Genomic DNA, 72089 nt, shown 5'->3' on the forward strand with positions numbered 1-72089 from the left:
CTTGCCTTTGAAATTCATCAGCTAAGGGTGAAGAAGAGAAGTTTGAGTTTGATTATGTTACAGAAGGTAGAAAATAGTAATTGGGAAGCACAAGATTGAGACTTTTGGGTATAGTAAGATTTTAAAGCAATAATGAGTGCCCATTTGATGTTGATAAATCCCGATGATGATTACTCAGTATATCAGAGTTTCTCTCTTGGTATAAACTCTTAAAATTATTTAATTTTGGCTGTACTGGGTCTTTGTTGCTGCATGCAGACTCTGCCTAGTTGCAACGAGCAGGGGCTACTCTAGTTGTGGTGAGCGGGCTTCTTGTTGTGGTGGCTTCTTTTGTTGCAGAGCACAGGCTCTAGGGCGTGTGGGCTTCAGTAGTTGAGACTCCTGGAGTCTAGAGCGTAGGCTCAATAGTTGTGGCACACGGGCTTAGCTGCTCTGTGGCATGTGGTAACTTCCTAGATCAGGGATCAAATCTCTGTCTCTTGCATTGGCCTTCTGTACCACTGAGCCACCAAGGAAGCCCTCATACAAACTCTTAACTGAATAGTCATATTTATTACAATCCTCTTTAAGATTACCAGCTATTCACTTTCCCAGCTTATACCCAATTTTTCAAAATTATAGTTGATTTACAGTGCTGTGTCACTTACTGCTCTATAGCAAAGTGACTGTTATACACACACACACACACACACACACACACAGCCTTTTTCATATTCTTTCTTGTATGGTTTATCACAGGCTATTGAATATAGTCTCCTGTGCTGTATGGTATAGCCCCTTGTTGTTTATCCATTCTGTATGTACCAGTTTGCATCTTCTAATGTCAAACTCACAATGCAACCCTCTCCAGCCTTGCCACCCCCTTGGCAAACACGAGTCTATTCTCTGTGTCCCTGATTCTGTTTCTGTTTCATAGATAGGTTCATTTGTGTCATAGTTTAGATTGCACATATAAGTGATATCATGTGGCATTTGTCTTTCTGACTTAACTTTACTTAGTATGATATTCTCTAGTTGCATCCAGGTTGCTGCAAATGGCATTATTTCGTTCTTTTTATGGTTGAATAGTATCCCGTTGTATATATGTACCACATCACTATCCATTCATCTGTTGATGGGCATTTATGTTGTTTCCACGTCTTGGCCATTGGGAATAGTGCTGCTACTAATTGTATGATGCCTATACCATCAGTATCTGCACAAAAATATAGATTAAACTGACTGCTTTTATAAAGCTCTATTTCAGTTAATCCTGTATGGTTTTGTACAGATATGTATAAACAGAATGGAGTAGGGAAGAGAACCTACTAGGCACTAGGTACTGTACTGTGTGAGCTTGTGCTAGGCTTCTATTTCACCCGTACAGCAGACCCATGGACTTGAATAATTATCTCCATTTTACAGATTTGGAAATTGATGTTCAGTAAGATTTGGAAAGTGAAATTCAACTACTATGTTAACCATTGTCTGTTGAGGGCTATATGATTTTAGGAATCTAATAAAATTTCAAATGATAGTAATAGCACAATGGAATCTCATAGTAGGGGCTTCATTAATTTTTTAATAGGTACCATGTACTGAATGGAGAAGGCGATGGCATCCCATTCCAGTACCCTTGCCTGGAAAATCCCATGGACGGAGGAGCCTGGTCACTTTCACTTTTCACTTTCATGCATTGGAGAAGGAAATGGCAACCTACTCCAGTGTTCTTGCCTGGAGAATCCCAGGGACGGCGGAGCCTCGTGGGCTGTCATCTATGGGGTCGCACAGAGTCGGACACGACTGAAGCGACTTACCAGCTTACCAGCGTGTACTGAAACGTTAAACTTTGCTTTTGTGTTCTTTATTAACTATCCAATAACACTCAAATAGAAAGATTTCTTTCATGGTTGGGAAATATCAGCATCACTGGTTATCTGATCTGAAGACTCAAGGATTAACACACCTACAAAAGGAATGAAGTTTCTGGAATGTTAGATCCCCTCCAGATACTTAGGTGATTACTACAAAACCACTGGAAGCTTGAGTATGTTTCTGATTACTGCTCTTCAGGCATATTGATTAACTTAGCAAGATTTTTTATATTTGAAAAACTTACCGAAGGGTAAGATACATTCTAGGTGATAGAAAGATTAAAGAAAAAAAAGGAAGAAAACAAAATTTTAAAGAAAAAAGTTTTTGCCAGAAATTTTGAATCAAAGCTTATCTACAGTAGCATTCCCTAGAAGTTGCAGTATTTACCCTTCAAGGGACAGGCTGAAAACTTTCCATGTCAGCTTTTGAAAGACCTGAGTTAGAAGGGAGAGAGAAACAGGCAAGTAAATAAAGAAAAGCAATCAAAGTTAACATTAAAAGGATCAGGTTCCTAGTCTTACAGAGTTATCTAATTAACTAGTTAGCCAGAAGGGACAGTAGAAAATTCACATGGAAAAAAGTTGACTCTTCAGTGTGATAGCATAGGAACCATGTAAAGGTTAGTTTTTCATTGTTATTTTAAAGACATAAATACTTTCTGATATTAAAAAGTAGATTAAATCCCTGGCTAGAATGAGATACTTAAACTATTCTATGGCTCAAGAAATTAAATTATAAAATTATATTAAATATCTTTATTACAAATAATAATGGCGTCTTTAAAAAATGATATGTTAACCTTTAGAAATCACTTGTTGCAATCAATAAATTGACAAGTTTTTATTAAGCTACTACTAAACCAGACCTCTGTAAGACCCCCTCTGTGTAATGGACATTTCAGTGTCTTCAGTGCTCTGTTGGGCTTTCTGATGGAATGATTGGGAAGGATGCTGACATTCATTTGCTCAGCTGGTATTTATTAAGTTTCTACTTTACACCAGGCACTGGATAATAGCACTCTGCCTATGATAGCTCACCGAATCCCCAGAGGTTACATAATAAGCTCAGATTTTTGTTGCTTATAAGTGGTCTGGGCTGGATTGGATTGTGAATCCAGCTCTTGGTGGTTCCAAAGCTTCTGGCACTGTTTCCCTGGATACCATGCTGTATTAGAGTAAGAATTTTATGGGATGTTTCCAGTTCTCCTGGAAGTTATAAAAATGCCCAAGAGACACTAAAAATTAACTAAAAGGCATTCAAGTTCATTTATCCATTGTGAGAGAAATACTTAGGGCCAGGTATAAAATGAGAATTAGTATTCAAAAAATCACACACACACACACACACACACACTCACTCAGAATCTGAAAGATCGGATTCTTGAACCTGGCACCATCCTTAGAAACTTTATCCATAATATAGTTATTGCAGAGTAGATACTGGTATAATTAAATTAAAACATGGTTAAGTTGCACTCAGAACTTACCTTTATCTTTTCTGGAGACAAAAATGTGAGTCTGGGTGAGGGCAGAGTGAAGCCGTTGGAATGTAGGTAAAATAGAATGTAGAACTCAAGAGAGGAAGTTACTGTTGGGAAGGAAATCAAGATATGAGATGTGTCTGGGAGCTGAGACCAGAGATGAGAAGGTGCAGACCTTCACAGCACCACTGTGGGAAGTCTGTGAGCATTCCTGGGAAGAAAGAAAATTGTAACAGAGAATGTAGGGGTGATAAGAATGGGGTATTCTTCCATTAAGTCTGCAGTTGAAATTTGATGTACATTTTGGTTGTATGTGCTGTGTAGCTCAGTTGTGTCTGACTGCTTGCGATCCCATGGACTGTGGCCCCCCGCCAGGCCCCTCTGTCCATGGAATTTTCCAGGCAAGAATACTGGAATGGGTTGCATTTCCTCCTCCAGGGGATCTTCCTGACCCAGGGATCCTACCCATGTGTCCTGTATCTCCTGCATTGGCAGGCAGATTCTTTCCATTGTGTCACCTGGGAAGCCTCTTTGGTTGTACAATAGGTTTTAAAATGTAAAGCAGTATTACGTATATTTCATTTGATACTCACAGTAAATTCAGGCATCAGTTAATTCCCAGTTATAAGAGAGCTGAATAATTTGCCTGAAGTTCTACATATGGCTGCTCACACCGCCAGTATCTTGTGGTCGGCTGGGACAGGCAGGGACTGTCTCAATGGCTCTTCCTGCTGTCTCTGCCCTTGTGTAGCATTTTTCCGCTCCCATTCCACCTTAATAACTTAATAAAAAGAGAATCATGCCACATTTCAATTGATTTTGAGTTTTATTCTCATTGCTTCAAATATTACTTCTATGCTAGTGATGTTAAAATCAGAAATTCCTGTCCTAACTGCTACCCCACATTCCAGATCTGTATTTTCTGCTATATCTTTACTGATCTGGGCGTTGCTGTGGGTATTTCTCACCACTCCCTCAAACTCAGGTTATCATTTTCCCACCTAAACCAGCATCACATTATGAAAGGATTTCTTTGGTTTTCTTGACATTTTGACTTATTCCTCTCCTTCACTTTCCAGGCTAAGAATAGAACCATATGTAAGACCGCCTTCAAGATTCAGTATGATCAAACTAGTCTGCTACCAATTAGAATTAAAAACTAAAACTACTGGTTCCATGTTATGTATGTATGTATGTCTGAGTCCCTTTCCTGTTCACCTGAAATTATCACAATGTTGTAATTGGCTATACCACAATACAAAATAAAAAGTTAAAATAAAAAAAAGAAAAAACTAAAACAAACTAACCATCTAAAACAAAACCTGAAGCTTTTACGTGTTTAGTCAGCCCATAAACTTCTCTTTCCATCTCTACTATCTTTCTTTAACATTTTGAACACAGTTTTCTTATGTTGACTATTACTATTATTTACTATTAATAAATTACTATTCATTAGACTTTATAAAAATAATTCTATAACAAGGAAAGTACTGGGATTTTCATTGTATAATTTATTGAAACTCAGAATACTCCGTAGATCATCTTTCTCAAGTTATGTTGATTTTTTTTCCTTTCAAACATCTTTCATATTTTCTCAATACGTGGTAAAACTGATGTCAAGATATTTAAGGCATCTGCCTAAATTACCTCATTGCTAGTTTCTCCCCTTTGTAGGGCAGTCTATGCCACCAGAAGGGGTAAAATGTCCCCCTGAGAGGAGGAGAAGAGAAAACAGCAGCTAAAAAAAAATCATAGACATTGCCTTCTGATTATGTGGACAAGACCAGTTTTTCATTCTTCATGAAAAAATTTTGTATGTAACATTTCTTTTTCTCACACTGACACTTAATTTCCTTGGCTGGATCTCTTTTTTTTTTTTTTTTATCTGCATTGTTTTTTAAATGTCCTAAGTACTTTTAGTGAATTTAAACTATACAATGTCCATTAATTGACTAAAACAGGTAATAATTCTCCCTATATTTTTAATTGGAGGCTAATTACTTTACAGTATTGTGTGGTTTTGCCATACATTGACATGAATCCACCATGGGTGTACATGTGTTCCTCATCCTGAACCCCTCTCCCCTCTCCCTCCCCATCCCATCCCTCAGGGTCATCCCAGTGCACTGGCCCTGAGCACCTTGTCTCATGCATCGAACCTGGACTGGAGATCTGTTTCACATATGATAATACACATATTTCAATGGTGTTCTCTCAAATCATCCCACCCTTGCCTTCTCCCACAGAGTCTAAAAGACTGTTCTTTATATCTGTGTCTCTTTTGCTGTCTCGCATATAGGATCATCATTACCATCTTCCTAAATTCAATATATATGCATTAGTATACTGTACTGGTGTTTTTCTTTCTGACTTATGTCACTCTGTATAATAGGCTCCAGTTTCATCCACCTCATTAGAACTGATTCAAATGTATTCTTTTTAATGGCTGAGTAATATTCCATTGTGTATATGTACCACAGTTTTCTTATCCATTCATCTGCTGATGGACATCTAGGTTGCTTCCATGTCCTGGCTGTTGTAAACAGTGCTGCGATGAACATTAGGGTACACGTGTCTCTCTCAATTCTGGTTTCCTCAGTGTGTATGCCCAGGAGTGGGGTTGCTGGGTCGTATGGCAGTTCTATTTCCAGTTTTTTAAGAAATCTCCACATTGTTCTCCATAGTGGGTGTACTAGTTTGCATTCCCACCAACAGTGTAAGAGGGTTCCCTTTTCTCCATACCCTCTCCAGCATTTATGGCTTGTAGACTTTTGGATAGCAGCCATTCTGACTGGCGTGAGATGGTACCTCATTGTGGTTTTGATTTGCATTTCTCTGAAAATGAGTGATGTTGAGCATCTTTTCATGTTTGTTAGTCATCTGTATGTCTTCTTTGGAGAAATGTCTGTTTAGTTCTTTGGCCCATTTTTTGACTGAGTCATTTATTTTTCTGGAATTGAGCTGCAGGAGCTGCTTGAATATTTTTGACATTAATTCTTTGTCAGTTGCTTTGCTTGCTATCATTTTCTCCCATTCTGAAGGCTGGCTTTTCTCTCCCTATATTTGTATTCTTTTCATTAGAAGGGAAAAGATATCTGCAATTTTGAGTTGACAAAATTCATGTTGTTATAATGTGGTGTCTTGAGAGTATCTCATAATAAGCAAAAAACTATTATTATATTTTAGACATTGTTGTTTTTTTAATAATAATTTGATATTTATTTGATTCATTCAATTTAATGGGAGAAAACAGTGAAAAATTATTTGACACCAGATAGGTAAATATTATTATGTCTGTATCTTTCAACTTATTTTTTTAAGTTGTTAATGAGTCTTGAGAATGACTCTGAAACACATTAAGATGTAGTTTATGTCACTGTATAAATATATATGTTACATCATATATTATTTAAATTTGAATTATATATTATATATCACATATAACTATTATAGTGAGTGACTATGCATGGGGTAAAATAGGAAGTTGAGAACATTGATTTTCATTGCCACCATATCCACACTTATAGAAACAAGCAACTATACTTTGAAATGATCACTTTATCAGAACACCCATCAGACAAATGCCAATCTTCAGATCAATTTGGGGAACATTCCTCTTTGGTTGGGCCTCGTGAACCACACAAGAAACTGCTTCAGTACTTTATAATTGTGTTTTATGATGATAATTTTTATTATTATAAACTGTGTTACCCACTTTGATCACTCACTTTAATAATACTAACATCTTCTAGGTACCTGAAAATGTGTTCAGTTAACTTGTAAAGTATAATTTTATTCACTGTGCTTTTCAGTTCAGTTCACTTCAGTCACTCAGTCGTGTCTGACTCTTTGCAACCCCATGAATCACAGCACGCCAGGCTCCCTGTCCATCACCAACTCCCGGAGTTCCACCTATACCCATGTCCATTGAGTCGGTGATGCCATCCAACCATCTCATCCTCTGTTGTCCCCTTCTCCTGCCCTCAATCTTTCCCAGCATCAGGGTCTTTTTGAATGAGTCATCCCTTTGCATCAGGTGGCCAAAGTATTGGAGTTTCATCTTCAACATCAGTCCTTCCAATGAATATTCAGGACTGATTTCCTTTGGGATGGACAAGTTGGATATCCTTGCAGTCCAAGGGACTCTCAAGAGTCTTCTCCAACGCCATAGTTCAAAAACACCAATTCTTTGGTGCTCAGTTTTCTTTATAGTCCAACTCTGACATCCATACATGCTGCTGCTGCTAAGCGCTTCAGTCGTGTCCGACTCTGTGCGACTCCATAGAAGGCAGCCCACCAGGCTCCCTGGTCCTTTGGATTCTCCAGGCAAGAATACTGGAGTGGGTTGCTATTTCCTTCTCCAATGCATGAAAGTGAAAAGTGAAAATGAAGTAGCTCAGTCTGACTCCTAGTGATCCCATGGACTGAAGCCTACCAGGCTCCTCCATCCATGGGATTTTCCAGGCAAGAGTACTGGACTGGGTTGCCATTGCCTTCTCTGACATCCATACATGACCACTGGAGAAACCAGTGGTTTCTGGTTTTGGTTTCTGGACCTTTGTTGACAAAGTAATGTCTCTGCTTCTTAATATGCTGTCTAGGTTGGTAATAACTTTCCTTCCAAGGAGTAAGCGTCTTTTAATTCCATGGCTGCAATCACCATCTACCATGATTTTGGAGTCTAAAAAAATAGTCTGCCACTGTTTCCACTGTTTCCCCATCTAATTGCCATGAAGTGATGGGACCAGCTGCCATAATCTTAGTTTTCTGAATGTTGAGCTTTAAGCCAACTTTTTCACTCTTCTCTTTCACTTTCATCAAGAGGCTCTTTAGTTCTTCTTCACTTTCTGCTGTAAAGGTGGTGTCATCTGCATATCTGAGATTATTCATATTTCTCCCAGCAATCTTGATTCCAGCTTGTGCTTCCTCCAGCCCAGCGTTTCTCATGATGTACTCTGCATAGAAGTTAAATAAGCAAGGTAACAATAAACAGCCTTGACATACTCCTTTTCCTATTTGGAACCAGTCTGTTGTTCCATGTCCAGTTCTAATTGTTGCTTCCTGACCTGCATATAGGTTTCTCAAGAGGCAGGTCAGGTGGTCTGGTACTCCCATCTCTTTCAGAATTTTCCACAGTTTATTGTGATCCACACAGTCAAAGGCTTTGGCATAGTCAATAAAGCAGAAATGGATGTTTTTCTGGAACTCTCTTTTCCGATCATCCAGCGGATGTTGGCAATTTGATCTCTGGTTCCTCTGCCTTTTCTAAAACCAGCTTGAACATCTGGAAGTTCACGGTACATGTACTGCTGAATCCTGGCTTGGAGAATTTTGAGCATTACTTTACTAGCGTGTGAGATGAGTACAATTGTGCAGTAGTTTAAGCATTCTTTGGCATTGCCTTTCTTTGGGATTGGGATGAAAACTGACCTTTTTCAGTCCTGTGGCCACTGCTGAGTTTTCCAAATGTGCTGGCATATTGAGTGCAGCACTTTCACAGCATCATCTTTCAGGATTTGAAATAGCTCACCTGGAATTCCATTATCTCCACTAGCTTTGTTTGTAGTGAGGCTTCCTGAGGCCCACTTGACCTCACATTCCAGGATGTCTGGCTCTAGGTGAGTGTGAATGATCACACCATGATTATCTGAGTCATGAAGATCTTTTTTGTACAGTTCTTCTATGTACTCTTGCCACTTCTTAATATCTTTTGGTTGTCTGTAAAATTAATACTTGTCTTCAGAGAGTATGCCACTCTTGGGATGAATTCGCTGTGGTATAGTGGAACTCCAGTATTTCAGGACATGGGTTCAGTTTCAGGTGCAATCAATTAGTAGCTATGTAATGACCTTCAACAGTTGATAGGTTCTCTGAGCCCTTCGCAAGAAAGGGATAAAAATTTGTATCTTAAAGAGTTGTTGGAACAACAGACTGGTTCCAAATAGGAAAAGGAGTACGTCAAGGCTGTTTATTGTCACTGTGCTTATTTAACTTCTATGCAGAGTACATCATGAGAAACGCTGGGCTGGAGGAAGCACAAGCTGGAATCAAGATTGCTGGGAGAAATATAAATAACCTCAGATATGCAGAGGACACCACCCTCATGGCAGAAAGTGAAGAACTAAAGGGCCTCTTGATGAAAGTGAAAGAGGAGAGTGAAAAAGTTGGCTTAAAACTCAACATTCAGAAAACAAAGATCAAGGCATCTGGTCTCATCACTCATGGCAAATAGTGGAGAAACCGTGGAAACAGTGGCAGACTTTAATTATTTGGGCTCCAAAATCCCTGCAGATGGTGATTGCAGCCATGGAATTAAAAGACGCTTACTCCTTGGAAGAAAAGTTATGGCCAATCTAGACAGTGTATTAAAAAGCAGAAATATTACTTTGCCAACAAAGGTCCGTCTAGTCAAGGCTGTGGTTGTTTCAGTAGTCATGTATTGATGTGAGAACTGGACTATAAAGAAAGCTGAGTGCTGAAGAATTGATGCTTTTGAACTGTGGTGTTGGAGAAGACTCCTAAGAGTCCCTTGGACTTCAAGGAGATCCAACTAGTCTATCCTAAAGGAAATCAGTCCTGAATATTCACTGGAAGGACTGATGCTGAAGCTGAAACTCCAAGACTTTGGCCACCTGATGTGAAGAACTGACTGATTTGAAAAGACCCTGATGCTGGAAAAGATTAAGGGCAGGAAGAGAAGGGGACAACAGAGGATGCGATGGTTGGATGGCATCACAGACTCAATGGACATGAGTTTGAGTAAGCTCCAGGAGTTGGTAATGGACAGGGAGGCCTGGCGTGCTGCAGTCCATTGGGTCACAAAAGAGTCGGACATGACTGAGTGACTGAACTGAACTGAAAGAATTGTTAATGTATTACTGTTTTAAATTGTACTTTGTGAGAGGTTTTTTGTTGGCATCAGAATGAAAATAGGCAGGAGATAAGAGGAATGTATTGAGGTAGTACATTTAATAGTCTGGGACTTGGTAAGCACTAGATAAATGGTAAATGTGGGGATTCTGTTTCATCTTGGAATAAGGGGGAATCACAGAGCTGTTACTAAGAACTTGTTTAAATAAGGACTTGTAGTTAACCCATATCTTCACTTTTCCCTTGTGCAGAATTCCTTCAGGAATTCTGAGAGAAGCTGACTTTAGAGACTAGAGAAGGTGCTGGAAGGCAATAGAATTGGTAGTTGTCTTTTTCTTCCAGCAAGTCAGGTGCTCTCATGAGGGAGGTGAGATTGTATTTCTCAATTAATATTAATTTTAATTAGCATTTAGACTTTTACATGATTAAGCAAATACTGTATCTCCACATTTTATTTTTTTTATAACTATCTTTTCTTAATCTATGCTTTTCCTGAAATATCCTGCAAACCAGCGCTGTTTAATGTAAGTCATCATTTTGCCCTCTTCTCTGGGACGTCTCTTTATCTGAGACCTAGCTGGGAGAGACAGCAGAGAGATGCCAGAATAAACAGCAATTTGAAAAATTCGCATTAGACTTTTTTTTAATCCCACCCTTCTTATAGAAAGTACAGATAGAATAATGAGTTTTTCCGGGTTTTCTCTCTTTCTTTTTTCCCTGAGTGCTAATTAAAAATTTTGTTATCAGCAATCTCTTAATAATTTATTTATGTCCTGGGTTTTTCTTCTTATCCATATGCAAATTTAATTTCTGAAGTTTTGCTTTTTCCTCCAGTTTTGAGAAAATATTAAAAAGAGATAATTTATAACAAACTACGGTCCTTGCTGTAATTATCATCATCATCATGATTTCAAAATGTAAAATGTGTATACCAGGAGGTAGGAAGCATCATAAACTCTCTCTGGTGTAGCAGTTAATAATTTTACAATCACATAAAATTAGCTTTGGGTCCAGGCTCTGTGAGACAAGCACTGGTATCATTTCAGCAATAGAATAGATACCAAGGCATGGAAAGCTTGACCCGATTTTGCTTAGATCACTCTGAAAATAAGCAGCGAATGTGCTCCAGGGGCCTGGAAACTGAGTTTAAAAATGCCCTTTCCCTTTCAGAGCAAGAACTTTAGAACTTCATGGAAGATTGGACATCAGGTTCGAATTGTGTTCTTGCTATGCAGAGCCACCAGTATCATGTGATTCAGAGTTGATGTCTGCCCCAGAGCATCACTGCACCAGAGCATCATGTGGCAGTGGTAGCTCTCTGGAGTTATTGCATCCTCATGGAAAAATTATGGACTTTTATTAATAGATCATGTCTATCCAAGGTCAGCTTTAAAGGTTGGATTTGTGTATACAGTCCTCCCATAGTGTATGCCTGAGTTTGTATCCAGGACCAGCCTTGGATATCAAAATCCCTTGAGGCTGTAGTTCCACAGTCTGCCCTCCTGTATCTGAAGATTCCTCATCTGTGGACTCAGCCAACTGCAGATCTTAAACTTAGTGTGTGATCCCTGGTTGGTTAAATTCATGGATGGGGAACACACATGAATACCTGAGAGCCAACTGTCATTGTTGTTCAGTTGCTAAGTTGTGTTGTGACCCCGTGGACTGCAGCACGCCAGGCTTCCCTGTCCATCACTATCTCCTAGAGTTTGCTCAAACTCATGTCTGTTGAGTCGATGACATCATCCAACCATCTCATCCTCTGTCATCCCCTTCTCCTCTTGCCTTCAGTCTTTCACAGCATCAGGATCTTTTACAGTATGTTGGTTTTTCCCATCAGGTAGCCAAAGTATTGGAGCTTCAGCTTCTGGTTCAGCATCAGCCCTTCCAATGAATATTCAGTGTTGATTTCCTTTAGGATTGACTGGTTTGATCTCCTTACAGTCCAAGGGACTCTCCAGTCTTCTCCAGCCCCACAGTTCGAAAGCATCAGTTCTTCAGCACTCAACCTTTATGAAGTGCAGCTCTCACATTTGAACATGACTACTTTAAAAACCATAGCTCTGACTATATGGACATTTGTCAGCAAGGTGATATCTCTGCTTTTTAATATGCTGTCTAGGTTGGCCATAGCTTTTGAGCAAGCATCTTTTAATTTTGTGGCTACAGTCACCATCTACAGAGATTTTGGAGCCCAAGAAGATAAAATCTGCCACTGTTTCCAGTTTTCCCCCATCTATTTGGCCATGAATTGATGGGATTGGATGCCATCATCTTAGTTTTTTGAGTGTTGTGTTTTAAGCCATCTACTCTCTCTTTCATCTTCATCAAGAGACTCTTTGGTTTCTCTTTTCTTTCTGCCATTAAGAGTGGTATCATGTGCATATCTGAGGTTGTTGATATTTTTCTTGGCAGTCTTGATTCCAGCTTGTGATTCATCCAACCTGGCATTTCATATGATGTACTCTGCATATAAGTTAAATAAGCAGGGTGGCAATATACAGCCTTGATGTACTTCTTTCCCAACTTTGGAACCAGTCCATTGTTCATGTCCAGTTCTAATTGTTGTTTCTAGATCTGCAAACAGGTTTTTCAGAAGTCAGGCAAAGTGGTCTGGTAGTCCCATCTCTTTAAGAATTTTCCACAGTTTGTTGTGATCCACACAGTCAAAGGCTTTAGCATAGTCAATGAAGCAGAATACCTGAGAGCCAACTGTATTAATATATTCATTGTAAAGAACAGGGGTATTAGCAGACTCACACAGTTCAGCATTTTACTCTTATAAAATTTTCAGTGCTTTTGTATTAGCCTGATCTTTATAAAAACTAGAGCTATTTAGATAAATATGAAAAATAAGGAAAAGAAATGAGTGAGTAACAAAACATAGCTCTAGACTTAAGACTTTGTAACTCTGCCAGTTAGTTACCTGACCAAATAGTTTTGTATAAGGTGGGAGCTATGTTAATAAAAATACTGCACATTGCTAATTCTGTTTTTTTCCATAGAAATTTTTAATGAGAAAAGATATATGTTCGTATTGCAATTTTTAAAATGCGATAGGAGAATATAAAGTAACTGAAAAAAATTCCCTTTCACTTTTCCTTCTTTTAGGAATTCTTTACTCTCTGTTAGTTGCTTGTAATATTTCTTTTTGAGTTGTTTTCCTATTCCTTTTCATGCTCACAGACCAATATGTACATGAGTTTTACAAATGGAATGAATGAAATTATTTTCTATAATCTATTCTATTCTGTGACTTTCTAAAACTTCATATCTTCAAGAATGCCCTTAAGAGTCCATATAGAAAAACCTCATTCTTTTCAAGAGGCACATTGTGTTTCATAGTTCATATGGAAGTATTAAAATGTATTTAGTCATTCTTATTTGTGAATATTTAGGTTGTTTTAAATTTGTCTCTATAATATCATTGGCTTCCCTGGTGGCTCAGATGGTAAAGAATCTGCCTACAATGCAGAAGACCCAGGTTCGATTCCTGGGTCAGGAAGATCCCCTGGAGAAGGGAATGGCTACCCATTCCAGTATTCTTGCCTGGAAAATTCCATGGACAGAGGAGCCTGGCAGGCTACAGTCCATGGGGTTGCAAAGAGTTGGACATGACTGAGCAACATTAAAATATATATATAGATTTGTCCACATCTGTAAGTATTTCTGTAGGATGGATTGTTAGAATTAATATTGTTTATCAAAGGTTATGATTAGTTGTCATAATCCTTAACATATTGGTAGATGTTGCCAAATTGACCTATGAAAATGTTTTCCTTGTTTGTTTTCAGATGTATAGTGATAAAAATGCCTATTTCCCCATTCCATTGTCAAAACTGCATAGCACCAATTGTTTTTTTTTTTCTTATATGATGAGAAATTACTCATAATATTAGCCACTTTTCATGTTCTTTGATCACTTTTTCTTTTGCTCATTATTATTCTTTTACCTTATTATATTGGATTGTATGTTATTGATTTGAAGGAGCCTTTTGTTCTCTACGTATTATAGCAACTAGCTCTTTCTGTTATGTGTTGCAAATATTTTCTTCCAGTCTGTCTTCTCTTTTAACTTTTTATGTTGTTTTTTCCCTTATGTCTTCTGGGTTTTCTGTCTTGTTTAGAAAGGACTTTGTTGCCTTAAAAGTACATATGTATTCTCCTGTATTTCCTTCCAATTTGCTTAAATTCAACTAGTTAATATTTGCGTAAGTTCAACTACTTAGTAACAGAATATTTGCCTAAGTTCAACTAACAGAATAAAGATTAGAATCCAAGTCTTCTGACTGGTGTTACCCCACCATAAGGCAGCTTCTTCTTCGTGCCCATTCTTGGTGCTATCTCTCTTTTTAAACCTACCTTCATGTTGAATAATGAATCTGATTGAAGGAAATATAGCATAAGCTCATAAGTCTCTGAATCTTAAGAAATGAACAGTAGACTCTTATAAGGTTAAAATTTCTCAAATTCAAGTAATACTTAGGTTGACAGAATTTTGGAATTTATTTTTAACCTAATATTTCTTTAAAGGCCTCACATAAGTGAAACCTCAGCAAAACTTCTTAAATATTTGTCTCAAACTTCATGTACAAAATAAAACTATAAAATGTCATCACATTCATAAAATTGAGAGACATTATAATTAAGCTTAGCATTTGTCTTGCATTTAGTGTTGTTGCAAAACAGAATTGTTTGATCACCGTCAACACTTGACAAAAAGATGGAATTTTAGCAATTATCAGTACAGTGTGACTCTTATCATCAAGTGCTTTGACACTAGAATAAATCTGCAAATTTCAGTAAATAAATATGAAACTGCTGCTGCTGCTGCTGCTAAGTCGATTCCGTCATGTCCGACTCTGTGCGACCCCATAGACAGCAGCCCACCAGGCTCCGCCGTCCCTGGGATTCTCCAGGCAAGAACACTGGAGTGGGTTGCCATTTCCTTCTCCAATGCATGAAAGTGAAAAGTGAAAGTGAAGTCGCTCAGTCGTGTTTGACTCTTAGCCACCCCATGGACTGCAGCCCACCAGACTCCTCCATCCATGGGACTTTCCAGGCAAGAGTACTGGAGTGGGGTGCCATTGCCTTCTCCAGAAAATATGATACTAGGGATCTCTTATCAAAAACTTATATGGAAGTAGATTCTGACTTAATGATGCATCCTAACAGCTTCTACAGGTGGCTAGTCAAGAAGCAAGCCTGATGCATTGTGTCCCTTCATTATACAAAGATCTCCAGCACTTTCTCTAGAATAAGTAGGTGTGTATGCTAATTCCATATCATAAAAAGAAGAACACTGAAAGATTTAACTACCTTTGTATCATTTTCCCCTATTTTTAAGCACAGGACCTCAAGTAAAATGCAGTTATGCCTGTTAGATTAGAACAAATATAACAGTAAAAATTTGAAGTGTGTAGTGTAGTCAGCACATGTAAATGTTGATCCAGTCAAAAACAGATTTGGTGGTGGCTTAGTTGCTTAATTGTGTCTGATTCTTGCGAACTCATGGGCTGTAGCCCACCAGGCTCCTCTGTCCATGGAATTCTCCAGGCACGGATTGGAGTGGGTTGCCGTATCCTTCTCCAAAGAATCTTCCTGATCCAGGGATTGAACCTAGGTCTCCTGCATTGTAAGCAGATTTTTTACTGATTGAGCCACCAGGAAGCCCAAAAACAGATTTAGTAGATAATATAAATGTGACTTGTTCTAAATAAAGTTTAGGAAAGACCTTGTCTGAAGGAATCAAAGATGAGAGGAACCAGGTTGCCCAGAATGGAGGCCAGTTGAAGAAGTGAAGATCACAAAATAGAAAAAATACTGTCTTGACTCAGGAGGTACCTGAATTTCTAGTCCTTATGGAGACAGTCATCAAATACTGGAGAAGGTTGGGGTATCTTCTTGAAGCCATCTGTGAGAAGGAAGGTTCTGACATGCCTGTTTTTCAAGGGGGTTGATCTTACCTTAATAATGAGCCAGTTATGAACCTTCCATAATATCTGTTGTACAGAAGCCGAGGGAGTGTCCCACAAGTGAATGATGGGACTTAAATTAAGTATTGAATTTTAGTGAAATCCTTACATCACTCTACACAGAGGTCTCACAGGATATTCTGACTCCTGCTTTTGGTGTCTGTGGGTCTTCTCTGGTGAAATTGATAATGGGAAGTCATGGTGCAGAAGGTGATCCAGTACATTAAATACCATTTCTGCTTTGTTTTGGTGTCTTTATCTAGGTACTCTTGACAGGAAATTCATTATTTTTAAAAATGAAGTATTTCATTTTGAAATTGAAAATGTTTACAATAATTGTGTGTCAGCTTCAATATCTCTACTATGTGTTCCTTGTTCTCATTGCTGTTCATGTGAAACCCTCAAGCTCAATCAGGCAAACCTCCACTCTTTCATGAGGCAACCACACATGGAATGAGAACACTTATTACCTGATACCTGATAGACAGGAGTTACAGATAGCTCTCTCAGGATATCACTGTCCCAGCTTTTCACTGAAGAATTGATGCTTTGTTGGCTGACCCATATTTTCTCTCCTAAAGAACATTTGGAAGGGATCTTTGCCTGTGTAACTTGCCTGGTTGGCAGTTTTGTTTCTTTCCTAGCCAAGAAGCAAGGGGTTCATCAAACCAAATTTGAACCTTCAGCTCCACTTGAAAAATCATGGTGGTTGGTGTAAGAATCAGCAAAGTCTTTGAAGTTCTCTAGCATGCAAGACAAATTATAATTTGCTTCTTAGCTGAAATGTAAGTTTCCTTTTGAGTTGTTTCGTATCCTTAGCACAGAGTTCCCAGACGTCTATAACCACCATCATGGGTATTTTTATATTAAAATTATACATTTTGTTTCTTCTTTCTCTCACTAGGTATATTTCATCCTTTATTTGAATAATTAGGTCTAGAGAATACAAATTTAGTCTTGAGTTGAAGAAATTGAAGTTACACAAAAATTGAAATTATTGTGAACCATTTTATTATCATGCTGTATTTTTATATCCAGTAAAGTGCCAGCAATGGAGTTTAATCAAATATAATAGAAATTCACTAAAAATGTGAATCTTCTATAGACATTACCAATTAATGGAAATGGATATTCCATTTAAAGTTACTATAAAATATTGGCTATATTCTCTGTGGTGTATAATATATTCTTATAGCTTATTTGGTTTGTAATAGTAGTTTGTGCTTCTTAATCCTGTATCTTCCCCATCTCTCTTCTCTCTCCCCCTGGTGACCAGTTTGTTCTGTGTGAGACTGTTTCTGTTTTATTATACTCATTCATTTATTTCTTTGGATTCCACATATAGGTGATAGTGTATTATTCTTACTCTGATATATTTCATTAGGTGTGATACCCTCCAGGTCCATCTGTGTTGTTGCAGATGCAGAATTTCATTCTTCTTTATGGCTAAGTGATATTCCATTGTGCATGCGAGAGTGTGTGTATATGTGTGTGTATGTTTGTATACCGCATCTTCACTATCCATTCACCTGTTGATGCATGCTTGGGTTGCTTCCATGTCTTTGCTGTTGTGGATAATGCTGCTGTGGGCATTGGTGTGCATGTATCTTTCTGAATTAGAACTTTCTTTTTCTTCAGATATATGCCCAGGATTGGGATTGCTGGTCATATGAAAACTGCCTATTTTCAATTTTTTGAGGAGCCTTCATGCTCTTTTCCATGGGGCTGTACCAATTTGCCTTCTCACTAGCAGTATACGGGGATTCCCTTTTCTCCACATCTTTGCCAGCACTTGTTGTTTGTGGTCTTTTTATGATGTCCATTCTGACAAGCATGGGGTGACATCTTGCTGTGGTTTTTGATTTGCATTTCTCTAATGTTGGTGATATTCAGCATCTTTTCAGATGCCCATTGGTGTTTATATATCTTCTTTGGAAAAATATTTATTCAGGTTTTCTTTCAGGCACTGCTTTTTTACGGTTCTTCTTGCTCATAGCTTTTACTGTCCGGTGTGTCCCCAGGCTTTCTCTTCACTCTGCTGTTAAGTCTGTGCATCTCAAATGCCCCAAGTCAGGGAATCTTCTGGCAGGTCAGTCACTACCCATAGAGTATGTCTGTTGGACCAAGCCCTAGCACCAGATTAGCACCAGCATAGAGATTGATGGTTATCCTGGTTTAGTAGTTGTTCCAGACTCTGCCCCAAGCAAATGTGACCAAGGGATTGTTGTCATGTGATGTCTGCATTTGAGAAGCTTCTCAATGTGTTGTGTGGACACACTTGGCACCAGTGTAACTGGCAGAAGAAAATAATCATTCCAGGAGAATGACCTTTGAGGTCACTTCTATCTCTAAGAGTCTCTGACTAATTCTAATGAGATTTAATTCTGAATGAGATTCAGTTAGTATGTGTTGGATGATTGCTGCATGCCAGGTGTTCTTCCATACACTGTCGCATTTATGTCTTGTAACAAGCTAGGGAGTTGTTTTTACCTTCATTCATTGAATCTAAGATGCTACTCGTTATAAGCCAAACCATTATTTTATGTACCATTAAGATTGAAAGAATATTACCAGTTAAATTTTGACACAATATTCTCTTATTCCTTAGCATTTGATTGAACTGCACATATCAAAACAGCTTTCTTACTTATACAGACATAGTTTCTTATTACATATCATTTGTTATGCATTGAAAAGAAAATATAGTAAAATAAATGAGTTAAGGTATCCTGGAAAAAATAAAGATGGATATTCAATAAATCAGTCAACACATATTTATTTAGTGCTTCTGAGTTTAAAGATTTTAAAGTGCTGCTATCAGACTTTTCTGTGATGACAATAGAGCTTCCTAGAACCTGGAAGTGATGGCATTCTCACTGTACTGGATAGTGGATCATTTTTTAGTGAGAGTTAGCTAACCAACCCTCCCCTCTATCATCGATCACTAACCTCACACACTAAAACGTTGACTTCTTGTTGTACTCACAGAAAATAGAACCCATGAGGTGCTCATGAACTTTTAAGTTGAAGTGCCATTATTGAAATTCATGCAATGTGATATAACAGTGTGAGATCTACAACTGAAATAAATGATTACTTCTGTGAGATTAAGAAAAACTGTAAGTTAAATATGAGCATATGTGGTAAGAACTGCTTCTCTTCTAATTGCCCTGCTGTCTTTAAGTGCTTTTATGCTCTTTCTAAGCCTAGTATTGCCCTCACTGGTTGGCCTTTGGTAACTTACCCTGTGGAAGTTTTCTTCCAGAGCACAATCTTCTATACCAAGAGTTAGCAACATTTTTATGAAAAGGTTCTGATATATTAGTTTCCTAAGCTGCCACTAAACATACGACTAAACAACAGAAATTCATTTCTGTTCGTGTTTGAAAACAACAGAAATTAATTCTCTTATGGTTTCGGAAGCTCTGAGGAAGAAACTGCGTCTTTTCGAGTTTCTGGTGATTGCTGGCAAACCTTGGTGTTCCTGGGCTAGTAAATGCCTCACTCCAGTCTCAACTTCTGTCTCCACGAGATTCCTTCCTTCTGTGTATCTCTGTATCTTTTTTTCTAATAAGGACACAAGTCACTGATTTAGGGTCTCTGCCCGAGCAAGCTATTCTAATATGACTTCATCTTAATTTCATCTACTAAGACCCTATTTCCACATAAGATTGCATTGTGAGGGTTCAGGCTGACATGAATTTATGAGAGATTCTGTTTCTGTTGAACCCATTACAGAGGACCAACTTTGTTGTCACAGAAGAGCAACCATAGATAATACATAAACAAATGAGTGGGCTGTGTCCCAATAACATTTAATTTATAGACACTGAAATTTGAATTATATATAATTTACACATGTCCTGAAACATTGTTCTTTTGATTTTTAATGCAAAAATTCAAAAGACATTTTGTTGGCTATATCAAAACAGGCAGGGGGTGAGGACACCACATGCCATAGTTCACCAACATCTGATATATAGTAGTGGCTAGCAGACAGAGGTGACAATAGGGTAATTTTTCTCCCTTCTGCGCTTAAACAAAAGAACCAAATTCTGAGAAAATCTGTTTGTGATTTACATCAAGCACCTTTTGTTAGATAGCTTCATGTTTCAGCAGAGAGGAAACCAGACTGATCAACAGTGATGCCTGTTTGGCAGCATCATTCCCGGTGTGCTTGCCAAAATTTTGGTGAGGATTTTGCTGTCAAGATTAAGAGGTGATGCAGGCTTAAATGAAGAACATGACCTGGAGTCTTTACGTTGAAGGATTAGAGCATTTCCCTCATGGACTCATAGTACTGTTAATGCCAAATGTTTGAGAACTGTTTGAGTATGCTTTTGAGATGATTTTAAATTAAAGGCATTTTGTGATTTAATACTACATGGCATTCTGGTGAGATGTTGTCAGTCCCTAGATACTCTTTCAAGGCCAGATATTAGATAATACTCTGCACATCTGAACAGACTTTATCTTCTAATGCTAAGAGTTGTTAAGTCATTCGGGGGCAAAAATAATCTAAACATTCGGGTTTATCATGCATATTGTTTCTAGTAAGATTTATGTAGTAAAAATGTTTTGAGGCTGTTATTAAAGATTGTGATTATCTATCTGCTTTTTCTAATTAAAAAACCAATACATGATCTTTGTAGAAATTAAACTAGTGTCTGAAATTAACAATATATAAAGTGAAAGTTTCCCATAATCCCAATTCCCAGAGAGAATTTTTGAAGAGATGTTGGTAGTTATTTTTCCAAAACTTTCCACCCCATGTTATTATGGAAAGCAAATGAAAAAATACACTGAATAGATATTTTGTATGTTTTAAAGAGAATTGGGGACAAATTTTGTGAACATAAAGACAAAGTATTATTAGATATAAATACCTAATTACACATTAAACTTATAGTATGCTGATATAAGGTATGAAAAAGTCCTATTTCCTGATCTTAAGACATACATCTTTGGCTTTGTTTTATTTCCAAAAAGTAGAGAATGACCCAGTGTAACTAATAACTTTCATATACACATATATGATGAAATTCTGTTATTTGAACATTTATTCTGTCTTGAGTTCAGTGGATCTTTTCTCTCTACTACAGAGAGACTAAGCAGATACCCAACTTCTTTGATGACATCAACATTTTAATGAGGTTTTCCCATCCATAAAGTATATTAGCAAACATTTTATCTGGCTGGGAATTGAGAAAATCCTTTAAGCTCCAGTTTAGTGTAGGGAAGAGTTGATTTCCAGGATCTCAAGTGGATTTCAGTGTTGACTGGTGTGGTTTATGCACTAGCAGTCTGGAACAGAATGGCTGACTTACCATCATTCCTAGATGACATGGAAATCTTGTATACAAAAGTGGATAGATAATTCTCCACTTGTACACAAAAGTGGGTAGATAATCTTAACAGTATGCCTACAAGATGCCAACATACTCTTATTACTAGTGTCATATGGGCTTTGGGACCAGACAGACCTGGGCATGAATCCTAACGTTATTGTTTTTATCTATGGGGAGCAATAAGTTACTTAAACTGAGTTTTGGTTTTCTTATCTACAAAATGGGTATAAACAGTACCCACTTTGTAGGAGTGTTGTAAAGATTAGTGCTATTATGAGTAAGTGTCTTAGGAGGAGCACAAATAATTTCTTTTTTATTGCTACTATTTGAGACATCTTTAGATGATTGAGAACCCCATGAACAGTATGAAAAGGCAAAATGATAGGATACTGAAAGAGAAACTCCCCAGGTCAGTAGGTGCCCAATATGCTACTGGAGATCAGTGGAGAAATAACTCCAGAAAGAATGAAGGGATGGAGCCAAAGCAAAAAGAATACCCAGCTGTGGATGTGACTTGTGATAGAAACAAGGTCTGATGCTGTAAAGAGCAATATTGCATAGGAACCTGGAATGTCAGGTCCATGAATCAAGGCAAATTGGAAGTGGTCAAACAAGAGATGGCAAGAGTGAATGTCGACATTCTAGGAATCAGCAAACTGAAATGGACTGGAATGGGTGAATTTAACTCAGATGACCATTATATCTACTACTGTGGGCAGGAATCCCTCAGAAGAAATGGAGTAGCCATCATGGTCAACAAAAGAGTCCGAAATGCAGTACTTGGGTGCAATCTCAAAAATGACAGAATGATCTCTGTTCGTTTCCAAGGCAAACCATTCAATATCACAGTAATCCAAGTCTATGCCCCAACCAGTAATGCTGAAGAAGCTGAAGTTGAACGGTTCTATGAAGACCTACAAGACCTTTTAGAACTAACACCCCAAAAAGATGTCCTTTTCATTATAGGGGACTGGAATGCAAAAGTAGGAAGTCAAGAAACACCTGGAGTAACAGGCAAATTTGGCCTTGGAATACAGAATGAAGCAGGGCAAAGACTAATAGAGTTTTGCCAAGAAAATGCACTGGTCATAGCAAACACCTTGTTCCAACAACACAAGAGAAGACTCTATACATGGATATCACCAGATGGTCAACACCGAAATCACATTGATTATATTCTTTGCAGCCAAAGATGGAGAGGCTCTATACAGTCAGCAAAAACAAGACCAGGAGCTGACTGTGGCTCAGACAATGAACTCCTTATTGCCAAATTCAGACTTAAATTGAAGAAAGTAGGGAAAACCACTAGACCATTCAGGTATGACCTAAATCAAATCCCTTATGATTATACAGTGGAAGTGAGAAATAGATTTAAGGGCCTAGATCTGATAGATAGAGTGCCTGATGAGCTATGGACGGAGGTTCGTGACATTGTACAGAAGACAGGGATCAAGACCATCCCCATGGAAAAGAAATGCAAAAAAGCAAAATGGCTGTCTGGGGAGGCCTTACAAATAGCTGTGAAAAGAAGAGAAGCAAAAAGCAAAGGAGAAAAGGAAAGATATAAACATCTGAATGCAGAGTTCCAAAGAATAGCAAGAAGAGATAAGAAAGCCTTCTTCAGCGATCGATGCAAAGAAATAGAGGGAAACAACACAATGGGAAAGACTAGAGATCTCTTCAAGAAAATCAGAGATACCAACGGAACATTTCATGCAAAGATGGGCTCGATAAAGGACAGAAATGGTATGGACCTAACAGAAGCAGAAGATATTAAGAAGAGGTGGCAAGAATACACAGAAGAACTGTACAAAAAAGATCTTCATGACCCAGATAATCACGATGGTGTGATCACTGACTTAGAGCCAGACATCCTGGAATGTGAAGTCAAGTGGGCCTTAGAAAGCATCACTACGAACAAAGCTAGTGGAGATAAATTTGATTTTTGATGGTTGCTAATTGGGCAAGGGGTATAGTCTGTACTGTTGTAACTATGTATCCTTATTTCATTACATTATATCTCCATGTCCAGTTGAAATTATGTGTCATGTAGTTTCCCTGGTAGCTTAGACATAAAGAATCTGCCTGCATTGTGGGAGACCTGGGTTTGATCTCTGGGTTGGGAAGATCCCCTGGAGAAAGGAATGTCTACCCAATCCAGTAGAATGCCTGGAGAATTCCATGGACAGAGGAGCCTGGAGAGCTTTAGTCCATGGGATTGCAGAGTCGGACACAACTGAGTGACTAATGCTTTTTTCTTTCACTCACTCTTTTTACTACCTTTATCTATCCCCTGTTTTTTATTTTGTGGAGATGATTTACAGACTTTTTTTTTTTGGTATGTGTGTGATTAAAAAGTCCCACCATGTGTCTCTTTTCAGCGTAATCTAAATTACATCATCTTTAGAAAGCAGTTTGTTTTCAGTCTACTCCTCTAGACTTGATATCCTAACATAACCATATTTCCACATTCCTTTTTATTTTGTTGATTCCATGATTTATTATATTTCTTCTTGGTTTTTCATGGAGTTTTCACTGGGGCATGTTTATTGTGTTGCTGGGCTTGTTTATTTATTCAGAAAATCTTATAACTTTGTGGTATAATTCTGAATATGATCTGATTATAGATACTTTAGGCTTTGTTTTGTTGAAAAGGATTTCTTATTTACATTCATTAATGTGTATTAATCAGGATCATCCACAATTCAAGAATAAGAATATCTAGACAGGCTAGAGGGAACTGCTCAGAACTTTGCTATTCAAGGGGCAAGGGGAGGTGAGGAGTGGGCAAAGAGGGTGATGTAAAATGTCAGTGTCAGAGTATAGTAAAAGAAATGTCAGGGGGTCTCTGATAAAATTTTTGCAATTGGTTTTATTTTTTTTTAAGGATTTATGCTGTAAGTTTATTTGGAGAAGGCAATGGCAAGCCACTCCAGTACTCTTGCCTGGAGAATCCCATGGATGAAGGAGCCTGGTGGGCTGCAGTCCATTGGGTCGCTAAGAGTTGGACACAACTGAGCGACTTCACTTTCACTTTTCACTTTCATGCATTGGAGAAGGCAATGGCAACCCACTCCAGTGTTCTTGCCTGGAAAATCCCAGGGACGGAGAAGCCTGGTGGGCTGCCTCTATGGGGTCGCACAGAGTCGGACATGACTGATGTGACTTAGCAGCAGCAGGATGCTGAGTTCAAGAGTTTGATCCTTTTTTCAAACAGATTGCACCTCTTAAAATGCTCTTCATATCTGCCTCGTGGATTATTTTTTAAGCAGTTTGTGTCTTACTATTAACATAAAGGTGCAGCAAATCTAGACCCAAAGTATAAAGTCATCAAAGCTGGTAACCTCCACTTGTTTTCCACTGAAAATGGTGTATTCTTCCCTGGAGCCTCCTCATTGTGCCTCCTACAAACCACAGAGGTTGTGAACCTCTAGATGCTCTGTCCCAAAATAGCCTGTTGGAAGTTCTGTGAAAGGCACAGAAGCTGAAGGTGGAAGCACACCAAGCACTCCTTTCCTCACGAGTTTGTTCCCCTGTATTGTGCAGTTGGTTTTAAAAAACTTAACCAAACTATTGTTTACTTCCGGGTCATCTTTAGGGATTCTGAGTCTTAAAGGATTTGCTTCGTCCCAATGGCTCAGTCAGTAAAGAATCTGCCTGCTTTGCAGAAGACCTGGGTTGGATCCATGGATCAGGAAGATCCCCTAGAGAAGGGAATGGCAACCCACTCCAGTGTTGTTGCATGAACTCCATGGACAGAGGAGCCTGGTGATCTACAGTCTAAGGGTCGCAAAGAGTTGAACACAACTGAGCAACGAACCCTAACACACTTGGTTCCATTAGTTGAGTAACTTTCTTCAAGTAAAATGATAACTGCTCACAAATTCAGTGTTTTAAAGTCTAAGAGGTCTTTTGAGCATAGGAATAATCATTCCTTGAACAAGTCACTGAAGAGAAGTTTCTAGAAATTTCTGTAGCTGTGGCAATCATTTTAGGCAAAGGCATCAGTTATCTTTTGCTACATAACCAACCACTGTAAAGTCTACTTGTTTAAGAAAACAACATTTATTCCTTCTCCTGTTTTGTTGGGCTGGCCTGATTAAGGTTGGAAGGTTGAGGATGGCCTCACTCACTCACATGGTGGGGACTCGTCTGGATGATGTGGGATGATTGAAATGCCTGAGGCCTTTCTCCACATGGCATCATCCAGCAGGCTATCAGGTCTGGACTTGTTCATAAGATCCTAGAAGGAAAAGAACGCAAACACCAGTGAGCCTTTTTCAAATGTCTGTTGTGTCATGTTTTCTAATATCCCATTGGCCAAAGCAAATCATACAGCAAAGCCCAGATTCTCCCTTCCTGATGGCAGAGACAGCAAAAGGGGCTTGCATAGAGGGCTTAGAGAAGTTTGTGATCATTTTGAAATTGATCTCAGCCAGTTACCATAGAAATTATTCTACATGTTTGTTAAGAGGTTGTAACAGTGAGCAAAACTGTCTATAGCTTCAAAAATTACTACATTCATGCAGTATTTGCCGCAAGCTAAGTCTATAAAACTTAAAAAAGAAACAAAACAGCTATCAATTTATAAGGCATATAAAATTTATCCCAGTTTTAAATTCTTCTGAATTTAAGAAAGAAAATAAGAAAATCCACTAACATTTCTATATTGCTTTTCATTTTCATTCACATCTTTTAAAAAAATATTTCAAGCCTCTTGGAGAAGTATTAGATCATTATCCTCATTTCATAGGTGTAGACTGATGCCTATACATGTTAAGAATCTTACTCGGAATCACTTAACTAGTAAGAAAGGTGGGTTTTGCACTTACTTCTTTTGGTAGCCTTGCCTCCAAGCTGTACCCAGGAGTCCCTGGGGGTGCCCCATTGATCATTTAATGCAGCAAAGGACAAATAAAAGTAGTTAGTAGTCATCTCTGTAAGTTTAAGCCATACCATGTGTATGTGTATATATATATATATATATATATATATATATATCTCATGCTTTCATTCCATGAAAAGTCTGAAAATCTATTTTTTAAGGAAAAAATATATATAAATGATACTCTCATCAACAACTTAGTGAATTCATTTTCTGTCTGTTTCATTTCTGCAGACTGTTAATATATATTCAGTTATTTCCACATTAAACTTATATGTTTACTGAATTTCACAAATTTTTCTGGATCATAAATATTAACAGTTCCTATATCCATTTTACCGTAAGAAACTGGTTTATCTTATATATACACATATACTGAAATTATGCATATATATGTATGTATGTATGCATATATGTCCATATGTGTAAATAAATATCACCTTATGTCTATTATTTCACTCTGCACAGACATGGTTTTCCAATAGAACTTGTAGATATTCCATGCATTCAATGTATAGCCCCAGAGACAAGCAGGTTCCCAAAGATTTTTAAGTGAGAGATCAACATTCCTTAAGCCTGTACTTTCACACAGTATAATACCTTACATACTTGATGGGAGGTTCAGATGAGGTAATATAGGTAAAAATCATTTGTAAATGCTTAAAAGCTATAGAAACATGAGCTATTAATACGAACTTGCCTTAAGGAAATACCATTAAGAGGAGCCAACATAATTATTTTAAATTCTTAATTACTGGATTTGCACAAATTCAAGGATTTTTGGAACCACTCTCTGTACTTTTCCTATTTCTTTAGGCTCACTGACAAGAAATATCCCAGGTCTGGGAATAATCATAACTGCTTGTGACTGTACAGAACTAGGGACTTAGTCTAGCAGTGAAATTTTATGGATAACTTCTCTTCCCCATCACTGGGCCTCATCCCCCAAAAGAAATGGAGAGGGCCTGCAGAATTTCCTCAGGGGTCTGTTTGAGAGGCAATTAACATTCCTACCTGACCACTCTTCCCTTCACATTGAGCAGTACTCAGACCTGTCCTCACCCTTGATCTGGATTCTTGTAGTGAGTCCTAATTATATTCATGGCCTGCCTTTCAGGCTGAAGTAAACTTTATAGCCAATTTATGGGCTATTTTCAAAGAAATTTCATAGTGTTTTACAGGGACTTTATTTACTTTCAGAAGACTTCAACATATTCATTATAAAGAACCATATAGGTTAGCTTTTCTACTCTTTTCCTTCACACTACAGCCTCTACAGGAAATTACCTTGCAGGCAGAGGCTTCACGCAATGAAAAGATGTCTCCCTATTCAGTGGAAGTAATTTCTGTCTTATGTGTTACTTTGACTGTCATAACATTCTCAAGCATGAACTTCACTCTCTTGATTAATATTTATAACCTTCTCTTTAGGCACCTGTAATGTCATTGCCTGTGGGGATGGGAAGCTTAGTACATGGCAGGTGGAAGAGTTGATACACTTAACAGTTAAAGAGACTGGGGTCGTCAAAAGGTCCCACTGTCAAAGGAGGCCCTGGGACTAGTTCTGGCTGCTCTTAAGTATTCCTAATTGGAGGTGGCATGACCCACTGGACTCGGGGCAGGAGATCCCAGCCCTTTGCTGCTATGTTTGCTTGCTGCTGGTTTTCTCTATGACTTTGGGCAATTCCCTTATATTTGAAACCTTTATTTCTGCAACTGTAACATGAAAAGTACCTAGATGGGGCTTTTATCAATAGGACAAATGGTGTGTCTGCGTAGCCACTCTCAAGGCCTCCTGCTCTCAGAAAGGTTAAGGCTAGAGTGTTTTCCTCCCCCTGGAGTGAAGAGATTTCCTGGAGCAGTGTAGAATTACAGGCTCTGGAAAGACATGTCTGTTTCTATCACTCCATGGGTTCTTAGATACTGCTCACTTTGGGAGTGACACACCTATGTCACATACCTCTAGTAGATCATGATGCAAGATCTGGGCAAACTTAAAGATTAAGGAAACACAAGGGGATGGAGTGCCTATTGGATAGATAACTGCTCATGAGTCATTTGTGTAAACTTTTCTAATCTTTGTCATTGACATAGTGGGTGATATTCCCAGGTGACTCAGTGGTAAAGAAAGTAAGTGAAAGTGAAGTCGCTCAGTTGTGTCTGACTCTTTGTGACCCTATGGACTGTAACCTGCACCAGGTTTCTTCATCCATGGGATTTTCCAGGCAAGAGTACCAGAGTGGGTTGACGTTTCCTTCTCCAGGGGATTGTCCCGACCGAGGGATCGAACCCAGGTATTCTGCCCTGCAGGCAGAAACTTTACCCTCTAAGCCACCCGCCTGCTAATGTAGGAGACGTGGGTTCAATCCCTAGGTTGGGAAGATCTTCCTGGAGAAGGAAATGGCAACCCACTCTAGTATTCTTGGCTGGGAAATCCCATGGACAGAGGAGCTTGGTGGGCTACAAGTCCATGGAGTCGCAAAGAGTTGGACATGACTTAGTGACTAAGCAACAACAACAGTTTGATAAATCACCTTGTTTTTGTGTTCATTTTCATTATTCATTAGTTAGTTAATCCATAGTTACTCAGTCAGCACATATTCTTGGAGAACCCAGTATGTCTGAGACACCATAGAATGTAATCCTAATTTGGGGCTTCAGGTCTAATGCTCCATGAATTTTTTTTCTGCTACTCTCAGTTGCAGATAATCTTTTTTTGCTCTGATTTTCTGCTTTCTAACTTTAGTACTTACTATATAATGATACATATTAATGTTATTTGTGTACATATTTCTTTCCAATACATAATTCTTATATATAATTAAACACCTGAACTGCCTAGTACATCCCCTTGTTCTTCACAGATAAATATGTAATGGGAAACATAGGAAAACAGAAATAGTATAAAACAATATATAATGTTATATGGGGATATGGTGCTACATGTAATATTAATAAGTGCTCAGGGAATTAAGGTGAATTGATGAGCAGAGAAATAGTTGGAAGAAGTTAAGGTGGTAACAGTCAGAGATGGGGCAAAGGCAATCCAAGTTGAGGAAAGGCATTAACAACTGACCCGTGTATAGAAACCATACATCTTTGGGGAGTCAGGGGACATGATAGACAGTAGCCCCTACAGGATAGGACGTTGCAGTTGCCAAGCTAAGGCAATTAGATTCTTCTGAGAGCAAAGGCTATACTACTCAAATATTTAAGATCAGAGAGGTGTTTTAGAAAGATTCCTCAGGTATGGTATCCAAGGTAGTGAGACCATCTAGAACCAGGGGGAATTAGACAAATTAGTTATGAGTGCAGGAGTGTGTGAGAGTATGTGAGCACCTGGGCACAGATGTAAAGGCATGAGGCAGTGAGACTAGAGCAGAGAAGTGGACTCCACAGAGCATGAAGCAGGGATCATCAATAGGACAATTGTGATTGAGGATAAAGAAAAGGATGCAATAAAAGCTAACTACAAAGTCTTGAGTTTGAAAACAGTCATACCATTTATAAAAATTTATAAAAATCAGAAAATAATTTTAGAGGGAAAATAATGCATTCAGCTTTATACATTTCAGCTTGAGAAACGCATTAGACTGTGTGGATGCAGAGATCATGGGAGTTAAGCAGCTTGTTCAAAGCTCAGGACTGGAGCTTAGGAGGGAGGTCAAGGGTTAGGAAATAAATGTAGATGCAATAGAGTTGTCTACTCAGGAAACAGTCTCAGTCTTTTCTGTCTCCTGGGAAATATTTTATTAGTGCAAGTTACCAAATTAGTTTATATTTGATTAAATATAGAATAACTTGAAAGGCTTTAAGCCACTTACAGTTTGGATCCCTCAGTTAATTAGTATTTTGTACTTGCTGACTTCTCAGGTTCCTTAAAATTATCAGAAATCTATGTTTCTCTAAGTAAGATGGAAAAAAAAAAAAACCCTGCTTAGATAAATACACTAATCCTTGGAATGTTGAAAGTCCATTACAGCAAACATCTGCCCGCCACCCCCCCGCCCTGCTGCCATGTTTCCTCATTAATTCATCCAGCACTGAGAAGTGATTGCTGAGCCTTGAGAAAGGGCACTTTTGGTTTCAGCTTCTGTAGCTTCTTAATCTGCTTCTCCCCTCCCAGCCTAGGAGAGCTCAAGCCATGCATCTTTCCAAGCGTGGAGGGAAGAAGTCAGCTCTCCCAGCTCCATCAGTTCTCAGAGGTGCTGGACTGATGCCTGGTCGCCCCTGGAGAATTGTGCGGCTGCCAGTGCAGCTGCGTTCCTAGTTACATGGTGACCAAGAAAAGTCCCTTTCTATGCACTGATTTCTTAGCCCGTAGACACTGAGGCACCAGGATGTTATGGGGATTGGGAGGCCCTCTTCCCTATAAATATATCCTCCTCAGAGTTGCACCTCCTTGTGCTAGTCCAGCCTCCAGTTTACACCATAACACAGCAAAGAGACAGCAGCTGTCCTTTCTCTTTTCAAGAGAGAGACACTCACCCTGGCTGAAGTGCAGAGAAAGGAAGGAGGATAGGATAGTAGAGAAGGGCCTTCTTTTGGTGACAGAGCCTTCAGTGGCAGAGCCCTGGATTAGGACACAACAGGATGTCTACTCCTTCTGGCTGTGAGATACTTGACAAATCACTCTACCACTCTATCTCCATTTCCTCTTCACAAAATGAGCAACTCTAACTAGATGATCTCTAAAGCCTATTTCCTCTCCTAATACTCTAGTTTTTAAAAATTTTATGGGATGAAAGAAAATAAGCATTCCAAGTTAGTCTTGTCATAATCCCACTGGAGCACTGGGCAATGCCTATTCCACAGATAAACACTTCTTTATGCTTTTTAAAGTACTTTGGGCAGAAGCGAGTAAAGAAAAAATAAAGTTCAGAGGATGAAGTTGATCCTGATGATTCTATTTAATTCAGGGAACTACAGCCTTGGAGTAGTGTTCATAAACTGGCCAGAACTTGAATTCTGGGGAGGTAACCACTTCCAGGCTGAATTTCTGATTTATACTGGCGTTGAACAAGCAAGGGCTCACAGCATGAAGGACTGTGATACAGCAAGGAGGTAAACTGGCTTTGGATTAAACTGCTCCATCTAGCTTTGCTTCTGGTTGTTAGGGGGTGTGCTGTCAGTTACCACTGTGAGGGAGCAGTGGGGTCTGTGTAGATACTTGGCAAAGGATGGCATCTATAGGGTCATGTGTGTTGTTTGTGCTAAAATTCCATAATATCCCCAGGCAATTTAATTCTGTGGTAGAACCAACTTGAATAATTAAACAAAGTGAAGATTTGACAACACTGTACTTGTGGTACAACACAGCTGTGATTCTGTGAGCTCAGCGGAGAGAAGGAGTTGGGGGCATCTGTCACAGCAAAAGGATGCTTTGTAACAGACAACAATTTAGCAGACATCCAAAGTTCTACAGAACAGAGGCTACAAAGAATATGGTCTCTCGGGAGTGAAAGGGTTGTGGTGTCTGTTTGGGGAATGTTAAAGGGATAGTTGATGGTGTTTGCTGGGTCACCAGCATCTTTTGAAATGAAACTGTGCCAGAGGAGAGTCAATACACCTTCTTTTCCTTTTATAAACACTTTTACAGACTTGTTTATAGATGATCAGTAAGTAAACTGCTGCAGGGAGGAAAGATCACTCTTTGGAACAACTAAAAGTTTGATACCTTTTTTGTGTACCTGTGATAATCCTAAAGATAGGGAAGACTACAGACTGAAGTTTGTACCTATGAAACGAGTTCTTCCCTGCTGCCTTTTCTTGTTGAGTAAGGCTTTTTAAAAAATAAAAATTTCTTAAGTAACTAATTTTTCTGATGCTCGACCATGAGATGGTTATCCCCAAAGGATTCTCTTTTATCTTATCCTGAATGTGATGGCTCTTTGTGTTCCCAAAGAGTACAGGGGATGCTTCCCAATAGGTGTTTGCTCCCCAGTCACATTCATTCCTACAGACCCATTTGTACAAGTGAGAACTGGAGCATGTTAAGCATCAGAATAAGTCTACTGCTTGGTATTTCCACAGAGCAGAAGTGATCTTGGAGCTTAATGTTAATACCTTTGAACTGTGGGGTTCAGTTTCATAAATAGATCTGCATATGAGTCTAAAAAGCAGTCATGTTATTTGTGTATTTTGACATCAAAAATCTCCAAGAATAATTTACTGTCATACTTTTGTGATTAACATAACTGCAATGACAGTTTTTTCAAAAAATCAATTTACTTCAGAATTCAACTTTTTCTCACTTTTAGCATGGGCAATGCATATAGTTTGAGATCACAATAAAATGAAATGACATATTTCAGATTTTATGGAAGATATGTGAAAACAAATGTTAAGTATTGATTTTTAAAAAGCTCTCTAAAGTCTTTGTATCTGAGCTGTCATGGCATTGATTTTTTTCTCCTTCTGTTTCTCTTTGTTTTTCCCTTCTTGACTCCCTGACTCCTCTTTTGGAGACATTCTCCCGTTTATGGAATGAGGTTCCAGTGTGAGTCCACGTTCTGTTCCTTGCACAGTTTCTTTACTGTGCAGTGTCATCCTCCTGGTTTGGTGACTGCAGCACCATCCAAACATCTGTCCATCTCTCTAATTCCTCCTCCATCAGACTTCTTGCCTCTGCTGCATAACAGCTGCCTGACAGTTCAGTCTACACAGTCCAAATTGTTTTCCACAGAAAGTTCTTCACTTTACTCAGTTCCTGTAGTTGGCTGCCCTTCTTAGAATGCTTAGCTGTTCTCACTTGGTGGATCCAGAACTCTAGCCTTTTTGTGCCTCTGACAGCACCCTCCCATTCTTAGTTCTCTCACACCTAGATATTTTTACTTGGTTTCCTGGTCTGAGCTTTCTCAACTCTTATCACTGCAAAATGTTTCATAACAAAAATTTCTTTTCTCTCTGTTATATTTGCGCCCACCTGCTTCAGAATCTTTCATCAGTTGTTTCTCATCTTTACCTTGATCTTTGATTTATCCATACATAATTTTCAGGGCAAAGCTCCCAGATTCCCACTACTTAAATATCTTGATTGTGCTGCTTGTATCTTTTCTATAAAGCCTTACCTACTGTTGGACACATTCCTTCCACAGGTTTACTTCCAAATGTGTTAAACATCTTTTTCTCTGTTCCGGAATGTACTCCTTCTTTTTCTTTGCCAAACCAGCACCTAGGCTGGGTAGTGGTTTAGAGCCTGGGTGCTGGGGCCAGATTGCCTGGGTTCCAGTTCAATCTCTGCCATATACTAGCTAATCCATGTTGTAGAGGACACTTAATCTCTTTCAGCTCCTGTTTCTTCATATATAACATGGGAATAATAACAACAGGCCTTACTTAATAAGGCTGCCGTGAGGAGTTTATGCACATGAAGTGCTTAGTGTTAAGCAGTGCTTAACAGGGTGAGCACTGCTTATGTATTCACTCTTATCATTCACCCCCATTCAGTGTTTCACTGCACATTATAGTCTAAGGTTGCATATGTCTCCCTAATCAATTTTGTTTTCATCCTCTGAGGATCTCAGAGTGGCTCAACAAATATTTGTTGAAATAATCTAGACAGTGTTGGGAGACAGCTGAATTCCTTGGATTTGGAACTTGACTTTTAGTTGTCTGAGAACAGAACAGTCATATGTCACTATCATATGTAATATGACATATAGTGTACATTTAATCTTCAATTTTCAAAAGTATATAAATATATACATAAATTATATACATATGGTGGTGGTGGTTTAGATGCTAAGTTGCCCCTGTGAGAGGGTCTGATGTATGGTAAATGCTCAAAATATATTGTTTTAAATGTTCGAATAAATGAATTGTCAGATTTCTCCAGATTTAACTTAGGAACCTCTTAGGTCACAATGAAATAATACATTTTTAAGCTAAAAATAATTTTTATTATTAGTAATAATAGTATATATAATATAGACAGACATTATATATATAATTATATATATATTATATGCATATGTACAAAAATGTATATGTGATTATGTATATATATTATAAAACTATATATGTATAGTGGCTCAGTCTGTAAAGAATCAGCCTGCAACGCAGGAGTCCCAAGTTTGATCCCTGAGTCAGGAAGATCCGCAGGAGAAGGAAATGACTACCTGCTCCAGTATTTTTGCCTGGGAAAACCCATGGAGAGAGGAGCCTGGTGGGCTACAGTCCATGGGGTTGCAAAGAGTCGGACACAACTTAGCAACTAAACCACCACCACATGTATATAATTTATGTATATATTTACATATATATATTTATATACTTTTGAAAATTGAAAAAAAGATTACATGTACATAATCCCATAACCAAAAATATCTAGGGTATAATTTTTTCAGATATTTTCCTGTGCATGGAAATGTAGATTTTTAAAACTAAAATTGAATCATACTGTATTTAATATTTTATAAACTCTATGACTTTATTTAAAACTGTAGTGTGAACTAGATGTCTACTATATAATGAGCACCAAAAGTGGATTAATCAGGCCATCCAGCTTTTTTCTCTTTTGCCTTTACATTTACCCTTTTAGTCCCACTTTCTTACCCTTATGGTGCCTACTTCGAAATAGTGTAATTTAAAATGCAATTTCCAAGGCATAGGGAGGTGAGGGTAGGTCTAACTTATACTAGAACATAATTAGCATTTCAGAAAATACACTTAATAGCTTTGTTTTACTCTACAACTTTGATTTTCCTTTTACAATTATTTTTTAATTATTTTATTTTACATGAATCTATAGCTGAAATTCCCCATTGATTTTAGAACAAACACTGAAATTAAAGATTTAATAATAAAGCATAAATGTGATACACACCTAGATAGATATTTTCAAGGAGATCAAAAGCATTTTTTCTTTTTTCTATTCAACATCTATACAGTTCAGCTATATTGGGGGCCTCACCACTAGCTCTCTCTCCCTCTCAGTAAGTATCAAGAAACACCGAGGACACTGTCCTTCCAAATTCCGTTTTTGTTTACAGAGAACTCTCCATTTTAAAGTATAATGTCAAAATGGCTAAGCAGAAGGGCACCAAAATTGACAGAAAAATGACTATGATTTAACCAAGAAGCCACATTTACACTGTAAATGAGATAAAGTAATAGAAAATGTGCTGGATCAAGATGATAGTTTGGGCCACGCTAATGAAATCCTCGGATGATAACTCCTTCAGTGAGCGTGCTCCTTTGCCTGGCCTTGTGAGTCGGATCTGGGGGAGCCACAGCTCTGTGCTGGGAACCAGGAAGTGTCAAGTTGTCCGTAAGCTATCTTTGCCTTCACAAATATTTACCAGCCACCACCCTCTTCTCTTCATTGCTACAGAAGTGAAAAAAACAAGGGGAAAAACAATTGAGAAAGGAACATGATTTCAGGTTTATGAGGTATGAGAGAGAAGGAATTATCCTATTAAGGGACTAGTTAATGGGACTTTTTAAAAAAGCAGTAAGATTTTTGACTCTCCTGATTCTCTCAAACAACATAGCAAGTAAATGTTTAACAGAAACTCAAGGTGTAAGGAATAAATCTTAGGTAAAATCTATAAGTGAAATGTACATAAATATCTGATTTACAAGTTTAGCTGAGTTTCTAGTCTGGAGGCTAAAAGAATAGAAGGAGGGGGAAAAGTAATAATATACATTATATTAAGACTTATCAATGTAATGAGTTATGATAGATATAAGTAATATTCAATGAAATATCAAAGGTAAACAATCTTGCAGAAACAGACAATTTTTATAAGATCCCTATACTAAACTATGCCTTTAAACAAAAATTAAGTGTATATACCAATCAGAGTGCCCTTGTAAGACTTTGAATTATTGTTTGTGGCATGTTTTCTTAGTCCATTGGTTAATATTATGCTCAAGTCAGAGGTATTTATAATTCCAAAGGTTTTGTAAAATGAGTTTTTGGTAATGTCTCTATAGCTGCTGGTGGAAAAGTACATTTTTGTGACATTAAATTTTATTTTCTTAGAGTTTGTCTTCTAAATATGTAATGTCTGAAGAAAATGACAATCTGAAAGGACAGTGCTGCTTCAGCTGCTTCAGTTTCATTTCTCCCTCCCTTTAAATCTGTCTTTCACTTAGGAAACACCAGCAGAATGGACTGACTTCAAAAGTGTTTATTTACTTTATAAAGAAACTGATTTTCCAGCAGACTTCCGATGCATCAAAAGGTCCTCGGGAATCAAACCTTATCTCTCTTTTTTCTTTCTCCCTGCCCTACTCTGTTTGGTAAAACTTGTAAATTGTTTCATTGACCTTGAACATTTTGTTCACATCCTTTGAAGAAAGGCAGAGATACAAAATAATGTTTTTGAAAGTACTGTGTTACAAAAGAAAGAGTGCCCGTTAGCCCATGTCCTGGATAATAATACTTCTTAGGCTTCTAATTTGGGAACGCACAAATAACCAGAATATTAAATCTAGGTACAGTTTTAATGAAAACTTCAAAATCCTTTGATTTACTAGAAATAAAAGAGATTTTAGAGACCACTAAGTTCTGCTCTGAACCAAAACAAAATATCAGACATTTTTTCTTATTATAAACATAATATAGATGTTTAGTGCAAAGATTTGTGAAAAATAACAAATTTATGTGTACTCTGTCTAGCTTAAAATATAAGACATTATCCTGATCCGTATGTGGTTTAGTATTGTGTGTTTTTTCAACTTGATGTAAACGGGGATCATAATTAAGTGCCATTGGAGAAGGAAATGGCAACCCACTCCAGTGTTCTTGCCTGGAGAATCCCAGGGACAGGGGAGCCTGGTGGGCTGCCATCTCTGGGGTTGCACAGAGTCGGACACGACTGAAGCGACTTAGCAGCAGCAGCAGCAGTGTTCAGCGTTCTTGCCTGGAGAATCCCAGGGACGGGGGAGCCTGGTGGGCTGCCGTCTCTGGGGTCGCACAGAGTCGGACACGACTGAAGTGACTTAGCAGCAGCAGCAGCAGCAGTGTTTTAAGTTCTGATTGTTCCATACCTTGCCAACACTTGATATTGATGAACTTTAAAATTTTGCTTTTCTGGTATATGGAAATGGTATTTGTGATATTATTTTGCATTTCCATGATAATTAACAAGATTGAATATCTTTTTGTACTTTTTGGATACATTCCTATTTTCTTTTCAATGATGCCTATTTTTCTGTTGGGTTATTTATATTCTTAAAATATATAGAAAATTTTCATGAATTTTGCATAAAAATTCTTTGTCAATTATGTTTTACAAGTATATTTTCTCAGACTTATATTTTCGTATCCTTTGTCATACATATTATGGGGGTCTTATCTAAAATCTTCAAAGTAAATTAACTTAGTATGCAAAATTATTATATATTTACATAAACACATAGCCATCACCTAGATCAACATATAAAACATCTCCAGAACTGCAGTAGAATCCCTTTATACCTTGTCTCTAGTTAATGTTACTGCATTTCTCATGCTCAGGCTTCCCTGGTGGCTCATACGTAAAGAATTTGCCTGCAGTGAGGGAGACCTGGGTTCGATTCCTGGGTTGGGAAGCTCCTCTGGAGAAGGGAATGGCAACTCACTCTACTATTCTGGAAAATCCCATGGACAGAGGAGCCTGGCAGGCTACAGTCCATGGGGTTGCAAAGAGACAGACATGACTGAGTGACTATCCCTTTCACTTTTGGCCAATGTTCACAGTATTCTCTTCTCTACCACTCTGGATCGATTTTTCCTGTTTTGAAATCTTAATGAATGAAATTATATAGTATGTTTTATACAATTCAACAGTCATATACTTGTATCATACAATAATCATATAAAACATATTATTTTATAACTGGCTTCCTTCACCCTGTATTCTATGAGCAAGACATTGTATGTAAAAATATTGTTCTTTTTCATTGCTATGTACCATTCCACTATGTGACCATTTTACAATTTTCCATTCTACAGTTGATGCACATATGGGTTCTTGTGTTAGTCTATTAAACATTTCTGCTATAAGCATTCCTGTACTTACCCTTTGATAGACAGTAGCCCTTACTATCCTTGGATTTATAGCCATGAGTGGAACTTTGGGACATAGTTGTATGTATGCTTGGCTTTAGTAGATATAGCCAGAATGTTTGTCAAAGTGGTTACATTGATATTTACTTGGAATAACAGTATGTGAGTTTCAGCTGCTTTATGTCCTCATCAATATTTGGTATGGTCATTCCTTGAATTTTAGTCATATTTTATCAGATTGGTCTGTATGCAATCATCTTCTCATAGGTTTAATCTAGTAGATTCTCATTTTTCTCTTTAATTTTCATTATCTTGGTGACCAATGATGTTGAAAAACTTTTTGTAGGCTTCATGACTATTCATAAATTTCTTTTTATGAAGTGCTTCTGTCGTTTTTTTTTTTTGGATTGTCAGTCTTTCTGATTTTGATTCATATTTCTTTATATATTATGGATTCAAGTCCACAATTATTAGACATGTAGTTTCTTCTTCTGGTTTATTACTTACCCTTTTATCTCTACATGTTATCTTTTGATAAACAGAAATTCTTAGTTTTAATAAAGTCTAATTTATAAATTTTTTTATGGTTGATGCTTTTTAATGAAATCCAATTTGTAAATTTTTAAAAGTTATAATATTTAACATTTGGTGTCAATATTGACATGATTGTAAAATTTTGTTCAGAGCTAAGCTAAACAGTATACTTTAAATACATTTCCTTTTTGTACAATCTTTTTTTTTTTTTTTTGCTGATTTTTTTTTTGTGTGTGTGTACCTATTACTAATTAAGCCTCAGACTTCTCAACAAAGCTGTAAAATTTATTTCAGTATGTTCAATTTAAGTAATATGTATATTTCACTTTTTCTTTTAAAAATCTTCCCTTTTAGCCTAATTTCTAAATCTCCATCCTAAGCAGAGATTGTCTGCTAACCAAGTTAATCTACAATGGGCATGTAGAAAGAGAAGTTAACCTCTGATGTTTTAATTCACTGAGATTTTGGGACGGGTTGTGTATTACTGCAGCATAACTTACCCTGTACTGACTGTCAACAGTATTCCTTTGCTGAAAATAACTGCTTTGTTGCAAGCTGAACTTCAGCCATGCCATGCTTTGCCTCTGCTATCAATCTAGGAAGTCCTTTGATCTCTTCATTTTCTTGCATCCTTATTTTTTGGAATCTCAAGTCTTTTTCTTATTTTACTCCATTGTTTTGGTGGCACATATTCTTCAGTAGCTTCCTTATAAAAACTCATGGAAAATAAAGTTTTTGAGACCCTAATGTTGAAATATGTCACACTAGATATGATTTATAACTTGGCTGAATTCAGGTATTTATGTTAACAATGTTTCCCCTTCAAAATTTAGGAGACAGTTCTTTAATTACTTGCTGACAATGATATTATTTGAAGTCCATTGACATTTTAACATACCTGTTTTCCTTTCTAGAAGTTTTCAGAATCTTCTCTTTGTCTTGAGTGCTCTGAAATTTCAGAGTGATATGCCTTGGTATACCTTTGTGCTTTGTCATTGAATCTGGAAACCCATGTACATTAGTTCTGGAAGTTTTCTTATATTGTTTCTTTAGTAATGTTTTCCCTACCATTTTCTCTGCACTCTCTTTAGAATTCCTGTTATTCAGATCCTATCTTCTAATTAATTTTATCTTTTCTCTACCATTTTCAAACCCTTTATCTTTCTCTTCTTTATTTTTTGAATATTTTCTCAATTTTATCCTCCAACCTTTCTATTGGTTTTGCTTTTCATATATATTTTAAAATTTCCAAATCTCTTTTATGTTCTCTGAAGGTTGTTGTTCTCCCTTCCTTCCTTCCCTATTTTTTCCTTCCTTCCTTCTTTCTTTCCTCCTCCTTCTCTCTCTCTCTATATTTTTAATCCTTTTATTGTTCTTCTGCTCCCTGCATTTTTTCCCTGTGTGCTTTTATTTTGCTGTTGTTAGAGATTTTAGTCAAATGTCTAAGAATCCTTGACTCTTCATTCATATTATGAATGAGTCACTAAAAAGCTAACTGGAATGACTGGAACATGGGGTTCACCATGATAATTTTTGTTGTTGAATTCTGGTAGGTTCTATACAGCACATTTAAGAAAATTTATTTCAATTACTAGTTGGCTAAGATGAAATAAAAAGTAAGAATGGATTTTGTATTTAAACAATGCTTTCTTAGCATCTATTGAAATCATCAGGTACTCTTTAACCTTTAATTTGTTAATGTAGTTTCCGAATGGTAGGGTTTCTAACAGTAGTGTTTCAGAATGGCCTTGTTGTCTTTCTTCAAGGAGAAGCTAAAAGTTTCTCCTTTTTAAGGAAGGGGAAACTGGAGTGGGAAGGCTGACTGTGCTGTCCACGCTGCCAGTGTTAGGTCTGGGTTTGCCCTCTCTTTGCTCTATGCAATGCAGAAGTTAAGATTTTACTTTTCAAAACAAGGATTTGACGTAGGAAGACTGTAGCATATATTAAGGAGTCAACTAAGTTTGTTGTTATTCTTAGACTTTCTGTGTTTAATATAGTTTTTGCTTTATCAAAGCCCAAGTGGAATTAAATCTCCTTACTAGCAATGACATCTAAGGTATTTGGTTTGACATCATTTTAGGGGTAAGAAAATGTATTTATAAAATGTTTTTTCAATGAGCTCTTCATCTGTGGTTTAGCTACTTTCCTTACCACAGCATAGCTTTCCACCTACTCTTTATCGTCACATGGCAATCAAAAGACCAACACTCTTTTTCCTTCTGCAATATTTTACTCTTGCACATACTTCCCCAAAGAAGAAGGAAGAGTGAGGCCTGTTCTAATCATTAGCATCAGTTGCAAAAGAGTGTCTGAGTTCCCTGAAATGCCAAAGAATATTTAGCTAGGATTTTTCCTTAAGCTAAGAAATTTTATGCAGAAGTCTTAGAAATTATTGGTATATTGAAAAAATGAAAAGCAGCCTAAAGGTATCATGGAAGAGACTTAGGTCTGGGAACCAAGCCAGGAAGTATTAGTTAGGCTCACTTCTCACTCACTAGCAAGTCACTAGCCTCTCTGAGCCCTTGTTTCTTTGTACATAAAATAAGAAGGCTTGACTTCTCTAGATTGTCTCTGTGGTCTTTTGGGACTCTAACATTCTTTTGTACTCAAAACAATAGCAACTCTAGGAAATAGTAAAGGGACTTGTGCAGTTTGTTGCTTAATTAATGTAAACTTCATTAATGTTATAATATTTCAGAATTAAATATTTTTTTCCTTTTTGTTATGAACACATTTGTTTTTAAATATATGAAATAGAAGTCTTCCTGGGGAACTATAAAATATCCCCAGAGTAGGCAGAGTAATATCCCCAACCTAAGATGTCCCATGTCCTAATCCCTGAAATTTGTTAATGTGTTACCTTCCATGACAAAAAGACTTTGTAGATACGATTACATTAAGGATTTATGTAGAGGTGGAGAGGTTATCCTGGATTACCCAGGTGCATAAATCTAATCACAAGGGTCCTTATATGTTAAAGAGGGAATTCATAGAATTCATAGAATGTTGGATCTGGAGTGCACCATAAATATAATCTAATGAAGTCTAGCACTCTCTTTTCACAAGAGAAGAAATTGTAACCCTTTGAGATTAAAACTGTGAGTTTCTCCATAATCATCAAGCTAAATTCCACGACACTATAGTCTTTCCAACTGAAAGTGCTAGGACATGAAACTGCTTAATAAATACCTTAGTGGGAACTATGAAGGAGTATGAAATTCAAATGCATCCTGTATGAGTCAACTCATTCTCGCTTGAGAAGCAGCTTAACAGAGTGCATCTGATCTAGGATGTGTATCGAGATTGCCTTTATGCAAATCCCATCTCTAGTATTTCCCAGCAGTGTGACCCTTGACAAGTTATTTAACCTTTCTATGCTTTTATTTGCTTCTCTGTAAAATGGAGAAGGTAATACCATTAACTCGTAGGGTTGTGAAAAAGTGAAAGTTAGTTGTTCAGTCGTATCCAGCTCTTTGCGACCCCATGGACAGTAGCCTATCAGGCTCCTCTATCTATGGAATTCTCCAGGCAAGAATACTGGAGTGGGTAGCCATTGCCTTCTCCAGGGGATCGTCCCAACCCAGGGATTGAACCCAGGTTTCTGCATCGCAAGCAGATTCTTTACTGTCTAGGTTGTGGAAAGAGTTAAATATATTAATAACTGTAAGGCCTGTAGAACAAGGCCTGGACCATATTTAACACTAAATAATTATGAGAAATTACTGTTATGAGCAGCAGGCTTTATAATAAAGACATGCTATTTCAGTTAAACAAAAAAACATATTTCTTAACATTTAAAAAATTTTAATTATTAATACTAATATTTGTTCCTGCTGTGGTTATTAGCTACCTCCTGTGGTGAAGGGATGAACACATAACCCTGAAACAAGGGCCGAATGTTCTGGTAAGGCTGAAAGTCTTGTCTTCTTCCATGCCCCCAGACATTTTGTAGACAGCACATGACTGTCATGAGTGCCCTTGCTAATTAAAGTCTCATTAATACCAAAGAAATGTACAGTGACTGATTCTATATTGTCGTTTCTGCAAGCTGCATTGTTTGAAGAACAAAGCAGCTGATGTTCTGTTTCGTTTCTTTCATAATGCTGAGCATGGGTATCTGATAGAATTGCTTAGGTTGGCAAACTTTGTGAGCAGAAGTGCTAGATTTGTATACATCTTCAAGAATGAGGCAGCTCAAAGCTAAAGTGAGCTGGGAAAGAAACAGGAAGTGAAAAAGTAGAACGGAAAGACATAGGTAGATAGAGGAAGAAAAAAGAGGAAGGAAGAAAGGAGCCATGAAAGGACATGAAAGATAAATGAAAACACTTAAATGGAGAAAAGAGTTTTAAGAGACAAACAGGAGACTGTTTTATGTGAAGTGTCTCTGATGCCTAAACCTGTCTTCTCAATCTTTAATGTCCATTAGAATCACCTGGGGGACTTGTTAAACTAGTTTGCTGGATCCCATTGGCAGATTCTGATCCAAGAGCTCAAAGTGGAGCCCAGTAATGCAGATTCTAACAAGCCCAAAGGTGGTGCTGATGCTGTTTGTCTGTGGACACAGAACCTTTGCGTTAAACAGTATTTACAAAAAATAAATAGCTTTTAGCGCATTTTTAAGCTATATTTTATATATAGTAAATAGCACAGATATTGATGTTCTTGGTTTCCTAATGTAAGTTGCACCCTGCTGCTGCTGCTGCTAAGTCGCTTCAGTCATGTCCGACTCTGTGCGACCCCATAGATGGCAGCCCACCAGGCTCCGCCATCCCTGGGATTTTCCAGGCAAGAACACTGGAGTGGGTTGCCATTTCCTTCTCCAGTGCATAAAAGTGAAAAGTGAAAGTAAAGTCGCTCAGTCGTGTCCGACTCTTAGCGACCCCATGGACTGCAGCCTACCAGGCTCCTCCATCCATGGGATTTTCCAGGCAAGAGTACTGGAGTGCGTTGCCATTGCCTTCTCTGAAATTGCACACTAATAGGTCATAAAAAGATCTATCTTTTCCCATATACTGTCTCTTCAAAGATACCAGTAGATTTTTTTTTTTTTTGAATGAAGTCCTAGTGGCCCGATGTTGTTTTCCATCAGAATGATATAATGAACTTCAGTAGGGTTTTTAGCTTTTTAAAGAACAACATGTATATCTATAATCTGGAATTGAATGCCAAAAAACTAGAAATACCTATATTACTATGATTACACCTGGAATTCTCCTGGTCTCATATAAACTATAGCCCATTTTCTATCACTTATTTATGATCCCATTTGAAAGGAGGATATTTTGTTGTGTTATATTGAATTCTCTTCCCATTCTTTGGATTAGTGATTTACAGTATTTCTGTAATAAGTAATCTGAGATGTTGGGCAAGGAAACTATTGAGTTGAAATTCTTGAATGTGCTTCTTGAACTTCATGTGCATCTAAACCCCTAGGAATCTTGTTAAAAATGCATATTTTGATTCACGGGGTCAGATTTGGGTTCTAAGTTACACTTGTGTAACAGGCTTCCAAATGACATCGATGCTGCCAATTTACAGCTCACATTTTCAGTAGTAAGGCCTTGTTTGGTGTGTGAAGGTGGTTCTCACCCTTTAGGGAGTATCAGAATCAATGGAAGCCTTGTTAGAACACAGATTTTTGGCTTTTACACCTGAGTGTCAGAGTTAATGGGAGTGGGGCCTAAGAATTTACATTTCTAAGTTGTCAGATGATGCTGGGGAAAGTGCAGGGAAAAACACTTTGACAACCACTAATCTATTAACCAACCTCTTCATCTTGCTAATACTCATAGACTTGCCAGAAATTTATATTGCTGATTACGATTGCCCTCAGATGTCTCTGATAAAGTCACCAGTGGTCTCTTCATTGACAAATCCAGTAGACTTCTCTCAGTCTTACGTGGCTTCTCAGTGGCTTCTGACTTGTTACTCTGCTCTTGATACCGCCATCTCTCTTGGTTACGATAGCAGTATTTTCTTTGTTTCCTTCTTACTTCTCTAACTCAGACTGTATTCTGTCTCGGATTCCTGTAAAAGTTTCTCTTTAATCCACCCCATGCTCTAATCTCAAAAGTCTGCCTGACCTCAGCCTCTTATCATGTTACGTTAGACCACATTAGGGCTCATCTAACCAATCTTTCTGCCTCGAATCTCTTAGTCTCCCTTCCCACTTCTACCAGTGATCTTTCTAAAATACAAGGGTGGGGATATTTATTACTGTGCTTAAAATCCTTTAGTAGCTTCCCATTTGTTCCCATTGTTCCCTTTGGATATATTCCAAACTCTGGCTTGGCTAATGTGGCTCTCTATAATCTAGTTCTTATCTGCTCTTTCCACTTATATCATGCCTACTTTGGAATCTTAGTTGAGTTCAGTTCAGTCACTCAGTCATATCCAACTCTTTGTGATCCTCTGAACTGCAGCACGCCAGGCCTCCCTGTCCATCACCAACTCCTGGAGTTTACTGAAACTCATGTCCATTGAGTCAGTAATGCCATCTAATCATCTCATCCTCTGTTGTCCCCTTCTCCTCCTGCCTTCAATCTTTCCCAGCAACAGAGTCTTTTCCAGTGAGTCAGTTCTTCGCCTCAGGTGGCCAAAGTATTGTAATTTCAGCTTCCACATCAGTCCTTCCAGTGAATATTCAGGACTGATTTCCTTTAGGATGGACTGGTTGGATCTCCAAGGGACTCTCAAGAGTTCTCCAACACCATAGTTCAAAAATGTCAATTCTTCAGTGCTCAGCTTTCTTTATAGTCCAACTCTCACATCCATACATAACTATTGGAAAAACCATAGCCTTGACTAGACAGATCTTTGTTGGCAAAGTAATGTCTCTGCTTTTTAATATGCTATCTAGGTTGGTCATAACTGTTAATTTCATGGCTGCAGTCACCATCTGCAGTGATTTTGGAGCCCAGAAAAATAAAGTCTGACACTGTTTCCACTGTTTCCCCATCTATTTCCCATGAAGTGATGGGACCAGATGCCATGATCTTCGTTTTCTGAATGTTGAGTTTTAAGCCAACTTTTTCACTCTCTCTTTCACTTTCATGAAGAAGCTCTTTAGTTCTTCTTCACTTTCTGCCATAAGGGTGGTGGTCTCTACATATCTGAGATTATTGATATTTCTCCCAGCAATCTTGATTCCAGCTTGTGCTTCCTCCAGCCCAGTGTTTCTCATGATGTATTCTGCATATAAGTTAAATAAGCAGGGTGACAATATACAGCCATGATGTACTCCTTTTCCTATTTGGAACCAGTCTGTTGTTCCATGTCCAGTTCTAACTGTTGCTTCCTGACCTGCATACAAATTTCTCAAGAGGCAGATCAGATGGTCTGGTATTCCCATCTCTTTCAGAATTTTCCAGAGTTTATTGTGATCCACACAGTCAAAGGCTTTGGCATAGTCAATAAAGCAGAAATAGATGTTTTTCTGGAACTGTCTTGCTTTTCCGATGATCCAGCAGATGTTGGCAATTTGATCTCTGGTTCCTCTGCCTTTTCTAAAACCAGCTTGAACATCTGGAAGTTCATGGTTCACGTATTGCTGAAGCCTGGCTTGGAGAATGTTGAGCATTACTTTACTAGTATGTGAGATGAGTGCAATTGTGCAGTAGTTTGAACATTCTTTGGCATTGCCTTTCTTTGGGATTGGAATGCAAACTGACCTTTCCAGTCCTGTGGTCACTGCTGAGTTTTCCAAATGTGCTGGCATATTGAGTGCAGCACTTTCACAGCATCATCTTTCAGGATTTGAAATAGCTCAACTGGAATTCCATCACCTCCACTAGCTTTGTTCGTAGTGATGCTTTCTAAGGCCCACTTGACTTCACATTCCGGGATGTCTGGCTCTAGGTGAGTGATCACACCATTGTGATTATCTTGGCCATGAAGATCTTTTTTGTATAGTTCTTCTGTGTATTCTTGCCACCTCTTCTTAATATCTTCTGCTTCTGTTAGGTCTATACCATTTCTGTCCTTTATTGTGCCTATCTTTGCATGAAATATTCCCTTGGTATCTGTGATTTTCTTGAAGAGCTCTCTAGTCGTTCCCGTTCTTTTGTTTTCCTGTATTTCTTTGCACTGATCACTGAGGAAGGCTTTCTTATCTCTCCTTGCTATTCCTTGGAATCTTAGTAGACAGACTTAAAAACAACAAATTTCAGTAGAGGCTGTGTGATTTCATGCCTCCGCATCTCTGTTCATGTTCCATTCTCTTCCAGGAATTCTCTCCTTCCCATATTTGTTTAGCCAGCAGACATCTTCTCACCTTTCATATGTCCCTCCTCTTTGAACTCTTAATGACCATCCCAGGAAGCAGTGACCACTTTCTTCTTGTGGCCACACATTATAATGACATCAGCTATACTGTAGCTGTTTATGTGTCTGATTCTCTTTATCAGATTACCACCTCTTGAGAACAAAATTATTATTTTTCCAACTCAGACTTTATTTTCTTGGGCTCCAAAATCACTGCAGATGGTGACTGTAGTCATGAAATTAAAAGATGCTTGTCCCTTGGAAGAAGAGCTATGACCAACCTAGACATATTAAAAATCAGAGACATTACTTTGCTGACAAATGTTCATCTAGTCAAAGCTATGGTTTTTCCAGTAATCGTGTATGGATGTGAGAGTTGGACCATAAAGAAAGCTGAACACTGAAGAATTGATGCTTTTGAACTGTGGTGTTGGAGAAGACTCTTGAGAGTCCCTTGGACTGCAAGGAGATATAACTAGTCAATCCTAAAGGAAATAAGTCCTGAATATTCACTGGAAGGAATGATGCTGAAGCTGAAGCTCTAATAACTTTGGCTACCTGATGTGAAGAGCTGACTCATTGGAAAAGACTCTGATGCTGGGAAAGATTGAAGGCAGGAGGAGAAGGGGACAACAGAGGATGAGATGGTTGGATGGCATCACCAACTCTTTGGACGTGAGTTTGTGCAAGCTCTGGGAGTTAATAATGTACAGGGAGGCCTGGCCTGCTGCAGTCCATGGATCGCAAAGAATTGGACATGACTGAGCAACTGAACTGACATGTTTCTTGTTTGTTTCCTGAACAAATAAATGAATAACAGATTGAAGAAGCAGCGACTGATAAAGACGTTGGGTGAGTGTATTAGCATATTAAGTCTGCTGTAACAAATTACCATAAATTTGGTGGCTTAAAACAACAGAACCTTAGTCTATTATAGTCCTGGAGGCTAGAAGTTTCAAATCAAGGTGCTAGTAGGGCCACACACTCTCTGGAGGCTTCCTCTGTCTTTCCAGATGCTGGGGCCTGTAGCTTTTCCTTGGGTTGTGGCTGAGTCACTTCACCCCATCTCCATTTTCCCTTTTTCTCTTCTTTCTCTTCTAAGGACGTTTGTCATTACCTTTGAGGCCAACATGGGTTATCTAGGATGATCTCCTCTTGAGACCGTTAGCTTAATTTCATCTGCAAAGGATCTTTTTTCAAATAAGTTCACAGTCACAAGTTCTGGTGGTAAACACACAGACGTAGCCTGTTGGGGGCCACTCTTCAACCCACCTCAGTGACTATGGGAAATATAAAGATGGTATTCATAAACAGAAATAGGAAGGGGGCAGAAACTCCTGTTCTGCCCTCTGAATCCCATTTAATAACAATGAATAGAAGGTGGTAGGCATGCATTCTCTGTTTCTAGTAAACCGGTTATCATCCACAGACAAACTCTTACTTCTTAAAAAAAAAAAGACACGTGTATGTGTGCATATGTTTTAGGAGGCATGGGTCAAGCACTAATGTTCTGCTTTCTGCCTAAATTATACCAAATCCTCCTTACGCTTCAAAAGAATAAAATAGAAAACAACAAAAAGCACAAGGCTCTCATCTATTAGTCTTTAAAAGGTAGCACTTTCTGAACTGATTTTTGTTTTCTTTCATTTACATTTGTCCTGGAAGAGAAGGAACTGTTTCTTTCTTTTTTTTTTTTTTTTAGTAGTACCAGGCCTTCTTCACCAATTAGACACTTAAATACTTTTGATGAAAATATAAATTTGTATTGGATGAGATCAAGGAAAGAAGTAGGGTTGGGATAAGCAGTTATGGAAATTGTGGGGGTGGGAGACTGGGCAAAGGCTTGGGAATGCTGGTCCAGATTCCAGCCTCAGCACTTACTCTGCAGTTTGCACATGATCCCCCAGCACTGAAGCCAGGGTTTCCAGAGCAAACAGCTTTCATTTCCATTAGTGACTGACTTATAGCCGCCAAGATCAAACCTTTTCCTCTGACTTTGCAATTGAAGGTCGAGGGCTTTCTCATCTAGTCTACAGATATGGGAGAGCTCAGGAAAAGTGAGGAAAACAGAAAAATACAGGATGAAGAAACTATAGAGCTACATTTCCCTTTATTTTTCCACAAGACAGGAGAACAGCACAGGATACTGTAATTTGTCAAATCCCCAAACAAAACAAAACAGGTCTGTTGTTAATACTGACAAACGGTCACAGCTGCAGAAAAGTTTCCACATGAAATCTTTCAGTCCTAAATAGTCGTTTTGCAGTTTTATAATTGCTTTTCCAGGGTTCTTTTTCCCCTCAGTGTTTATTCATGTTAACTGTTTGTTCCGTGTTGCAAGGGTCCTCCTGTTAGATAGATTTCTGACAGTCCTGCTTTCCATACAGTAGTTTTTAAATATTCTATTCTGTTTCATCAGTACATAAATATCATTTCAATTGGCACAATAACTTTAACAATGAATGTTTTAATTACATAGAAGAACTACTGTTATACTCCCTCACTGTACCCCCATTCTCAGCATTTGGATGATACAACCCCCCACCCCCAGTCTCAGAAGCTTGTGGTTAACTGTTGTGCCACAAATAAATGCAGTGAAGCTTGAAACCCAGGTTGTCATGCAGCTCAAATGTAGGCCAGGTGTTGAGACTTTTCCAAGTTTTTTTTTTACTATATTTTGGTTAAGTTAAATTTTCTTAGCTGGCTTGAATTGCTGTAAAAGTGAGAAAGCCAGGCTGAAAGAACTGGTGTTTGATCATTTAAGGCTGAAATTTAAACCTCAAGTAAAACAGAATCCAAAACTGATTCAAAACAGAAAGAAGAAAGTTTTATGTGACTTTGCTTTGATGGAAACTGATGAGTTACACATTTTTACTGTTGATTCTTAGCTTGTCTTCCTCTTTTACCAGAATATATTTATCTCTTCAGGAGTAATACCATGTTACAATAAAACCACTTTCATTTTAACTACATTTGTGATACTCAGACACATAAAGGTTGATGTTTAATTTTGCACTGACAAGAAAGAGTTTCCAAAGAATGGTGTATCAGCTTGTGAGATAAATGTTTAGCCCTTGTAAGAGAAAAGGAATCTCTGGGCCTTTGTAAAACACTTTACCAGCACAGAAATAATTTGAATATAAATAATTACAAAATCAAAAGGACAGAGTATTCGTATCTAAAAGCAGAGTCCAAAGTTTTTTACTTGGCAAATTTTATAGACATTCAGAATTATTCAATATAAATTAAAGTAATAAACATTTAACTTAAATATCAAATAACTTTTATAATACTATTTACAATGTGTTCACTTATTCAGCTGAACTTTTATCTGAATTTGTAAGATATTACTGTATTTGTATTTGTACACAAATTTTCTAAAGATACACTTATTTACATGCATTTAAGCTATAGAAAGTGAAAGTGAACTCACTCAGTCATGTCCGACTCTTTGTGACCCCATGGACTGTAGCCTACCAGGCTCCTCCATCCATGGGATTTTCCAGGCAAGAGTACTGGAGTGGGTTGCCGTTTCCTTCTCCAGGGGATCTTACCGACCCAGGGATCAAACCCAGGTCTCCCACATTGTAAGCAGATGCTTTTACCGTCTGAGCCAGGGAAGCTTAAAATTATTTAAGCTATAATTTTACATATTTTATGGTACAGTTAAAGAAGGGAAAATAAACATATAAAAATGAAAATTAAATGTTTTATTCATTTTTAGGTATAATGTATTACAAATGGCTTCCCAGGTGGTGCAGTGGTAAAGAATCTGCCTATGCAGGAGATGCAAGACATTCAGTTTCAATCCTTGGGTTGGAAAGATTCCCTGGAGTAGGAAATGGCAACCCACTCCAGTATTCTTGCCTGGGAAGTTCCATGGACAGAGGAGCCTGGCAGGCTGCAGTCCATGGGATTGCAAAGAGCTGGACATGACTGAGCACACACACACACACACACACACACACACACACACAATATTACAGGTTCATGGTCAAAAATTAAGGAAATACAGAAAACTCTAAGACAAGAAACCACTTCTAACTCTACCACTTAGTAATAACCATTGTTAAAATTTTTAGGATTACTTTTAACACTTTTACATATATATTATCTTTTTAAAAAATAAATCAGTATTAACTAATGTGTCAATGCTGCTGGAACAACTGAGTATCCATATAGAGGAAAACAAATGAGCTTTGATCCATATCTCACTCCATACACAACAAATTAATTGAGATGGATCATAGACTAAACTTAAAACCAAAAACCCGGGAACGTAAAGCTTCGAGAAGAATAAAAGGAGTCTATGATCTTGGGACAAAAATTTCATGGAAAAAAACCCACTAAGACCATTAACCACAAGAGACATAATGTTTAATTGAATTGTGCAAATTTTCTTGGCTTGTTAGAGGTCATCATTCAGATATGACCAAACCATAAACCGGGACAAAAATATTCTCAGCACATAGGTATGACAAAATACTTACATTTACACCCAGAATATATAAAGAACCCCCCAAATCAATAATAATACTATACAGTAACTATTGCTGTATAACAAATCACTAAAGTGAGCTGAAAGCAACAAACATTATTTCATACTTTCTGAAGATCAGGAATTTGGGGGCAAATTAGCTGGGTGGTTCTAATTAATTATTGCTTATGAGGCTGCAGTTAAAGTATTAGTTGGGACTGTAGTCAGCTGAAGGTCTGATTGGAACTGGAGGATTCATTTTCAAGAAATGACTCATGTGGCTTCTAGCAAAAGACCTCAGTTCTTATGCCACATTGGCTTTTTTATAGGTTGCCTTAATGTCCTTCTGATATGGCACCTGTCTTCTCCCAGAGTGACCAATCCAAGAGAAAGAGCAAGGAGAAAGTCACCATGCCTTTTATGTTCTAATTTAGACATCCATGCCATCAGTTCCACCATAATTTATTTATTAGAAGCAATAATAATTGGACAATAAATCTGGACTTAAGATTTAAGAAGTTAGGCTTCACTTTTTGAATGGAGGAGTATCAAATTTAAATCACTACAGACACATCACAAAAGAAGATACATATAAATGAGCAGTAAGTATAGGGACAAAAATGGTCAGCTTCATTAATTGTTAGATAAATGCAAATTAAAACCACTATCAAATACTATTCCAACCCACTAGGTGGGCTAAAATGAAAAAGATTGGCAACACCAAATATTGGAGAGGATGCAGAGCAACTGGAGCTCTCATCATTGCTGGCAAGAGTGTAAAATAGTCACATACTTTGATGAATTTCCTAGTGGTGTCTTATAAAGTTTACACTTAACTCATTCCACTTGTAATAGTTTCCTGAGAGAAGTAAAATATATGTTCACAAAAAGCATTAGACATGGGAATATTAAGTTTATTCATAAACACTTAAAACTGGAAACCGCCCAATGTCTGTTAACAGGCAGAAGGAAAAACAAGTTTACACAGTGGAATTCTTACAAAATGTGTATTTATACAATTAAATATTACTTAGCAATATAAAGGAATGAACTCCTAATATGAATCTCAAAATGTAACTATAAATGTAATTAATTATTAAGCAGAAGCAGCTAGACACGAAAGAATAAACATTGTATGATTTCATTTATATGAAATCCAAGAACTGACAAAACTAATCTATAGAGATAGAAATAAGGAAATTGTTGCCTGGTGACAATGGAGGAAAGGAATTGATTGGAAATGGGCAGGATAGAATCTTAGGGGGTGGATGAAAATGCTCTATTTCTTGTCTTGGATGGTTACAATAGTGTGTGCAATTTCCAAAACTCATAAAACTGAACACCCAAGATCTGTGCATTTTATTGTATTAATAATGCTGTAATAAATGCAGATGATATAATATTTTATTTACTGCTCTTTTGACTAAAATTACATTGTGTTATTCTATTTCCTTTATATTACTTTTTAAGAAAGTGTTGGGTGGCTACATATTGTTTCAGGATATTCAGTTCAGTTCAGTCGCACAGTCGTGTCGGACTCTTTGCGACCCCATGAATCGCAGCATGCCAGGCCTCCCTGTCCATCACCAACTCCCAGAGATCACTCAGACTCACGTCCATTGAGTCAGTGATGCCATCCAGCCATCTCATCCTCTGTCGTCCCCTTCTCCTCCTGCTGCCAATCCCTCCCAGCATCAGAGTCTTTTCCAATGAGTCACCTCTTCCCATGAGGTGGCCAAAGTATTGGAGTTTCAGCTTTAGCATCATTCCCTCCAAAGAAATCCCAGGGCTGATCTTCAGAATAGACTGGTTGGATCTCCTTGCAGTCCAAGGGACTCTCAAGAGTCTTCTCCAACACCACAGTTCAAAAGCATCAATTCTTCAGCACTCAGCCTTCTTCACAGTCCAACTCTCACATCCACACATGACCACAGGAAAAACCATAGCCTTGACTAGATGGACCTTTGTTGGCAAGTAATGTCTCTGCTTTTGAATATGCTATCTAGGTTGGTCATAACTTTCCTTCCAAGGAGTAAGCGTCTTTTAATTTCATGGCTGCAGTCAGCATCTACAGTGATTTTGGAGCCCAGAAAAATAAAGTCTGACACTGTTTCCACTGTTTCCCCATCTATTTCCCATGAAGTGATGGGACTGGATGCCATGATCTTCGTTTTCTGAATGTTGAGCTTTAAGCCAACTTTTTCACTCTCCTCTTTCACTTTCATCAAGAGGCTTTTTAGTTCCTCTTCACTTTCTACGATAAGGGTGGTGTCATCTGCATATCTGAGGTTATTGATATTTCTCCCGGCAATCTTGATTCCAGCTTGTCTTTCCTCCAGTCCAGCGTTTCTCATGATGTACTCTGCATAGAAGTTAAATAAGCAGGGTGACAATATACACCAGGCAAGTATAAGTATCATGATATGTATAAAATTACATATCATGAAATGAATATACCAATATTGAATCTATAAATATTAAGATTAATCTCACATTTTATAATCATGAGTAGATTTTCTTATATCTCTAAGTATCTTGTTTTGAAGGTTAATGGTCTTTCATCATTAGATATTCCTTACTGAATCTTTCCCTCTTCCTTTCCTTCATTTCTCCTTCCCTGCTTGCCTCCTTCCCTCCTTCCTACTTCCTCCTCCTCATCCTTCTTCTCTTTCTCTCCCACTTTGTGTGTGGGAGGTTTTTTTTTTTTTTGGTGGGGGAGCATGCCAAATGGCTTGTGGGATCTTAGTTCCCCAACTAGGAATTGAACCTGACCCATGACTGAAAGCCCAGAGTCCTAACCACTAATCCACCAGGGAACTCCCCCACTTTGTGTATTTTACTACCTTTTAATTTAAAAATACTTCAGTTCTACAGAGAAGTAAGATGAATGATGAATATCATGAAATCTGTATACCTTTCACGTAGATTCACCAATTCTTAATGTTTTGCAACATTTGCATTGTGTGTGTGTGTGTGTGTGTAGGCACATACACTTTCTTAAGTCGCAGATGTTACTTCAGCATTCAGCAATTTTTCAGATGTGAAAAATTCTGCAAAATCACAATAAAGTGATTACTCTTTAGAAAATATGATACAATAATATTAATTATAGAGTGCTTACTCAAATTTTCCAAATGAGTCTCAAACTTTCCTTTATACTTTTTGTTGTTGTTTCAGGATCCAAAGATAATGCATTTAGCTCTTTCCTTAGTTGCCTTTAATCTATTCAAGAACAATCTGTCTACCTTTTTTTATTTGACATAACATTGATATTCTGAAAGATCTAAAATGATTGTCTTATAGAATGTTCCTTAGCCTAGATTTTTCTGATTAAGTCCTCATAATTAGGTTCAGGTTAAACATTTTTTGCAAAAATACTATGAGTTATATGTGTTGCATTATATAATATCACTGTGTACATTTACTGGTGAAGTTAAGCTTGATCCCTTGGCTAAGATATTTTCACCAGATCGCTCTCTCTTTGAAGCTAAACAATAATCTGTAGGATGATCATATGAATATCATGTCCTCTAATAAGTGATAGTTTTAACATTGATTAATGATCTGTACCTGAGACTCAATTATTACAGTGATGGTTACAAAATGGAGGTTGTTCTAGTTCTGTCCTGTTTTTTATGCTTTTTAGCTGCATTCTTTGGCATAATAATCTTATCTCTTTCTTTATTCTATACTTTAGTACCGTAGATTCTTTCTAAACAATTGTTTTATTTAATGTGTTATAATCTCCTTTGGACATTTTAGAGTTCAAATTGCCCTGAATTGGGCCAGTGGAGAATAGAGGTAATAAATTTAAATCATTTTAGATTGTTTTAGGCCATTCTCGGAGAAGTCAATGGCAACCCACTCCAGTGTTCTTGCCTGGAGAATCCCAGGAACGGGCGAACCTGGTGGGCTTCCGTCTATGGGGTCGCACAGAGTCAGACACGACTGAAGCGACTTAGCAGCAGCAGCAGGCCATTCTAGCCCCCCCACCCCAAATTTCTTCATAGATTTTCTTTTTTTCTTGTTTTTTGAAGCTTTATTTTTATTTATTTATTTTTGGCCGTGCTGGGTCTTCATTGCTTCACAGGGGCTTCCTCTAGTTCCAGTGAGTGGGGGCTACTCTTCGTCGTGGTGCACCAGCTTCTCGCTGTGGTGGCTTCTCTTGTTGCAGAGCACAGGCTCTAAGAGTACTGGCTTCAGTAGTTACGGCACGTGGGCTCAGTAGTTGCACCTCCTGGGCTCTAGAGTGCAGACACAGTAGTTGTGTTGCATGGGCTTAATTGCTCTGCGGCATGTGGAATCTTCTCGGACCAGGGGTCAAACCCTTGTCCCCAGCATTAGCCCACAGATTCTTATCCACTGTGTCTCTCACAGAGAGCTGGGACTACTCTCTAGCTGAGTGCTCTGGCTTCTCATTATGGTGGCTTCTCTTGTTGTAGAGCATCGGCTCTAGGGTGTGCAGGCTTCAGGAATTGCAGCACTTTGAGCTCAGTAATTGCAACTTCTGGGTTGTAGAACATAGGCTCAATAGTTGTGGCACACGGGCTTGGTTGCTCTGTGGCATGTGGGATCTTTCTGGATCGGGGATTGAACCCATGTATCCTGCATTGACAGGTGGATTCTTTACCACTGAGCCACCAGGCAAGCTCCTTTTTATCTACCTTTGATATTTTTCCTGAAAATCAACAAGCTTTTTATTTTGTTACCTTTGTTTTTAATGTCATTTGTTTAACGATAAGTTTGTGTAGTTTTTCAGTTTTAATAATACCTGTGTTTAACGACTGGCTCATCATATTTCTTGCCAAAGTTTAACAATTGGCTCTTAGAACAGGTACAAACCAACTTCAGTACCTGATCCCACTGTCTATTACCAGTCAAGGTCTGAGCCCAACTTTTGGATTCAATATTAAGTAAATATCAATAAAATTATACTTAAAACCAGATTGAAAAAATCTTAGCATATTTTTTTCCACAGAGGGATCACTCTGTCAACGAAATCAATTTCCTTCCCTCTTCTCCTTCTGTGCTTGATGCTCTTAGTTTAGTAGTGTCAAAAACCATTAAACCATCCTCAATTTACTGAACTGGAAAGTTGGTAAGAACTTCAGGTAATATGTGAAGGAGAACTGAAAGACCATTTAGGGACAAGAGGCCCTCATGTATCATCCTGTCCAGATATCCTGTAGGGGAACATACTCTTTATTCTGCCCAGCTTCCATCCCTTTTAGCATCAGCTCCCCTTTTCCTGGTAAATGTCCTTCCCTAGTCTCAGCTAAGGACCTTGCTCCTTCCCATAGTTTGCTCTTGGGCATTTTTGAACTGAATCTGGAAGAGTAATTCAGCTCTTCTCTGGAGGACAAGTATGATGAAACATGGGAGGAACTGGCAGAAGTTGTGTGACCAGATTTGCCCTCTAGTCTCAGTTCTCTTAGCACCATTGCAGGGCCCTGCCCCATGTGCTCCGTGTGTCTCGCGGGCTGAGGATGCACCTCCTTAAAGTGAGATGAAGAAATTAGGGTTGAGCCCCTGATCGCAAGGCCCTAAACACTGATTCTTAAGAAGATAACCATAATCTGATTCAGCTCAGATCGACTTCATTAAGTGCTATCCTTGTGGAAAGAAACAGTTTATATGCTGGGGGTAAAGGAAGAGAGTCATATTTTTACCTTAAAGGATCTAGTGTAGTAGGAGAGAAGTGTGTGCAATCAAATACATATAAATAAATGGCATGTCTTACTGCTTATCTATACAGTGAACACTTAGCAGCCATTTAAAATGATAATCTATATGTATATACATTTGTGAAATACTACATAACTACTAAATCACCTCTCTTAAGAGTATAGCTAGAGGAAAGAATCATTTTATGCTCATTACGTACACAGGCATTATATATATGTATATATATACATATATACATATGCATATATGCATATAAATATACAAATATACAAAGCATGCATGTGTGCTATGTTGCATGTCCGACTCTGTGACTCTGAACTATAGCCTGCCAGGCTCCTCTGTGCTTGGGATTCTCCAGGCAAGAATACTGGAATGAGTTGCTGTGCCCTCTTCCAGGGAATCTTCCAGACTCAGGATCAAACCCGCGTCTCTTCTGTCTTCTGCATTGGCAGGTGGGTTCTTTACCACTAGTGCCACCTGGGAAGACCATCCAAAGCTTATATATGTGTATAACTAAAATTTAAAAACATACATAATGAGGTGACTCCAGTCGTTTTTTTTTTTAAATGTATATACATGGGAAAAGGAAAGAAGGAAATACTATAAAGTGAGAAGTAGATGGTGGATTGTAAATGACTTGACTTCAACATTTTTTTCTGTTTTCACAATTTTCAAAATTTTCAGAGCAAGACTAATGTGACTGACACCAGTACTCAAAATATTTTATTGTTGAAGATATTGCTCAGTTACTGTAAGTCTTAATTTATACAGTATATAAATCTTCTAGGATTAATACAAAATACCAAAGACTAGGTGGCTTAAACCCAGAAATTTGTTTCTCACAGTTCTGGAGTTGGAAGTCCAAAATCCGGGTGTCAGCAAGTTTGGTGTCTCTTGTGGCTTCTTTCCATGGCTTGCAGACCACCGTTTCTTGCTGTGTCTTTCCTCTCTGTGGTCGCAGCATCTTGTGTCTCTTCCTCATTTTATAGGGACCCTAGTCTGTTGTGTTAGGACCCCACTCAGAAGACCTCATTTAACCTTAATTACCTCCTTAAAGTTCCTCTCTCCAAATGCAGTAACATCAGGGAACCTATTGAATTTCTGGAGAACACAAATCAGTCTATAACAAATGATTTCTAAAATGAATTCAAACTCAAAAAATTGATTCAAGATAAAGTTCTCAAAGTAAAAGAAATTTTCATGTAGCTTATTTTAACGTGATTATTTTTAATGTCTTTGTAGACTTGAAAATTAGTGTCTCGCTTCTAAATCAATGTTTCCATCTCCATTTCCCACATCACTACCCAATTATTTTCTTAATTATATTGTTGTCTAATTATGTGAGTACCAATGATATTATTGTTAAAATACTCCATACTTTAAAATATGAGTTTATGTTTGAAACTTTTTTTTTATTTCAACAATTTAATTTTCTAAAACACAACCAGGTAAATTCTCTTCCAATTGACTTGATTTGATTACATTATAATGAATGAAAATTTACATTTAGACCTCTAGAAATTCAGTCCTAAATATAAGAATTTAGAAAACTTATCTTACCTGGCTTCTCAGTATAGATGGTGACCTGATGGTGACCAGTTTCTCCAAGATAAATGTGCCTGCACACAAATAAACATATGTATGTGCATATATACATGTGAAGTGTGAAAGTGAAAGTTGCTCAGTCGTGTCTGACTCTTTGTGACTCCATGAATTATAGAGTCCATGGAATTCTCCAGGCCAGAATACTGGAGTGGGTAGCCATCCCCTTCTCCAGGGGATCTTCCCAACCCAGGGATTGAACCCAGGTCTCCCACATTGCAGGTGGATTCTTTACCAGCTGAGCCACAAGGGAAGCCCATAGATAAAGCACATATTTTTCTCTGATTTAAAAATAACATATGTGTGGGACTTTCCTGTTGGTCCAGTGGTTAGGACTCTGGGCTTCAACTGAAGGGGTCGTGGGTTCTATCCCTGGTCAGGGAACTAAGATTCTGCAAGCTGCCCAGCCTGGCCAAAAATAAAAATAAATTAAAAATTTTTTGTTCAGTGTAGAGATTTTAGGAAAAAGACAGAAAAGCACAAAGAAGAAAAGCATACACTTTATCCTAATATCCAGAGATATCTGATGTTATTGTTTTGCTATATATTTGTTCCTGGCCTTCAAGATGGCATCTAACAATTCTCACCTCATTACAGTCATATCCTTGTGTAGCCTCCTTCCCTGTGGAATCAGACTAGTCAGTATGAGCATTAAAATCACTTGAAAGTGACTTTGTGTGAATTCTGAGACTATACCATTAAAGAAACCACAGCTGCTGTTTTATTCTCTTGGGAATCCAGCCACCATGTTTGGAGATACTCAGGCATCCCTAGAGAGGCCCAGGGTGGGAGGAACTGAGCCCTTCCTCCAACAGCCAACATCAACTTGCCAGCCACATGAGTGAGCCACCTTGGCAGTGGCTTCTCCAACCCTAATCAGACAGTCAGATAACTATAGTCCTGGCTAACATGTGCTTACAGCCTCATGAGAGAACCTAGGTAAGAACTGCAAACTCTGCTCCTTTCAAATTCCTGACCTATAAAAAGTGTGAGAGATACTAAATGATTTTTGTTTTTAAGCCCTTAAGTTTTAGCATGATTCATTATACAGTAGATAAGTAGTAGAATATTCTTCTAGTTTTCTATTATGTTTATTTTTTTCATTTGACAAGTATTCATTGAACACTTGCTACATGTCAGGGTTGACCCAGAGAAACAGAAAACAAGGGTATATATATATATTTATATATACATATATATATACACACATACATATATGTGTGTATATATGTATAAGATATGTGTATGTGTTTATTATGAAAAACTGACCTACATATGCTCTCATGGTGGTCACTAGCAAGCCTGAAGTCCACAATACAGGCAGGCAGGAAGGAGAGGTCATGAGCAGGTTGGAGCCCTGCGAGCACAGGCTGAAGCTTGTCTGTAGGCAGCAGGCACTCAGGAAGGAAGATCTGGGGGAAGGGAGAGGAATTGGACAGCCAGCTGCTGTTTTGAAGTCTTTTAGCTCAGTGAAGTCGTAAGTTTTCTTTTAAAGGCCTTCCAACTGATGAAGCCAGGTCCCCTAGGGGTAATCTCTCTTTGGATTAATTTGAAGTCAGCTGACTTGGGACTTTAATTGTATTTGCAAAATCCCTTCATAGAAGCACCTAGCTTAGTGTTGATTGAAAAACTGGGAGAGAGAGCAAAAGAGAGAGGAAGGAAGAGAGGTTTTTATTATGAGGAATTGGCTCACATAATTATGGAGGCTGGGGAGCTCTGTGATTTATACTGTCTGTGAGCGGGAGACCCTGGAAAGTCAGTGTTATAATTTAAGCTGAATCTGAAGTCCTGAGAACCAGGGGAGTAGATGGGATAAAGCCCAGTCTAAGGGCTAGAGAAGATGAGATGAAGTATCCCAGCTCAATCACAAAGGCAGGAAAAAGGAGTGATTCCTCTATCCTCTGCCTTTGGCCCCCGATGAATTGGATGATGCCCACCCACATTGGGGAGCATAATCAACTTTACTGAGTCTATTAATTGAAATACTGCTCTCATCCAGGAACTACCCTCAGACACACACCTGAAATGATGTTTAATTCGGGCAGCCTGTGGCTAGGCAAGTTGACACATAAAATTAACCATCACAGCTGGTTTCTCTGGGCTTCCCCTGTGGCTCAGTAGTAAAGAATCCACCTGTAATGCAGGAGACCCAGGTTTAATCCTTGGGTCGGGAAGATCTCCTGGAGGAGGATATGGTAGCCCACTCCAATATTTTTGCCTGGAGCATCCCATGGACAGAAGCGTCTCACAGGCCACAGTGCACAGGGTTGCAAAGAGTCGGACGAGACTGAAGTGACTTGAGCATGCACACACAGCTGGTTTCTCCATATTATCACAAAACTGTTGGCTACCTAACATGCTACTAGTTGACTAATTTTGTTTATTCAGATTCATATAACATGAACCAGGACATAATATCCTATATCAGTTCTGTGTCTTTAATCTGTGACATGTATAGTTTTTTAGAAAGGTTTGTAGAAATGTTCATGCTGTTTTGTATACTGATGAATATATTTAAGTCATCAATACAGAGCTATAATAACTAACTTAAATCATCCTTAAAAATTAAAAATTGTTCCAAGAAAGCAGTTTGCATTGTTTATTATCTATAGATTAATATAGTGTCTTGCTTTTGGAGTGAGATTTTCTTCCCATTTTCAAAATATTTTCACATCTGTATCTTCCATGATTTCCACAGCATCCCTGAAGGTCAGCAGGGCAGTATACTAATATAAGACTTAGAAGGTTCAAGGGTAAGGAAGACTGTTTCTATCTTAAAGAGTTGTCAGTCTTGTAGGGGAGAATAATATGTAGGCAGATAGCTCTAAGAGAAGATTTGATGTGATAAGTCAGGTTATGACTAGCAGACAGGGATGGGTTTGGGGAACATGACAGAAGAATCGGATTGAGCAAAGTTATAGAATATGCCTAAAATTTTTCACCAAGAGGGCATATAACCATGTTCTTAGCACAGGTGTGCAATGAAAAGTTGGGCCAGTGGGAAGTCATGAATATAAGTAACAAAAGAGATATTTGAGTATGTCTCAAATAATGTTTCTTTGCAACTAAGCAGAGAAGATATTATTTTACCCTGTGGGGAAAAAAGCTTTTTGGAAAATGTTAACCCTTCTAATTGGAGAAGGAAATGGCAACTCACTCCAGTATTCTTGCCTGGAGAATTCCATAGGCAGAGGAGCCTCGTGGGCTACAGTCCATGGGGTCACACAGAGAGTTGGACACGACTGAGTGACTAACACACAACCCTTCTAAGGTCTTGATTAAACTATGAATTTTCTGTGGCTGAGAATTTTCATCGGGATTATTAATGACATTGAATAACATTTGATTTGGGAGAGGACTGATATCTTTTGAAATATGATTTTTGATTTGAAATATGGTTATGTTCATTAATGAAATCTTTTAGTATTTGAAAACCTGTGAGGCTGAACACAAGTGGAGCAGGACCAGAGAGAAAATAATAATGGCAGGAGTGTGGAAACCTTTCTGCTTGCTGACCAAGCTCAGGATGAGGCCTGAAAATATGTTCCTGGCTCTGGAGTGGCTGACATTACCAGCATGCCTCTGGTGGAACCACAGTGCCTGCTCCTGGGACTCATTGTGCAAGCACTACCAGACAAGAGAGTGCCTTTCTTCCAGCAGGGTAACTGCGTTCACTAATTGTAGTCGGTGGAGCCTACCATCAAACAGGAGCGATAAATAGGCAAGCTCTGTCCTTTCTGTGGCAGGGGAATGAAACTAGTGGTCATTTACTTTACATATTTATCTTTGGGGAGGCATTTTTTTTTCTCCAATTGTAGCTAAATACTACTGTCAGTAATCAGGGTACTCTTGTCACAATATGCTAGAAACCTCTATGCAGAGTACATCATGAGAAATGCTGGACTGGAAGAAACACAAGCTGGAATCAAGATTGCCGGGAGAAATATCAATAACCTCAGATATGCAGATGACACCACCCTTATGGCAGAAAGTGAAGAGGAACTACAGAGCCTCTTGATGAAAGTAAAAGAGGAGAGTGAAAAAGTTGGCTTAAAGCTCAACATTCCGAAAATGAAGATCATGGCATCCAGTAACGTCACTTCATGGGAAATAGATGGGGAAACAGTGGAAACAGTGTCAGACTTTATTTTTCTGGGCTCCAAAATCACTGTAGATGGTGACTGCAGCCATGAAATTAAAAGATGCTTACTCCTTGGAAGGAAAGTTATGTCCAACCTAGATAGCATATTCAAAAGCAGAGACATTACTTTGCCAACAAAGGTCCATCTAGTCAAGGCCATGGTTTTTCCTGTGGTCATGTATGGATGTGAGAGTTGGACTGTGAAGAAAGCTGAGTGCCGAAGAATTGATGCTTTTGAACTGTGGTGTTGGAGAAGACTCTTGAGAGTCCCTTGGACTGCAAGGAGATCCAACCAGTCCATTCTGAAGGAGATCAGCCCTGGGATTTCTTTGGAAGGAATGATGCTAAAGCTGAAACTCCAGTACTTTGGCCACCTCATGGGAAGAGTTGACTCATTGGAAAAGACTCTGATGCTGGGAGGGATTGGGGGCAGGAGGAGAAGGGGACGACAGAGGATGAGATGGCTGGATGGCATCACTGACCCAATGGACGTGAGTCTGAGTGAGTTCCAGGAGTTGGTGATGGACAGGGAGGCCTGGCGTGCTGCGATTCATGGGGTCACAAAGAGTCGGACACGACTGAGCGACTGAACTGAACTGAACGTGGTGGTTCCTCTACTGCTATTCTAAGGTGTTTTATGGGCACAGTTTGAGCAACATCACTGTTTTATTAAACTGTGCTCAGGACTAATCCCATCAAATCCATATGTATATGTGTGTATGAATGTATTAATATGTATATGAAATTCCATTACAATAAAACTGGTTAGGTTGTAGATCTTTATAGGATGAAACTGTTCTGACAGCTTGCTTATTTCAAGTACTCTTTCCTTTAATATTTTAACCTCCCATAAACTTAAGACTTTCTTAGATCTCAAAATACATAAAAGGTTATTTCTAATATCTGAAAAAAATACAGTTATTCTTTAAACTATTAATATTCAAAGGAAAACCATGAGGGAAATATTTAGAACTTAAGGGAATGCTCTGTCCTTTTTTTATATAAGTGAGTGAGTGAAAGTCTCTGTCGTATCAGACTCTTTGTAACCCCTTTGTACAATCTTTGTAACTGTAACTGTTTGTAACTCTTTGTACAGTCCATGGAATTCTCCAGGCCAGAATACTGGAGTGGGTAGCCATCCCCTTCTCCAGGGGATCTTCCCAACCCAGGGATCAAACCCAGGTCTCCCATATTGCAGGTGGATTCTTTACCAGCTGAGCCACCAGGGAAGTCTTTATATATATAGGACTTGAATAATAAATAGAGATAATTGCACAATAGAATTCAACTAGATGAATCAAGAAAGAAACCTTTATTTCATGTGTGTGTTACCTTAATTTAGATTTTTGAAACCCTTAATTAACTTGAATTCAGTAAAGTGAAATTGTAAGGAACCATCATTTGCTTTCTTAGGATTTCTCTACAAGAAGAAAGACAAATCATAGAAATTGGCAGGCTGCATGGTGATCCAGTTGAGAAAAGAATGTGACTGCACCATACTTCTGCTAAGAGTCTGTGAGTAGCTCTAAAATTCAAACAAGAAAAAGCAGCTCATTTCAAAGACTTTAAAAGGCAACAGAATAATTGCATGATATTTCTTAGGGTCAATGTAGATTAACATTAGTATGTCATATTTTCCCAGTTAAATCTGCAGAGCCACTTTATTGTAATTGTCATCAATGACTCTAAGGCACTGTAACATTTTCAATCATAAAAGGGATTAAAGCAGCAATTTTTACTCTGTTTGCTAAAGTAGGAAATCTATTAGAAAATATTAGAAAGATTATCAGCTACTAGGTTTGAAACAGAAAGGGATTTCATTTGAGTCCCTCTGAAGTCTTCATTATTTAGAAGTTCTTGTTCCTCTAACTTTAGAAAATCACTGCCTTAACTTTCCATTTTGTTTAAGTCTAGGTATTGCTACTTCTAAAATAAATTTCAGTAGCTAAAGGCTTAATCTATTTAGTAATTACTGGAACCATTTCCTGAAATTCTGAAAAAATTAAAAGTTTCAAAATAAGAGTCTTGTGGATTTAATCACCTTTCTGCTCCCAAATTAATTATACATGTAGTCAGGATCAAATGATTGTGTATATACTGTATGTATTTTATTTGTTTGTTTTTACCATTATCAGTGCTAATTCACTGAACAAGGGATATCCCAAATGTGTGGAAAAAGAGCCAGGCATCCCATTCTAGATTTGGTGTGGATGACAGGTTTGACAGGAAGAATATGATTTACAGATTGAAGAATAGGATATCAAAGTGAGTAGATATTTTAAAAAACATTTAAAATACACTATATAGAAAGCTGATGAAAATATTGTATTAAAAATAGGAGCTCTCTCTCTAGTTGATTTATGTGGTCTGTATTAGCTTTTTATTTTTTAATTTGAAGAAAATTGCTTTTCAAAATATATCATTATTTTATATTCTATAGTTCTGTGGTAATCTTCTGTTCTCATGGACAAACTCAGTATAAAATGTGAACTTATTGGCAGTAAATTCCATCTTCCTCTTACACCAGAACTATTTAACAAATACATTCCAGATTTTAGGTATATGTGCTGTGTGCTTAGTTGCTCAGTCATGTCCGACTCTTTGCAACCCCATGAACTGTAGCCCGCCAGGCCCTTCTGTCCATGGGGATTCTTCAGGCAAGAATACTGGAGTGGGTTGCCATGCCCTCCTTCAGGGGATCTTTCCAACCCAAGGATCAAACCCAGATCTCCCATACTGCAGGCAGATTCTTTACCATCTAAGCTACCAGGGAAGTCCTTGTATACTGAAGTTGGTAGCCTATTCCTTCTCAGGGGGTCTTCCCGACCCAGAAATCAAACTGGGGTCTCCTTCTTTGCAGGCTGAGCTACTAGGGTAGTGGTTATTTTTCCCCACAAATTAATTATTTTTGTAAAGATTCTATAATATCTCCTTCTTATTGTAAGTATTGTGAAAGCATGCGTAGAACCTGGGGGATCTTCCCTCTAATGAAGACCATTTTCTGCTGGTGATTAACTTGGCATCACCAAGCCTTTGGGTTCAGTTTCCTAATCTGGGAATCGAAGGTTTACAATGGCTAGTTGCTAAAGATCCTTTTTATGATTCTATCTATAAGGACAATTATTTTTGAAATTTTCTTTTAAAATAAGAAATGTAGGAAATCTCAGATATTTTAGTGTAAAAACTTCAGAAAATAGGGATCAGGAAGATATTAATGGATGTTACCCTAAGATACACACTTTCATCATAAAAACATTCACCCAGCACTAGGTAAAATGAGTCTCCCAGCCACAGTATCTGTATATTTTGTTTTGTTTTTTTTCTTGGTTTTAACATGCTTGAATATGCTGTTGTGCCAGCACTAACAAAACGAGTTTTCAAGCAATAATGTATCCTCTAAGGAAAAAATTAAATGCCGATTTTGTCTGTGTAGGAAGTGTGTAGGCAGGATTCTCAACTTTCAGGAAAATTTCTGTCTTCAAATAAAGATATTTTTCAGCTACTCTTTGAATTACTTCCCTGAGAACAAAGAAAAGACTATGAAAATGGAGTTGTCACAGGACTTGCTTGACGGCAGGGGTGATCTGTGGCTGCCTCCACCTTTGCTGGAATTGAGAGCAGAATCTGAGAGGAAGACAGAGGTGGTATCACAATAGGGCTAGGGAGGTATTGGGAACAAAACTGCTTCAGAAAATGGCCCGATTGACTGGTTCTGCCCCAAAGACCCCAAATAGCCAAAGCAGTCTTGATAAAAAAGGAACTGGAGGAATCAGGCTCCATGAGGGCTATTAAATTGTTGACACCTGTTGTGAGTTGAATGAGTGCCACCAAAATTTGTCTGTTGAAGTCCTAATGCCTAGCACCTCTGGATATTATTTTATGTGGAGATGGGGTCTTTACAAAGTGTAATTGAGTTCAAGGTCTTTAGAGTGAGCATTAATCCAGTATAACTGGTGTTCCTATAAAAGGGGGAAATTTGGAAACAAAGACATATACGGGGGAATACCATGTGAACATGAAAAAGACCAAGGAGCAAGGCTTAGAACTGATCTTTCTCTCATACCCCTCAGAAAAAACAACCCTGTCAACATCTTGTTTTTGGATTTCTTTCTTTCTTTCTTTCTTTTTTTTTTTTTTTAGTTTTTGGGCTTCTAGCCTCTGGAAGGGGGAGATAAAAGACTCCTGTTGTTAAAGTACTAAGTTTGTGGTACTTTGTTCAGCAGCCCTAGCTAACTAAAACAACACCCAACCTGAATAAATTTTAAGGAATAAGTAAGTAGCAGAAATTGATTTATATGAGTCATTCCACAGAGTAAAGTGAAATTTTGTTTGAAATGGAATTAAGAGTTTTGTGATTTTTATTTGTAGTGAAAAGAATTTTCCAAAAACAATTGCATATATGTATTCACACACATATTATTTTAAAAAGTTAAGCTATACATATAAAAAGTTAAGCAAGAATACACAGAAGAACTGTACAAAAAAGATCTTCACGACCAAAATAATCATGATGGTGTGATCACTCACCTAGAGCCAGACATCCTGGAACGTGAAGTCAAGTGGGCCTTAGAAAGCATCACTACGAACAAAGCTAGCGGAGGTGATGGAATTCCAGTTGAGCTATTTCAAATCCTGAAAGATGATGCTGTGAAAGTGCTGCACTCAATATGCCAGCAAATTTGGACAACCCAGCAGTGGCCACAGGACTGGAAAGGTCAGTTTGCATTCCAATCCCAAAGAAAGGCAGTGCCAAAGAGTGCTCAAACTACCGCACAATTGCACTCATCTCACACGCTAGTAAAGTAATGCTCAAAATTCTCCAAGCCAGGCTTCAGCAATACATGAATTGTGAACTTCCAGATGTTCAAGTGGTTTTAGAAAAGGCAGAGGAACCAGAGATCAAATTGCCAACATCCACTGGATCATCAAAAAAGCAAGAGAGTTCCAGAAAAACATCTATTTCTGTTTTATTCACTACGCCAAAGCCTTTGACTGTGTGGATCCCAATAAACTGTGGAAAATTCTGAAAGAGATGGGAATACCAGACCACTTGACCTGCCTCTTGAGAAACCTATATGCAGATCAGGAAGCAACAGTTAGAACTGGACATGGAACAACAGACTCATTGCAAATTGGAAAAGGAATACGTGAAGGCTGTATATTGTCACCCTGCTTATTTAACTTATACGCAGAGTACATCATGAGAAACTCTGGGCTGGAGGAAGCACAAGCTGGAATCAAGATTGCCGGGAGAAATATCAATAACCTCAGATACGCAGGTGACACCACCCTTATGGCAGAAAGTGAAGAGGAACTACAGAGCCTCTTGATGAAAGTGAAAGAGGAGAGTGAAAAAGTTGGCTTAAAGCTCAACATTCAGAAAACGAAGATCATGGCATCTGGTCCCATCACTTCATGGGAAATAGATGGGGAAACAGTGGAAACACTGGCAGACTTTAATTTTTTAGGCTCCAAAATCACTGCAGATGGTGATTGCAGCCATGAAATTAAAAGACGCTTACTCCTTGGAAGGAAAGTTATGACCAACCTAGATAACATATTCAAAAGCAGAGACATTACTTTGCCAACAAAGGTCTGTCTAGTCAAGGCTATGGTTTTTCCAGTGGTCATGTATGGCTGGGAGAGTTGGACGTGAAGAAAACTGAGCACTGAAGAATTGATGCTTTTGAACTGTGGTGTTGGAGAAGACTCTTGAGAGTCTCTTGGACTGCAAGGAGATCCAATCAGTCCATCCTAAAGGAGACCAGTCCTGGGCATTCATTGGTAGGACTGATGCTAAAGCTGAAACTCCAATATTTGGCCACCTTATGCGAAGAGTTGACTCATTGGAGAAGACCCTGATGCCGGGATGGATTGGGGGCAGGAGGAGAAGGGACGACAGAGGATGAGATGGCTGGATGGCATCACCGACTCAATGGACATGAGTTTGGGTAAACTCTGGGAGTTGGTGATGGACAGGGAGGCCTGGCATGCTGCGATTCATGGGGTCGCAAAGAGTCAGACACGACTGAGTGACTGAACTGAACTGATATATAAATGTACAATATAAAATGAGAGTCATCACTCTTCTTCCTCCAGTTTTAATCACCTGCTTAGTGCTGTTTGAAATCTAGCATTGTGTTTGTATGATGCTGGATTCTTAATATTACAGTGTACAAACTTGAATAAAATTCTAGTCCAAGAGTAGAGTTTTGCTTAAACATCACATTTAAAGTCTGTGCTGTGGGACTATATTGTAAGTTGAGTCTTACACTTCTCTTATTGCAGCACCATGGATAGGCTGTAAAGTAGTTAGGCCTGTTTTTTAAATTCTATCCTATATCACATGTTTAAAGTTTAGTATATTACCAACCAAGGGTGAATTTTTCAGAATCAACTAGCATTTGAAGTTTTTCCTGACTTTGTTTTGTTTAGTGCTTAAAACATTGTTATTTTAAGTAGAATAACTGACTACATCTTATTAAAGCTCTTTACTAGGAATCAGTAATAAATAAATCAAATAACAAATCAATACCTACCTTCTATGAAGTTTGAATCAATTATAGCAGAGTGATACCCTTGTGATGGAGAACTCAGTGAATCAGCAGCTCTACTGTGAATCTCCTACTTGATATAATAGTGCAGGGCTTGAGCTGTATGAAAACCTCTGAATAGACAACACAAACGTTACAAAGTCCACATAAGAAAGCTCAAAGCTTTGTTGGCAGACATGTCCGAGTCCTCAGCTGATGTTTGTGTACTCATGGTTTGTATGCAGTACCAACAACTTTTCTTGGTATAGTTCCTAAGTTCAAAGCAGAGAAACAGTAATAAAAAGAGGATGCATTTTACTCCTCCCATGTACAATGACCAGAATCAGAAGGAAAATTTAAGCACTCAATGACTTGCAAGGAATTGCAAACTATGAAATGCTACAGTAAGTTGAACAATTGCCTGGAGTCATTTAATAACAGAGAAAAGAGTTCTTTAGATTTTGAGGTCATTTTATATTAGAGTGTGATATTATAATTGATGATCAAAGTGGCCTCAAGTCACTGTGAAAAAATTTTTCTTGTGATCAATATTTCATATTTTAAGGTGGGCGCAGGAGCCTGGTAGGCTGCAGTCCATGGGGTCGCTAGGAGTCGGACATGACTGAGTGACTTCACTTTCACTTTTCACTTTAATGCATTGGAGAAGGAAATGGCAACCCACTCCAGTGTTCTTGCCTGGAGTATCTCAGGGATGGGGGGGCCTGGTGGGCTGCCCTCTATGGGGTCGCACAGAGTCGGACACAACTGAAGCGACATAGCAGCAGCAGCAGCAAGGTGGTAGTTGTTCTGTAGCTGAGTCACGTCTGACTCTGTAACCGTATGGACTGCAGCATGCCAGGCTTCCCTGTTCTTTGCCATCTCCTGGAGCTTGCTCAAACTCATGTCATGTAGAAAGTTGTGTAATATATTTAAGAATAATTTCCATTTAAAATTGTTCAAATATTAAAATGATTTGGCATTTACAGAGGGAATGATTCAGTAATATGAAAAAACTTTGCTGTCTACATAGTTGAGGTTTTATTAGTATACCAATTAAAGTATTTTCTTTGCTTAGATGCCTCTCTTTATGATTGTGCTTTAAGTTATTGGACCTTTATATTATATAGAAAGTGTTTACTCCACTGGTTGAAAATAAATAATAAAGTAATACTTTAAATCTTTGTGGAAAGTGTTAGTCACTCAGTCGTGTCTGACTTTGCAACCTCATGGACTGTAGCCTCCCAGGGTCTTCTGCCCATGGGATTTTCCAGGCAAGAATACTGGAGTGGGTTGCTGTTTTCTTCTCCAGGGGATCTTCCCAACCTAGAGATTGAACCTAGGTCTCCTGTATTTTGGGCAGATTCTTTACCATTCTTGAGCCACCAGGAAATCTTTGTAGTACTCTTATTTATTTAGGCACATTGAAGCTGTATTGTATCAGAATAAGGGATGCCTACCATATCAGCATATAGGAGAAGTTCACCAAGATCAATGGACTTCAAGTGAAGAGACTTTATTAAATGTACATCTCTCATTGTGGGAGTGCTACAGCTAAAGGAGAAGCAAGAGACCATAAACAAGGTGGTGTATTTAGGCAGTTTTACAGATACCTCCTTTTCCTCAGCATCAGATCAATTGGTGCGGTATTATTCAAATTATATTCAAATAGTCCAATAATGTTGATTTAGGATTGAAAAACAAAGGCCGAGACCATATCAGATGAAGTTCTCAATACTGTAATTAAACGAAGGCAGTATTTGTCATGTTGAACGAAGAAACGATCTTATAAAATTTATTCCAAGTTTTGAACAAGGGGCTTATACTTGCCTGCTCTTTGGTGATTCCATGATAACACATCTAAGTGTTGTTAGGTGCTCCACGCTAACAGAGGAGAACAGCTTATTTACAACAGCGTTGCAGGCAGAGGTCTTTCAAAGTTCATATCATCTTTCCTTCCCAAGGAGCAATTGCTTTGCACATATGCTCTACAAATACCAAATACAAGGAACCTGGTTTTTAATTACAAAGTAAAATATCATTCTAAAGTTGCATAACTGGTGGTTGCCTTTTGCAATGCAATGAACATAAGGAAACCTGACATTAAATCTTTGATGTGTTGCCATGACATTTTCTGAAATTTTATTTTATGCCACTTTTAAGCTGAAAACTATGTTAAATTTGAATTCTTTGGGGGATAATAGAGTGATGCAAAATTATAGAACCTAACTCTGATGTTGGAATGTCTAGGCCCACAGAGTGTATATTTCAGATTTTAGAAAAAAAGTAGATACAGAAATAGAGACACACTGGGGTCTTTATTCTCTCCTTACAGTAGTTCCATGTTTTTCTAGATATAGAGGCCATTTAGTCAGGGAGGGATGTCTCTAGCTTCCCCTTTGCGTGAAGGGAAACATAATAGAGTGGAGAAAAAAACAGTGGCAGTCA

The sequence above is a fragment of the Bos mutus genome, chromosome 9, assembly GCF_027580195.1.
Source record: "Bos mutus isolate GX-2022 chromosome 9, NWIPB_WYAK_1.1, whole genome shotgun sequence".
Lineage (NCBI taxonomy): Eukaryota > Metazoa > Chordata > Mammalia > Artiodactyla > Bovidae > Bos > Bos mutus.